This window comes from Parus major, chromosome 3 (genome assembly GCF_001522545.3).
Source record: "Parus major isolate Abel chromosome 3, Parus_major1.1, whole genome shotgun sequence".
Classification (NCBI taxonomy): Eukaryota; Metazoa; Chordata; class Aves; order Passeriformes; family Paridae; genus Parus; species Parus major.
Genome location: NC_031770.1, coordinates 58,373,179 through 58,445,267, shown reverse-complemented (window position 1 = coordinate 58,445,267; position 72,089 = coordinate 58,373,179). Strand labels below are relative to the sequence as shown.

Genomic DNA, 72,089 nt, shown 5'->3' with positions numbered 1-72,089 from the left:
ATTTCAGTTCCTAAATATTGCTGAATTTTATTGTTACTGGGCTGAAATCCTGTTTTGATGTGTCTGAGTACATTTCAGCACAATAAGGTTCCAGCCTTCCAAAGAGATACATTATACCTTATTCAATGTACAATTTGCAATTTATATACTAGATGACACATTAGCAGAAATGTATTCTAAAGGCTTTTTTACAAAGAAGCAGAGAAAATGAGAAGAGAGTCTGAAGAAAATCCTGCACTGAAACCAGGGAAAGGTCTGCCCAAGTCCTGCCATGGGCGTTTCTTAAACACATTATAGCACATAGTGTTCTCTATGGCAGGATCCCGCAGACATACGAGAGCACAAATATTTATTTCACAAATTTGGACTCTGTGGTGGAACATAAACATTTTGTATGTTGCCTGTAGCTTATTATCACGGATCCAATGTTACATTTCTCAGAAATCAATCAGCTAGAGTGCACTTTGTACTGAGATCCAGGGTAGACAAGGAATAATAAGGCTGTGTATTTCAGTGATTCTCCAGATGCAAGTATAGGTCTGTCCCCTGGGAGCTGGAGCTGGAGAGCCCTGAGTGCCTTGACTGGGGGCCAGGCCATCGGTATTGTGCTGTTCATGGTCCTTTCCTCACATTCACAACCAGCCCTGGAGCCTGCCCTGTCTGGACTCTCCAAGAGAGCTGGGTGCCCTTGGCCAAGGAGCGGGTGTTTTTCCACATCTGAGACAGGAAAGGCTCAAATGGGTACTCATGAATGGAGGGAAATTGGACAGGTCTCTGCTGCTGGGAGGAGGTAACTCCTGGTCAGGGGTAAGCTGTCAGCAGAGGAAAAGAGGTATGCACATGCTTTTTGTGGAAGGAAAGACAGAAGCCTTGGTAAGAGACACACTCATTTCTCCACTGAGAAGTCTCATATCTGAAATCCCACTTGGAAGTCTCATCTGGCAGACATGAAGGGTCCTTTGTCTCATGTATATCCACAGATATTTTCACAGTGAGGGAGAAGGTTAAGTGTGATTTTTAAAAGCATTTGAGATTCATTGGAATGAATCACATCTAATGCCAAACTACTGCAAATTAATTTACTCTTTTTCATTTCCTCAGTAGTTAGAATAATAGAATAATTAGAGGCAATACTTCTCCACCCACAAGACACACTTTGAATATGACTGAAGTAATATTCTATATGAAGTAATATTCTAAGAATATGACTATGTATCAGATAACTGAAGAATATTCACTCTGACCACAAGAAGTATCTATTTTATGAGTTGAAACAAAATATCCCTCAGTATTAGAAAAATGTTATCCAACTGACTTTAAACCCATGTGCGCATTGGAATCTTCAAAAATGTATGGCACAAATTGCAAAAACTGACTTCAAAAAAATTTGCAATTTTTGTTCTCAAGCTATTGCACAGGGATAACTAAAAATCTCTCTTTGTATTATGATACAACATAACAGAGGAACTGTTTGTGATTTTGTTTTCTACAGACCAAGTTCCTCTCACCTTTTCTGAACCAGACAAGAATAAATGTTGCAGTTTTTCTCAGTCTGCCCCAGCTCACCAGATCACTATTAGTGATTAATAGGCTCAGTCCTATTTCTCAACCATTTTGATTCTTGGCTGCAATTGCAGTACCCACAGCACAAATTAGGGCAAATTCATGAGCTGCTCTAATGTTCAGTCTCCCATCCATGATATTAGACCGTTCTACTACCTAGAATTGCCCAGGAACAAGCCACCCTTTCTCACTTGCATGCCTTGGACCTCAGGAGAGTTAGAGTAAGGCACTAAAAGACCAATTGTGCTAACTTTATAATGCATGTGAGAAATACCCCAAGGTAATATTTGGGGGAAATTGAAGGATGTTGGTGTTTATGCATGCATGCTGAGAGGCACATCACTGAGGACCAGAACCTGTTTCTCTATGCCCCTGATTGTGCTGAAAGCCCAAAGAAGGAATTAATGAAACTCCTACTGATTTCTTATGCCCCAAGGACCCTGCAAATTAAGAGAATAAAAATAATCCCATTTTGTTCCTTGATGAGAGAAATGGCATGATGAGATGAAATCTTTATGAGGTACCAGTACTGAAACTTGGATTAATACCCATTAATATAAGGATGAGGCAGGAACTGGTTCCTTAAGCCTCTCAGAGATTAAGGGAAGTAGTAATTTTATGAAAATATCCAACATTATCTGAGATGTGAGTAACATTTTGGATACCTTTTCCCTTTGACTATAGAGGTAACCTGATAGGCTGCTGCAGCACTTCAGTGTCCACTCTCAACTTTACCACCTTAATTAACTTATTATTGGCAAATTCTGACACTTTGCTTCCCAGTCACTTTCTAGAGCACTTCTGGAGATGCTGAGCACAGATTCTTGCAGAACACAATGGATGGCACCTTCTGTTGTGAAAAGCTGGCACTTCTTTCTTGGTGTTATAATCCTTTTAGACCTGCAGAGATGCCAAATCTAAGTACACAGCTGTGGCTCATTCCAGCAGTTATACCCCTCTGTCATGAGATAATCACCAATAGTATCCTAAAATATGTGTCACTCCTTAGATAGGAGGAGTGAGAGAAGGATAGAGATTTAGAAATCATGAACAGTGCAATGCATTTGAATAAGAAATTATATTTAGAGTCTGTAGGCTGATTTTTAAAGGTTGCATGAGTCAGCAGTCATCATGAGGCTGAATCAGAATTGTTGCTTATGAATATATAGGAAGGTATGTGGAATTTTTCAAAAATTGTTTTAGGTTCTCCTTGCCAGTGCTTTTGAGCACGCAGTTTGGGTGCCTGTCAGGAGTCCAGAGCATCAAAATTTCCTCCAAATTAATTAAATTAATAAATGATCAGTGACTTATTTCATTAAACAATCAGTAGAAATATCACCTGAAACTGTCTTGTGAAACTTCAGGAAGCTAAAACCTTGAGATGACATCCCTGCTGTTTTTAATTGATTTTTTTTGTTGTTACTGTCATTAATTTTGTATGCAGCAGGTCATGAAGATGCAGTGCCTTGAAGAGGATCAAAATTCACTTTTAAAATACCCCCCTGAGATATAGTATAAGATAAATGTTGCTAGTATTGATTTAAGATTGTACTTTTCTTCTATGACTTCTACAGTCTGCAATCTTCTATTTATGTGGTCATAAATTAATTAAAGTGAGGTTAAATGAAGTGCAATTTCACACGCTTTAAAATAAATTGTCCTTCAACACTTGTTATTAAAAGCGAAACTCATTTAGATGAAGAGAGTGGCTAAAGCTCTAATTTAAAATAGGTGTAAACCAACTTGAAGATTACAGACCATCTGGATAAGCTCAGATGCAGAGAGAGCATCTTGGCTCAGTCTGCATCCTTGTCCACAGGGCCAAGAAATGTCAAGGAGGTAATGAGTGATCCAGGCTGTCAGATATCCAGTCCTGTCTTTTCTCCAATTCTCAGCTTCCAGCTCAGATCCTCATCTGGCAACTCAACCTGTATGCTGCTGTCCTGCCTGCAGCCACCCACTAATACATCACAATGTATTATTATTGTAATATTATCACAATGTATGTGGTGAGACAAACTGCACACTGCAGATAATGAACATTATTGGTTCTTCAACAATGTATGTATGTGTGTGTACAAAGAGAAAAATAAACTGTAGGTGATATGAAAAGAGAGAAAAAGATAAAAAGAAACAGAAAGGAAAGTAAATGTTTGCTATTGATTAATATTTGCTATGAGGATGGCCTCTGTAGTGAGAAAATATTTTCCCCATCAGACTGCTTTGGGGTTTTTTCCCAAACTGTAGCCTGAAGAAAACAGGAAGAAAGAAACCATCTGTTTTTCCAGATATCATACCAGGATGCCAGCCTTTTCCTAGGTCAACATACCAGCCTTGGTGATTGTTCAGCCCACTGCGATCTGCGTAAGTTGTTTTAACAGTTGTGTACCAACAGCAAACATTTGCCTGTTGCCTTCCTGTGTCACTGAGCTCCCCTCTTTGCCCAGGAACTCCTGGCCAGCTGCCACAGACAGTAGGCTCACCATCTTGACTCAGTCATATTTGTTAACTCATTCTAGATAAACACAGCAGATCAGCAGCAGCCAGTGTCCCTTACTCAGCTGCTCTTCCTGACAAACTCTGCACTCATGAGGTGCTATGGATTTGGAGGGTGACTATCTTCACAGGGCTCTGGAGAAGGATGCAATCAGAAAGTGTGAGGAGTTAAAACACAAGGCTCCAAAACAAGCCCCGTGCACCTTTACAACTCCTAGGAAACAACCTTTTCCAGGTTGACTGACAAAAGCGTGACTTAACAGACACAAGCTTAATTAATTCACTGCTTCCAATGGAAAATGACATTTCATGGCTTGCCCAAAGAAAGGATAGAATGTGAGTTTAAAGAAGAGAAAATATTACAGCTGAAAAGGCATAGTTATCTTCAGGGATGGTGATTAATTGCCTGGGAAATACATGGTCTGAGAGCTCATGTATAAATGTTAAGTAAGCACCCAAAACCAGTTCAATAAATTTCTTTGAACATAACTTTTGCCACACTTGTCAGTTTTGGCTTTATCTTAAAGATGCAAGGATGTCTTGCATTGAAGCCACAGCTACAGAAAGGATGAGTGTCAGTCACTGATACAGGTACCTGGGGGAGTTGTTGCAGGGAACTGAGCATCCTGGCAGCCCCTTCTTGCCCTAATGATGCTTCTCATCTGCAGTGACTCTGGGTCACTCACACTTACCAAAATCTTGAGAAGCAGAGAGCTAAACAGTGAGTAAAATGATTGCCTGCTGTGGCTTGGTCTGTCTGCTGTCTAATCCTCTGCCACTGCACCAAATTACTTGCATTTTCTGGTTTGAATTTTTCATTCTAATGCTCTGAGCAGGACTATTAAATCTGCTAAAGAAGTCCTGCAAGAGGAGAGTGAGTTAGATAAGTGCTGATTGGTGATCCCCAAATACTACCAGAGGTCTGTTGTGGGAAGGAGAAAGGAGTATTTTCACCACTGACAGCTGCAGCATAAATCTCTGTTAGCTTTTTTGTATTTGGTTAAAATAGTTCTCAGCTGGGCTCTGCGTGGAAGTCAAGGCTACACATGCCCCTGTTTTTCACCCTGAATAGGGATTTTGTTCCTCGGATCCTCCGATGTCATGAGCTCAATTTTACTCTTGAGGCAATGCCCACTTGCTCTTAGCCTGACTGCCAGGAGCACAGAAACAGGCACACAAGGATGAGGGAGCCCACGTGTCCAGTCACCTACCCACCAGGGCACAGGGCTGAAAACTGAAAAGGAAGATGAATAGAAAACAGTCCAAAACCCAGTCCGAAGGAGCTGAATAAAGCTACAGAGCTGGATAAAATGGTCCCTCTTACCTTCGGACCTGCTGTCTCAGCTCTGGAGGCAATAACAAGCTGGCTTTGTTCTTGTGACCCAGCCTCTGGTTTGTGGGAGAAGGCTGGCAGCCAGAGGCCCTTGCCCCATGCCGGCAGGGAACACTCACTCCAGGACAGTCAGTGGGAAGATGGATTTAGACATATTGTGCAAACCTCAATAAGTCCTCTTTTTACTATTATTTTTGTTGTTTGGGCAAGCAAAAGCCTTTCCAAGGAAGGGATGATACAGTAGAAACAATATGTAATATTTTCCAAGTAACTCTTCCCTAACCTATTATTTAATAAAAGAAATTGATCATCTATTGTTGACATATGCTCTGTTCTACTGAAAAGTTACTGGAGAATAGAGCAGAGGAGGAAGGGAGGCAAACTAACCAATTTTGATATGTCATTTTCTGGGTGATTTATATTTCTTTACACAAAAGCACAGAATTTGTTAAAATTCACAGTTGAAATAAGAATGAACAGTTGTGGTAGGGTCTGGATTAGCCTGCAAGAAACTCAAGAGAAATACTGAATTTCAAGTTTTTAGTAGATCTGACTTCTAATTATCACAATTCAGAAAAATCTTGCCAATTCTCCCCCATGTGATCAAAATGTTGAGGAACAGGATGATAGAAGTGAGTGGTAATATTTTATATTAGCTTCTGAAAAGTTCATTGATTTGTCTCAGCTACTTATATCTCCACAGAAGATGAGTTAGAGGACAGGTAAATATCATCATTGATGAAAAAAGGTGCAAAAGAATCAAAACATCTCTGGTGAATTATTCCCCATTCCAGCAAGGTTACTCTAAAACTGCTGAACAGAACCAGTTACTACTAAGGTTTCCCCATATTTTCCCATTTGCAGGTCCTATTTTCAGTAGTGTATAATGTTTCTGAATGCTTCATTTGGACAACATTTTCCATGTCTTGTGTCTGCTTTAGGCTGCTTTGTTTGTGGAAAAATTCAGCCAAAATGATTCATTGGTTTCCAAGTAAGAGGCTAGTTAAAAATACATTGTTTTTCACACAGTAAAAATGTTCTGATCCCTTTTCCCTGAAGACACTGAGGTGTCCCTCTCATTTGAAATCTGGGATTTGGCTTGGCAAAAAGGCTGAAAGGAGAGGGGTACTCAGGTATACAGGTGGGCCTAGAGCACACTCTGATGTTTAGCTACTAAATCAGCAAGCCCTGTAGTGTCTCCTCACTGGGGTCCTTCCAGCAGGTGTCTGACAAATCTATTGTTGGGTCATTCCTCCTTTTTCCCTCTTCCATATCTATCAATCCTGTGTGAGTGCTGTGCAGCTGTCTGCAAGAACCAGGGAGCTTTGGACTGTGTGTTTGGAATGCTCCCTGGCTGACCAAAAATTGCAGATGTTCCTCTCTTCTTGTCCAGGAGAAACTGAACTGTGGGCGTTTGGCTGCTGAATTGTCAATACCTGGGAAAAGCAGCTGGCACTTCCATGGGCAACATCTGGAGGCTTCTGTCTGATTTTCTGATCTTGCTATTTTTAAGGATGAAATTGCGGAGAAAAAAAAATTAAGAACATCTTCCAGGTTGAAAAGTAAGGCCTTTTGATCTGTGGTTTGTACAAGGTGTCTGCCTTATCAGTTGCAGAGAATAAATACAGGGAAATATGAATAATGCTGAGAACTGGCTGGTAGGTTTTAAGCAATTCACCAGCTGCTTATTTGGCATAAGAAAAAGTACATTTTTATGTGTCTCATCTCTTTGCACAGAGGGAGTACAGAGGTGTGGTGCTGGTGGGGACTCCTAATGATCCATCAGAGAAATGGGCACTTCTGAGAGAATGCTGGTCTGTGTGCTTGTACAGCCATGCCCTGTACTGCCTCAGCACATCCTGTCCTGGCTTCTCCCCAAGCTCCATTTAGAATTATTTCCTTTTGTAGGTGTGGAGGTAAGGGGGTGTAAGCATCAGGAGCTGGAGCAGGACCACGGGCCATGTGTCCAGGTACCAGAACCCAGAGTGGGAGAGGGTTTGTGTGTCAGCGTGCAACTATCAGACAGCATCACACTGGTTTAGCTGCTGAGCAGGACAAGGGGCTTGCTTGGGAATTGAGGGGGGTGTCTTTGGGTTTTTGGACACCAGCAAATGAAGCAGGGTGGTGGGGCTTGTCCATCCAGGAGACAGCTATCAGAGAGATTCCCATTATGTATATACAAATATTTCCCACTGATGGGTCTTCATCATGAACTGCTGGGGGGAGGGAACAGGGTTAGGCTGCGCTGTCTGTGCACATGTCACTGTGCATGTGTGACTGCTGGCGCTGCTTTTTGGCGTCGGTCTGTGTATTTGCATATAATAAAGCCTTTTCGGGATACACACTTTGTCTTGCCACTGGCTAGACCTGGGGACATGCAGCAGCAGCAGCAGCTTCACCCCTCTTGGGATGCCAGATTCAGCAAATGAAATAGTGATGGTATTTGTAAATGCAGAGTAAACACCGTGCGCTAATGGGAAGGTGAAACGGACGAATAAAATAGGCAGATAAAACTGCTGAATGCATTGTAGTTCCAATTAGGTGACAACTGAAATTTTACAGTATTTTAACCCCTCCCTCCCCCACAGCCCATCTCGTCTTTAAACAGCGACGGCTGTTGGAGGCATTGCTGGCTGCCAGAGAAGCAAGAGCAGGACGGCTGCAGAACTCGAGTAGTTCTCCCTCGGTACCACAAGATGGCAGGGCCTTAGTTTCAAATATTTTCTATTTTCTATCTTACTGATTCTGCTTTTTCTTTTCTTATTTTTTTTTTTTTTGGGGGGGGGGTGTTTTTTGTTTTCTTTTTAATTTCCTGTCATTTTTGGGTTGCCTTACGTTCTCAGATACTGCTATTTACATTGTTAAACTTAGAAAGTGAGTATAAATTATGTGTCTTTAGTGCTGAGGTTTTGTCTGCATAGCAGCTTTGTTTTAGCTCTGGAGGGGATTAAACGCTTCAAAAGTAATTCTGCTCTATAAGTATAATTTGGTATAAGTAAGTATATGAACCTTTCTGGTTCTGTTTTTGTATTAATTTTCCCCTTTTCTTTCTGGGAATATTTGCCACTGCAAATATCTTTATACTGGTATAAATTACAGATCACAGTTCACAGCTGAAATGTCCCAGCTTTTGTCCCTGGACAACACCTTAGTAAAATGACCTCATTGAAGAAGGCAGATGTTTAGCTGCTGTTGGAGGGGTTTCTATTTTTGTAAAGGTATTTTCTGAGGTGCGCTGATACTGCCTGAGTTCAGCCCTTCCCCTCTGAGCCCTGCACACTCAGCAGCAAAATAAACCTGATGGGGGCTGAGGATGGGGCTCTAATGGCTGAGTGTCCTTTGGGCCTTCGCTCCTTCCTTTCCTTCACTGCCAGCGAGTTCTCTCTCTTGCCTGGGGGGGCAAACAGCAGGGCTTAGTGCCGGCACAAAGAGTGTGTAAATCCAGCTCTTTGTTTCCTCTACGGTGGGAAGTGCCGCTTTTATTGAAAAGCTTAGAGCTGATACCATGTGCAGATCTCTCACAGGGCAGCAGAGAGTGCTATTCAATAAGCAGTTATTTTTTCAGTCTGGTTCTCTGTGTTCCAGGTTTTAAAGCAAAATCAAGGAGGAAACCATGAAAGTGAGGTGGGAAAAGAAGTATTTTATTCCTTCTGCCTGAAGGAAAGAGCCCTCCCTCCTCTGCAAATTAAGCAGTGTAATAAATACAAGCTGGATGTCCAAAAAAGACATGAAGAGCCTCACAAGTTCGGCAAGTCCATTTCTCCTGCCTGGGTATCTCAGCTATCCATTGCTTCAAGGCCAGTGGGTGGGCAGGGGGGTAGGTCCACTGCATATTGGGGGGAAACTGGCAATTACCTGAATTCCAGAAGTGGACACTTAAAAATTCCTCCTCTGCTGTTATCCCACTCTGTAGGCAGGAGCAGCAGAGAATATGTCAAGTATTCATCAGGGCCAAAGAAGAAAATAACAATTTCTTTGAGCCAGACAGAGTAAAATCTGTGGCTTAAAAATAAAAGGCAAAAGAAAAAATGAAACCCTGTTAGTAACACCGTCATTAGGTGGGATCTTGTGTTACATGTTTTAAGGTAGCAGAGGAAAAGAAAAATTCTAGCTAGTGTTAGAATAGGAAAGAAACCACAGAAAAGAAATTATAGTGGTAAACCAGCTGGGAATTAAATCCAAAGAAATGAAGATAACCCCTAGTGCAACAACTACTAATGGAAGGAGAACAGAAATATTTGAAAACAGAGAGTTTCCAGTGAAAATTAAACTTTGAAAAGGATGCTGTATAGATGGATCTATTTTAGTCTCCCTGTTGGGGTTGAGGCTAACTAGAGAATATATAATATGTATCTTTTTCTATTATGAAATTTTTTCTCACCTTGTAATTTCCAAAATTTTTAACCTGTTGCAATGCCACACAAATATTTTTTACAGAAAAATAGAGACACATTCTTACAAACCCCAGTCTCGTTTTAAAAAAACACTTTATCAAACAAACAAAAAACCAGAAAAGAACAGTACTTAGGAATCAATTTTGGCAGACAGATATTAGGACTTTAACACAGTTACATAGTTACAGAAAAAAGAGGCCCTTGGAAAAGGTGTGTTTTATCTTTCTATTTACAATAGAAAGATCTTGTCTGGTTACCAGAGTACCTTCTGCCCAGACAGGAATGTCCTTCAAAGGGGAGAGTTTTTTCCAAATCTATGATTGCCTGTCCCAGATAAAAAATTGCTAGAACTTGAACAACAAGATGGATAGATCTCATAATCTGAAACTCCTGGCTACTTGTCTTTTCCAGCCTTCCATAATTTTGTTTTGCCTAATTGTCCTTCCAAAAAAGTCTCTAATAATTTCTTCACTTCAGCACCTATACTGCCTCTGTACATTTCTGGAGTCCTCTGTCTCCTTTTGGTATCCATTTTCACAGATTTATGCATCATCACCACATCTTGAATGGTTTGGAGACATATTTCTGGTGATGGCACGGATACACTACTGAGCTTGGGACTCTTAAGCTCATTAAATAAGAACTTCTTTCCGTCCATCACGCTTTTCAAAAAAACCTACAAATTTCATATTCAGTGATTATCTCTCTTCTCTCTGTAGCTCAGTTCTTCCACACCGTAGCTAAAAAGCACTAACCTTTGGAGGCATGCTCAGTTGGACACATCTATCTTTAATTTTTTCCCTATGGTGTGGTTCCTGAGATGCCTTTCTCAACTTTCTGACCTGCTTTTCTCTGTCTTGTCTGCCTTAGAACACTAACTACTGCTGAAGGAGGAGGTAGATTCATATAGCTCTATAATGGATTTGTGTCACATCAGCAGCAAATGCAACCTGCCAAGTCTAAAAATGTGTCCAGGTTCAGTATTTCACTTAGAGTCTCCCAGAGAGGCACAATCCAGGAATAGCTTCTCCCAGATTTATTACATGATGCCACAAAGAATGGCCAACACTTGAGTGGCTTCTATGGTTTGCACAGAACAGTGCAGACTTGTTATATATAAGTTTACTGTATTCCCCAGAAATGCTTTGCAAGGTTTGCATGGGTTATGAAGAAGTTTTCAAACCTTTATCCCTTTAAATATCTTAAGATAGCTTCTAAAGACAAGCTAGTCATGCAGTCTCAAGGCAACCTGTGAGAAAGAAAAATACATTGTGCAATGTTCTCTTTTAGACCTAAGGGCATAAATTCTCCATGAAAACAACAGAAGACTCACAGAAATGCTATTTGTCTTAACAAAGTAGGCATTTTTAACATATTTTCTCTTGTACTGAGAATGTGTGCTTTTAGGCATTTGAGATTGTCACATTATTTTTATTCCTTCATAATACAAAATGTTTCCCAGTATTGTGTCAAGCTGTAAGAACCTTTCATTCTCTAGTTCACAGGTTAGAGCAGGGGAAGGAGTTAGCAGCTTAGATTTTGCCAAGTTTTCTCTCAAGAGATTAGAAATTTTTAGTGAAAAATGCTGTTATGTTTCCTGAAAATCACTGCAAAGAGGGAGGTTTAAACAATGGCAATGTGCTCAGGAAGCACTTGCTCAAGACTCGACTTTTTTTTTCTTTTTTTTTTTTTTTTTGGCTTTGCCATTATTTTGTAACAGAATTTTGTAAACTACAAGCAGTCTGGTCTGGTTTCTCTGGTGAGAGAAGCATATTCAGCTCCCAGCTGGTTTCTTGCTTGCTAGGATGCAATCTTGGAAGCCTTTACAAGGTGATGTATATGCAACCCACGGGAGGCATCCATAGGAAATGGGAGAGCAGCCTCACAAAAGGCAATTGACTTTGCCAATAATTCTCTGAGTCTCCAGGAGTATTTACACAATCTGTTTCTGTTTCACAAGAAGAGCTTTCTGTCTCTCGGAGCTCACCTCCACACCACAGTGTTAGTTGCCACTGGTAGTGAAATTGCAATATGTGGTCCTAGAGCAGATGCAAAGCCCCAGGTTTCCTGTTACACGAGTCTGTAGCTGCATGCAGTGCAAAAAGACATTCACTTAAAGTAAATATTTTGCTAGTATGCCCAAAAGCAGACTCTAAGTCACATTTTTAGTCATCTTAAATTTTCTAATGTTTGCCTGGTACCTTACAGTTTTCCTGTAAACTAGAGACACCACAAAACTAAAAATTCAGTCTAGGTACATAGTCTACTTTGCTTGATTTGATGTGCAAACATAAATTGTGCTCATGCCTTTTTCCTAGGTGAGTACCTTAAGTGCCAGGCCTTAGGTTTTGGTAGATGGGGAAACTGCACCTGCACCACCAGCACTTTGTGGGGGCTGAAGCAGGGAAGCTTCATGGCTGTACCCACCCCCTTTGGCACCCTGTGCCTGCCTCAGTGCACCTGCAGCACACTGGTGTGGGGATGGCAAATGCTTGTGAGGGCACCTATAACCTAGGGAGTGCTCTTTGGGGATGGAGCAAGCGAGCCAGAGGAGCTCTCTGTGTCACAGCTGTCATTTTATTCTCCCAGTTTTAATCTCCGCTAAAAGGTTGAGGATAAGTTTTCTCTCTCTCTAACACACCCTTACAGAAGACACAGATGTATCAAAAATCATAAAGAAGAGGCAAAGGGCAGAAGGAACAAAAGTTCTTAAACATTCCAGTAGTAATAACTGGTCTAAAAATAGTCACTTTCTGCTTGATGGAAGGAAAGAGGTGAATGAGATCAGTGTTTCTGCTGGATTTTCTTTATTAAATTTGTGCCCCTATAGCATTTGGGATAATATGGTCAAACAGGCCTCTTTTAAAGCAAGCCAGACTTCCCCAGTGAAAGGAATTAAGTCCAATACAGTTGCACTCCCACCAGCTGGGGCTCTGCCTCTCACCCTTGCACCGGTCCACACTTGCACCCCGCCTAGATGTCACTCCAGGCAGCCAAGGATGGGCTGATATGGGCTTGTGTGAGGGCTCCAGGGTGGGATATGAGATCAGAGACAGGGACAAATATTAGAGCTATGCAAATGCCAGTGTTCCTGTCTCAGACATCCTGCGTCCTGTTTTTACTACACACAAAAATCCCAAATGGTTCTCGATTTAGATAGGAGGAATATTTGAGGAGAGACACATGTTTAAATGGAAGCTCTGTAATGGATAAATAATATACCCAAAAGGGATTAAATGCTATAAATAGTACGTCTAGAGATAGTCTGCAGGTGACAGGTGACTGGACCATTTTGTGGGGAAAATGATTAAAGCAGAATGGGATTTTCAGCACCTATCGGAGAATGCAACCCACTGAATATTTAAACCCACTAAAACATTTATGTATTTAGCTTCTCACTAGAAACTTTTAGCACATTTTTTCACACAAAGAAAAGCATGAATGACATAATTGTTAAAATAACATATTATTCATAGTCATTTTTTGGCTCATCATCTACAAGTCATCGATTTTCCAGTGTATACACGTCCTCCACCATGGTTTGCTTGATAATAGTATTTACTGTATATGCTTTTATATATAACTATTATGAATGCTTTGGGTAGAAACACAAAGAACATATGTTTTACTAGAGCTCAATGATGAGAGAAAACCGCAGAGATCTGTGTCTGAGAGCTTTTTCATGTGCAGTGTGACTAGGTGTGTGCTTGCTATGTTTTTTCTTCAGTGACACAGAGTTAGCTTGTGGCATTTCTCGCTTTTATCCTTGTTTGAATTTTCAACAATTTCACACCATTCTTTTTACTTGTTTTCTGGATTTAAGTTGCTTTAATAATGTGCTCACATCTGTCTTGGATTCTTCTATTTTGAAATATCTCGGAACTGTATCACCGGTTTCTCTTTTATTTATTTGTGAAGCAAAAATTTCCCTTCCATTCCTCCAGAAATCACAAAACACTTGTGGGTTAAACAAAAATGAGTGTTTAGTGTATATGACAGGTCTGTCTGAAATGCTGGCAGCTATCTCTCACAGACATCCTTTCTGAGCTGGCTCAGCTTTACATCATCTTGTGCCATACTGGATGGCAAAAACACCCATCTGTTCACGTGTTCTTAGGATGGGTGCTCACGGAGAGGAAATCCCTTTAAACTGCATCAAATCAGAGAACAGACAGAATGGAAAATAACCCTAGATCTGCTTTATATTTGTTGCAAATCAAGTCAACCTAGGATGGATGCCAGTAGTAGCAAATGAGACACAACGCTGCAAGTGAAAGGGCTCCCCACCCAACACAAAAGCTCTTTCCTCATTTCATTCCCTGTTATCTGTCCACTTGCTCCCTGAAGAAAAGCTGTTAAAATATGCCCACCTTAGGGATGGGTTTGAGCATAAGAAAGGCCAAGGTCCCTGTTGACTGCTGTTACAATAGGACACATCCTAGACTCCATGACATCTTAGATGGAGGATGCCTCTCACCTTCTCACATTCAGAACAGATCTGAACAAATAATCAGAAAATTTTTCTGCCTATAATTCACCATGACTACCTTTTGTTTTTTGATTTTCAATTCTATTTGGGAAAACAAAATAGAAAAAATGGCTGCTTGCAGGAAGAAGACACCTACATAGTTACATTTCTTTGTTGAAACTTCAGGAGTTTAATCCCCCCCAAAAATGCTGTTTGGCATACACTATTTCCTTACCTTATCCAGGACCAAAGGGGAGAAATGACAGAATATATCGCTGTCCAGGTATATTTAGGGCAACAACAATGGTAAAGAATTTTCCCATGCAGGAGTTTTTCCCAGCCAAGTAGGGATACAGCATCAGGAGGATAAAGCTAACCCTGTTAACTTCTACCTTCATGGCTCATTTTAAGCTCCCTTTATGCATTAGTTCTCTATTTTTATGGAGACTTTTATAGCTCCTAGAAAATTAACCTATCCTTGATTGAATCTTTCATCTCTACTTGAGACATTAGCTCCTTCAGCACCTCTCTCCTGTCAGATATCACATGCACTGTAATTTTGGTTACATGCAGAGGAGCCCTACTAGCTCTGTGATGCTTTCTTTCTCACTTCTCAAATTCAGAGAATACAGATCCAAAAGCCTCTCCCTGCCTTCCTTCTCATGTGGTATTTCTTTTCATAAAACAGCCTGCCCTCCTTAAGAGGAGGAGTTGCACAGAGAGCTGGTATCAATTGTTAACAGTCAATGAACAAAAATGGGCAGAAAACCATTCTAGCTCAGGGTTTGGATCTGCTCTGGGCTCACCACACTGCACAGAGTGCTCAATGACATAAAAAGTATATAGCAAAGGCTGTGTGCAACAAAGTCTACAGAGGTTAGTTGTAAAGCATGTGTTGCAGCGATCAGGGAAGCACTCTTAGCATCGAGACTAACTTAACCACACTCCAGAAATGTTTATGCAATGCTAAAAAAATTATAGCTTACTGTAACTGCAGTGTGGCTACAAAAATTAACTTTTTTTTTAAAATGTTCAAAGTCCTTTTCTACTGTGTGACATAATTTCACTGGGGAGCAATAAATTGTGTCTCTTTCAGGAATCTTTCCTACCCAATACCATCTGAGTTGAAAAGTCGATTTCCAAGTATAAATAAAACATTGTACATATGAGACGGAAAGACAATTTCTTAATCAGCAGTTTGGCCTATTGCAATGCTCAGAGTGTGCTAACAATAGCTCCTGGCAGGCTCAGTTCCCTGTGCGTGCCAGAGCCTAAATGTGAGATAAATCTTTATTGCTCCTGCTGTCCAGGTCAAATATAGAAAAGGAGTGCCTACTTCTCGCCAAAGATTTATTCACTTTGCAAATATCTTAAGACAGAAGGAACACCCTGAACTACCTAGGATTGAGAAAAAGAAATGCCAACCAAGCCAAAGGACTTGTACAGGATTCATTATAGGGAGATTTGGGGTTCTGCCTGTGTTTTCGTCCCTTTAACACTCACAGCTCCCATGTGTCAGGAGCTGAGATGGTTTTGCACTGTGTTGCTTCCAGAAATGTCTCCTGAATGAATCCTTCCCATAGCTTTATGGCACACGTCAGCCAGACATGCCCAAATACATGTTTTCAAGGCCTGCCCATACAGCACTACTTTCATTACCTGCAGAAATCAAGAACAAATAATACAACACAGATTGGGCTGAATGTGGTTAACTAAGTTGCTTTTAGTTTATTAATTTTACCCATATACATAGACAACTTTGAAAGCACCACGTGAAAGAGGCAAGACAAAGTATAAGAAAGTGGTACAGGAAAATATTTCATTATGTAATGTGTCAGTGTACCTACTGTATTTCATACATATTTTACATTGAAAACAAAAAAAACCAAAGTTTCCAGAGGATGTACACTTTTCTTTTGCTCCGACAAATTTAGTTCATTAATAAGTAAAAAAATAAATCTACAATAGCAACAGTGCAAACACATCAGAACTTGCGTGCCATACAGAACACAGATGAATAAAAATTATTATACAAAGGGCCCAGTGTTTCCTATGGTACTGGCTGTGATGTATGCAATACACAAGAGGGTAAGGAATAAACTGCAACTTAAACAGGAAGATGAACTGCATATTACTGGCTCTGCCTTGTATGGCCGCTCTATTTCAGGAGGTAAAGCTGTCATGCCTTGGATCTGAAATTAAAATTACAAAAAATTATCAGAGTTTTGTCACATAAGATTAGAAAACTCATTTTGCTCTCAAGATAATTTACAGCTTGCCTGATAACATATTGATAGTTTTGTACTTGGGTTGTGACTCTCACTGTGGAAACATCAAGCTCAGTAAAAATACGAATATACTGCATGCCAAATGATCAGCCAGTGTGCATATCCAACGTTCTCAGCTTGAGAGCAGCAGTACACACTGGCATCCTCTCCAGTAAAGCAAGGCTAGACTTTGGTTGGTTGATTTGAATAACTTTACTTTGCTTTGTAGGGCTGTTTGGCAGGTTTGGTTGTTGTTTTCACCCTTCTGTCAAATAAGAAGGAAACTTGGCAGTGTCACTCTACTATGGATATATAGGATGATATCTGAATGCATTCATTTCTGTGTGCAAGGCTCACACTTGCACATACAAAACAGCTAAAACTGTGTACACGTTGTTCTGTGGAACCACAGAATGGCTGTGGTTAACAGGGATCTCTGGAGGTCATCTGGTCCCATGTCACTGCTCAAGCAATGTCACATACAGCAGTGTCATATTGCTATATACTGAGCATTTTTCACTCCTCCAGTAGAACTCAGTGCAATTTTATGGGATTTGATGTAACTACATGTTTGCTATGGTTTTGACATGAAATTAGAGACATTTATGTACACTGCTCAGCTTGCTTTTCCTAAATTTATACCCTACATGTTAAAAAAAAAATAAGCTCTGCAGAAAGCTCTTGGGCACATTTTTGAAAGTTTGAATGCCCACCTGTACAGCATATGCTTGCTTTGGGGATTTCATCTATGTTGCTATTATTCTGTACTGTAGAAAGAAACCCCAACTGAATACTGACTTAATCTTAGCAAACACAACACAAAATTTTGTGAAGGATTTATAGAAGAATGAAAGTATTTTTGATTCAGTTCCTCTGCTTCAATTTTTTTCAGTCTTGTAACAACTCAGGGATTGTTTGGCCATTCAGGTTAAATCTGTTACTGATTTTGATGAGGATGGTCATTGAAGTGTAATATCATTAATAAGTGAAAGGAAAGGAAGGAGTCCTAATCTTAGCTTTGAAGAATATGCCCATGTCATTTGAAAAAGGAAACTGTGATTAAGGAAGAGCTAAGAACTCCCACTTCCACTGAGATCACTCTTTGACTACATTCTTTAAGTTATGAGTATTGTTCCTTCATCCTGTAAGATAAAGAGGAACAGCATTTTCCAGAAAGTATACCATTAAAAAAACCTCAGTCTATCTCCTCTTGATAAAATTTCTGTGGTTTTCATCATCTTAACTTGTCCTCTGATAAATAAGCAGTGAAAGGGTGGTGACTACTACTAGCCAGCAGCTGTAAAGGTCAAGAAATTTAACTAAAACTGATGAACAGTCACTGGCACTGTCTGCCTACAACTACTTCACACAAGAGGTCTACAATGGGACAAATAATACTAGAAAATAACAGAACCTCTTCTATTAATTATAGCACACAGTATTCCTGTGACATCCAATGGGCAGAACAGTCTGACGTGCTGGAAAAACCCAAGAGCACTGCTGCAGGAGGGGCAATTTCTTCACCACCTGAAAGGATTGTGTGACATGCTATGAGGAAGCATGGGCTACCTTCTAGAGTGAGAGAATGAGGCAGAAGTCCTTTCCTAGGAAGTACTTAGTAGTATCTCATAGCAGCTCTGCTATGCTGGACTGAAATCACAATAGGAAATAGGCTGGTACAATGAGACTGCCTCTCATTCTGAGCAGAAAATCGCAAAAAAGTAAGAGCCCTGAATTTGGAGTCTGTAAAGGAATTCAAGGGGGATTACATATTTTTAAGCTTTGCTTTCAGGGATGATATTACATGCACTAGCCATTCTTTATAAATATACATCAACATTAAAGATGACAACTTTTCTCAGCAGTGTTCCGGTAAAATACCAATAGATATTTAGAATAAATAATTTATTGTGGAATTGTTTTTTTATCTTATAAGTCTTTTCATCAAGACGATAGGGAAAGTGGAAGACAAAATCTTACTAAACTGCACAAAGGGAACAGACTATCCAACTTGGTTTTTCTGGCCCAGTACTATAGACAATTCTAGGACCATTAAAAAAGCAAGACTTATGAAAGAGCATTCATACAACTTTCGGTTGTCTAGATGCCCAAGTTAAGAAGGTATATTCTTGAGGCTCCATTATGCAGTCAATAAGCTTCCCCTAGAAGGTGTCTCAGAGAGGAAACCTGATTTAGGGATTTTGAATCATCCATTGCAGGACCTTAACATAGGTCTCTGACCATGGAGGAAGCCAAGGCAGAGCACCTTCCTGGCATGGTCACCAAACCTGGACACACATGGCTTGTCTCTTATACACATCTACCAAGGCAGAGCACCTTCCTGGCATGGTCACCAAACCTGGACACACATGGCTCCTCTCTGATAAGTCACAGACCCACTGAAAGACTCCATCCTCCTATTACCGATCCCTAGTGCTGATTAAAGCTCCAACTTCTCTATTCATTTTAAAAGCTTCTGGAACTCAAGTTAGGTGAAAGCGCTGGTAGAACATTCTCATCATTTGTTATTGTATATAAACGAAATATAGCTGTGTAAACTTTCTGAAGACATATAATCAGATATTTATTCAGATGCATTGAAAAACAGTAAATCAAATTAGTTCCATGGCATCATTTTCTCCTTTTCAACACACAGACTTACCGACCATTCAGCATTATCTGTTTTTGAACATCTCACATTCACAGGTAGTTTAAGCACAAGTTGATTATAGGAGAGACCCTCTGATTTGGACCATTTGAATTTGTTCATTGCATCCATAAAAGACAGGTTTTTATATTGCTTAGGACTCTTGATAATGAAAGGCCAAGTCCTAAAGAAAAAGAAACAATTAGATTTTAAAAAATAGATTAAAACTATTAAGTTGAAATGAATGAGGATAACTTTTGGAGTATCTACTCAGAAAAATAAATGCACTATGTATATTATGCCTAGCTCACATTCTCAACTAAGTTCTCTTCTACTGAAAACTGATGCAGTTTAATTGATTTTGACAGACTTATGGAAGGCCGTCAGCAGTCAAGGTTAGTACTTGCTGCCAGATGCTTTTAGAAATGCAGGACTTCAAGAGTTACATTGCTCTTCTCTGATCTACAAACTGAATGCGCAAGCAATACAAAGCAGATCTTAGGGGTAACTTCTCAACAAAACCAAACCAAAAGAAAGCCACACCCTCTCCTAGGTTTGGCAAGCCAGGTTGACAAGAAACCTTTGACATTAGAAAGCTGCTTCCAGACAGCTCTGCCGAGCTCAGGTCAAAACTGAGCCTAGCACAATTTTGCTCTGTTATGTTGGCAGCAGGTAATAACTGGTGTTGTGGACACTCCCTTTGGCATATTCCTGCAAGCTGGCTGCAAGGGCACTTCTGGCCAGGGGTGGTTAGACACCTGTTGAGCTGCTCTGAAAGATCTATCTGCCTTAGTGTGGGAAGTGTTCTCATGAACAAACGGGGACAATCTCATTTCTCACCAGCCGAAAACATGGAAAGGGAAGAAATGAGATTTCATGTCTTTCATTTAGTAAAGAAAGCTAAAAAAAAGAAAGAAAGAAAAATTTTAAAAAAACAACCAAACAAAAAAAAAACCAACCAAACAAAACAAAACAATAAAAAACACACCCAAAAAACCAATAAACCTTTTCCATTGTTTCAGCTTTCTCTTTGTTTGACTTTGCTGAGATGAAGGGAAATTACATGGGGGATGTATCGAACTTTTACAAACACAAAGTCAATACAGCTAGTGGAAGAACAAAAGTATCTAAAACTTTATCAAGTAACCTAATTAATACTATGATTGGAGCATGAGTTATCTTTTCAGAACACTTTAGACAGATCTGTGTTATCATGCAGTCAGGTATCTCCCACTCGCTTTGCCTATGCCAGAGTTCTGCTCCACTCAACATCTAGACGTAGAAGCTGTAATTTTAACCAAGTATTTTGGTACTTAGGCCACTACTGTGGCCCAATTCCTTTCATTTCTGCTCCTCATGATTTAAACCATTGTCTGTGTCACCAGACAGAGGAAAAATGTTTTAAAGTGAGCCACAATGCCTTGATCCTACTCCCAGTTTGCATTTGTGTGTAAGTCAAGAGAGACTGTGGAAGAGCCAGTGAAGCAATTCTAGTGTTAGACTGACACAAGAGAGATGAGGATCAGGTCATATATCCTTAGGCTGACAGAGTTTAATGAAACAAGAATTGTGGATTAGGTCATAAATACTAGAGGCATTAATAATCTCCTCTTCTAATTACTATTCCATTTGTGGCAGACAGTCTGCATACTTACTCTATTCAGAACATCTTTATTTCCCCAGGCCAAATGTGCATTTTTTCCTTAAGTACAGTTATCATGAATGAACACTCAAGAGAGCATACATTTGTTAGAATATTTTCTTTCTAAGCTCAGAAAGACTCTTTTAGACAGGACTAATTTAGAAACTCTGTTCTCCCTGTACTAAAAGAGGTTTTAAATGGGAATAGTGTGGAAAATTATGTAGACATTGATTGCGCTGTGACTTCTTTCAAACTCTTCTTCCTTGAATATAAATTTCAGAACTAAGACCACTAAACTTGTGTGTCAAATTATTTTGCAATAATAGCTTCATATGGTTTGTTAAGATAAACTGTATAAGCAAAGATGACTTTAAAATTTGTGATGACACACTATTAGTCTATCCATTTGATTTAAAAATATTATTACCATAGTTTAGTGCAATTAACAATACAAATGTAATTCACCTTTCACCACAAAATGTGCCTTCAAGTTTTTATTGTTTCATTATTTTTCTGCATTTCATTCATTTGGGAACTTTCCACTTTTGACTGCTCTCACTGTTTACAATCTTCTGTTGAGATGGTTTTATTTTAAGCACTAAAAGGAACACATTTTTGTCATCAGAATTCCTGTCAATAAATCTACCCAGGGAAATTCAGTAACCATGCTCACTAAGTCCTCTTCAAAATTATAACTCTATATATGAAACATTGATATGTTTTAATAAATTGATAGATTTAAAATATTGATATATAGCCTTTTTACAGATGTGTGTGGTGAAAAAAAAAAACCACAAAATAATGTGAACAGTATTATTTCTTTAAAAAAAGAAACTGCTTTTCTATCGGAAGAAAAAAAGATGCAAAATAATTTGGCAGGAGTAATAGCAGCACAGCATACTGACCAAAAAAGCAGCATGAGTGACCATGTTTCTTTTGTTTCTACCAGAAAGAAAGAAAAGTTGTATAAAAATGATACAAGAATCCCACAGGCAGAAACAGAGGTGCTGCACATATTCATAAACATTTTACATACCTGACTGGTCTATAGATTTCCTTAACGCCAATGAACTGGAGCTGCTCCATTATATCTGGAATACTCGCACAGCGGGTGAGGTTGATTCTCGGGTAATAGAGCAGATATGACAGGCACATTTCATTCCTGGTGCTCAGACCACCCTGAAAATGGGATTTTTCTTTAATCAGGGTAGCACTGCAATCTCACAGATTAAATCACTGATTAGCATTTAGATGCTAATGAAAGGTGTATCAGGAGGCCCAAACTGACAAGTTTATCTTGTACATGAGGTTATTAAGTAGCCAGAGGTTATTACATAATTAATTACAAAATACTCTGGAAGCTCAAGGAACAGATTTTAAGGTAAAAGGCATCAGAAAGAACAACTGTGAATAAAATAAGGCTCATATTATATTGAAGTTACTAACTGAGAAGTTCAGGTTTGCTTTCAGCTGTCCCCGAGGTACTTAGATTTACCACATTTCAGAAAAGTGGAACAGATGAAGAAAAAATCTTGTAGGATAATTAATTTGTTTAATAAGAAATTAAGCAATCTTTGCCTAGTGAAATGGAGGTTGGACTGGAATATGAATCTATATGAACTCAGGTTCTAAGTACATATGCCAATAAAGAGCAAGAAGGAAAAGAATTATTTATGTTAACAGATAATGTTGACTCGAAAAAATGAGCATGCATTATAAAATCAGTAGAATGACATTTCTAGAATTTCTAGAATTAGAATAACAGAAGAAACAGACTCTTAAACAGTCTTCCATTGAGAGCCATGGGGCAAACAACTAACCTAATTTTAATCTTGGTAAACACGGACAAGATTATAAATGGCATGTTCCTAAATCCTGGGTGGAAACAGTTTCACAAAGTCTCACAGAACCACGGAGTAGTAATGGAGAAAACAAAACACATGAGCCAAGAGTTAGAGTGATTTCCACACAGGAAAACAGGACAAAAACTCAAAACCCCTCATTCTTGCTCTTTTGGTTTTCATTAAATAACTACTGCATGTGCCTACATGCAAGCCATGATTCAGGGAGAAGTATCCCCTTGCTCTCTGGATGCCAGAAAAAGTTCTTCCCTGCAAAACAGACACCTCTCAGGTCTCACTTCCCAGAGGTCTGGATCCAGCTGCTCCCCAGGAAGCAGAATTAGACCCTGGCAGAGGCAGCTGTATCTCTCCAATAGACACAGTGGGTTTGGCATCACTCTATGTGTTCCTAGCCCACTGGCACAGTCCAGCCCATGTCCAAGTAACCAAATTTCCTTGAGCTCCAAAACCCAGTGACTGCACTGCAATGGCCAGTGCCTGGTCTCCATTAACCTATCAAGTTGCTTCTGGAAGACTGTGCACTGCCGTGTGCCAAACCAGAGCTGGACAGCCTCAGTAGGGTGGTTTCTCAATTCCTCTTCCCAACCCAAAGGACCTTTATTCTGCCTGGATTCTTTGTTAGGCACAAAACTAAATAGTTGAGAAACATCCTGGTCACAGCTTATCTAAAAACCAATACATAAGAACTGGCGATTACAACTTCAGGGAGAAATGTGTAACAAGTTCATAAAAATAATTCATTAGAATACACAGAATTTTCATGTCAATACATGTTGTGAGGAAAGCACTCATTATACTAGAAAAGTTTGACTTAGAAGGATTTTTTATGAGCTGACCTGTTTATTTTTATAAATCAGCCATATGAATGCCTTACATAAAAGGTCAGACTAAGATCACAATAGTTCAGATGACTTTAAAACCTAAGAATCTATGAAAGGAAAGACAACAAATAATTATGTGCACACAGACATTAGCAAGTAAATTCACTTTTTTAAAATACTGTCCTATGAAAAAGGTTTTAGTCCTCAATATTATCTGTACTATTTTGATCCACCAAAATATTGCTTACCCATGTCATGCGAATTCGGTCCACAGTACTGTAGTGGCATTCTGTGACTAAATTATCCCCCTGAAAAACGAAATTTAGGAAGTTCAGAGTTCTGAAGTTTATCAACACCAGTTTCAGGTAACCAGAGATGACAGCAAGCACTTAAGAAATAAATATCGTAGCAGTGGATATGACTTTTTGAAAGAGTGAAGGATTAGGTAATTGCCATATGTCAAGGCTTTGGCACTCAGCATTCATATTATCCCAGATCCTCAGGGATCCCCCATGGATTTAAACAGAGTCTTATTAAGAGTGTTGTCTGGATTTCTTTTAAAATAACCCAGTTATCATCCAATTTTCTGGAAAATTCTATAGTAGACAATGTATACAAATGATTCTTGCTCCAAAACTCATCCAGTGCTACTTTATCCAGACTAATTTACACTGCCAACTTCAATAGAAATATTTGGCAAATGAGGAAAAGAAGGCTTTCCACATCACAAAAACAACTATATCTCTGCCAAGCCTGGGAGTAGAGGAGTGGCAGGCGAAGACTTCACTGCATTGACAGATATGTATGGGAAAGGCGGAATACTTACCTTCTCAAGCACATACAATTAACTTTTTGGTGTCTTGACAAACTGATCTACTATTTGGTAATATTTTCACTCCTTGTACCTAATCAAGTACAATTCTTAAAATCACCATGATAACCAAATGGATTTTTTTTTTTTTTGGTATCATCATCTTCCTTTATCAACCATTATATTTCTCTAAAAATAAGCAGATCACTTTTCAAAGGCTGATAATTTCTCCTTTCCTACAGGCTGTTTCTCCAGATCAAGGCTGGCAGAATCTGTACTCCAGACTGCTGGAAGAAGGTGAATCAGCCTCATGTCAGCCAAATGGAGACAGAGGTTTCTGAAGTAGCATGAACTGGCACAGAGTCACTGCTTCCAGTGGGAATATGCTGTTCCCAGCAGTGAGGTCTCTGGTGCTCATATCTCACAGACTGGATAACATTCACTAAAACTGTTCCTTCTGTGAGACTAGATCTGCTGTTTCCCAATGGAGAAGACAGTGCTGCTATCTGAAGAAAAATAATCTGGACTCCACAAACTGAAAGAAGGATACACTCTTGGGAGAGCTTTAGAAAGAGAGAATAACAAGAACTTACATGAAAAATCATACTATTAGTTAATTGATTAAACTGTTCTCTGAATTACACCAGATGATGTATGTAAAGCTGCACTGGTAGTTTTGCATAAGATGAAAACAATGAAAGGCATACAAGTGGTTCTCTTCAAAGAAAGAATTCCATCTTCTACTTTAGCTGGCTTTTTTGTCAAGTTGCTGTTACTATCAAATACCCTTTATAGCTTTTCTGTTGTTTAGTCCCTTATGTTCTTGAATTTTAAGAAGCCTTTTGCTATAATTGCAGGGTTTTCCTAAAAATATTACAGGCTTTCTCTGCAAACCTGTCATCTTCCACCACCCCTTCTCCTAAACCCTTCAACCTTCTTTCCTGAAGGAGGTAACACCAGTTTGTCTTTGAAGCCCCTAGTCTACAAGCAATTTGACTTCAAAGAGCAAATTCTGCACTTGAACATCCAGGTTTTGCTGTAGAAATTAAACTATAAAGTGAGCATTTTAGCTTCTTGTCTTTAAAGTACAAATATCAAAGTCTCACAGTGTGGGGTAAGAGACATAAGAGAGAAAGTAGCTTGAAGAGAAGCCCCTGAAGTTTAAAACATGGCTCCTGACCATACTTGAAGTTCAGTCATTCCAATGGCCTTTTCAGATCCATCTCTCTTAATGGTTTTAATTGTAAACAAATTCCATTTTTTGACATTTTGCATCTGGAAATTCAATAACATGCTTGTACACATGCACTAGGACAAGCTGCTCTGCTGGCCAGATCTGGAGCACCCTGATTTGGCAGCTCTAAAATTTCTGTCATCATGACAAAACTTAAAAAAGATAATGGGTGGAACAAAAGAATAGTAAAAAAAATTTAAATGAATGACACACAAAAATATACAGACTCTTTTCATGCAATACCTATACATAGATACTGCTTAATAATATAATTGTAGTTGGAATATTCCTACAAGTTATGTTGCATTATTTTCAGGAACACAGTAGGTAGAGTTGTATGATATCTTCTTTCAAAGTGTTTTGTTTACTAGTGAAAGATCAGGTGGAACATGAGCATGGAGTTTTACTCCCAACAACAAAAAGTGTGAAACAAACAGAAGACTTGGCTGACTTTTAAACATGGTTTTAAGTCTGGATACTTGCTCTGTGCAAATACTCAAGATATGCTACTTGGTCCCACAGCTCTGTAAAGCCATATGGTGGCATTTCCATTATTGGTCTTTCTGGATGCACAAAGATGGTAGCACCAGGCACATAAGGGATCTTCTAATCTGCTCTGTTCAAACATTTGTGATAGTAAAGTTCAAATCAAGTTATTAAGGATATCAAACATACCCAAAGAATAGCTCAATTTGGTGAACCAAGCCAGTTCTGTGGTGACTCATATGGATACTCCTGAGACAGTGAAACTTTAATGCATTAGTCATTCTGCAATAAGTGGAAAATTTAACAGAACATGAAAGAATTCTATGATGCTATGCTAAGAAATTCAGTAGCAAATTTGTCCTAAAGGTGAGAAAATTTTAGGCACATGATCTCTTAAACACTTTCAGCAGAAGAATTAAGAGTGTCGTACTGGCAAGATGGTTCTTTCCTCTTTCAGGTATTGAAACTCCTGGAAATTGAAGTCAAACTCGTCATCATAAGCAAGTAGCTTCTGCTCCTCGCCGTTGTGGAAGTGGCGCATCCTGATAGCTCTGCCAGCAAGGTGAGCATGGAGGAGTACTGCAAACACTTGAATCCCAGCAGGTCTCTCAGCCCCTAGAGCCTGGCCAGGAGAAACCAACACCATCAGTGCTCCCAAATGCAAAGTAATGTAATGCAATTCCATCTACAAACAGAGTGAAAATACACTCATTAATGCATTTTGAATTCACTCAGTTTACTGAAAAAATGCAGTTGGGAGCAAAACCTGAAATGCAAGTGAAATCCAGGGTTTATGTACAAAAAAGGGTTTTTTTCTGGGATTATTTTTTTTAACAAAAACATATTTTCACTCCTAATGCACACATTTTAAAAATGAAAATCAACTGGACTGCAATTAATTCTCAATAGTTTTAAGACTTTCAAGGGAATTGTACTAAAACCTGTGCATTATATTGGTGCTAATGGCTGATACTAGTGAATGTGGATGTTTATTGTGAAAAGGAATTTCTATGCAGCTGTGAATGATGCAAAGAGATGCACTTTAAATAGAGAAGCTGTAGTTCTAACATCCTATACTTTCCATCTTTAAATGAACTCATAGTGAAATACTGTAAGTTTACATCTAAAACTTTTTTCCAGGTCAAAAACATTTGCAAATCAACTTTTCCAAACTGACACAAATCTGACATCACTCCCACTCTACCTTAGATCTGCTGATCTAAACTTTGCATTTAGTATGCTCAACTTTTAATTCTTGTTCAGAGCTCAAGGTAGAAATAATATGTAATCACAATAGCTTTCGAGAACAACCCTAGGGTCAGAAACCTCATGGCAATGGATTAATCAAGAGTTTTAAGGCTGAAAAATGCCAGGACAATACACAACATTTAACACCACCAAGAACAAATCTAAATTTTGTATCTAATTTGGCCTTCATTGTAAACTGTGTTATTAATTCAACCTTGCTCAATAAATAATAAAGTATATGGGAATCTCCCATTATACAGTCACCACTGGTGACACCATTGGTGTCTATGTCAACAGATTTTAGACAATGCTTCCATTACCTGCAGAGATATATATAAGTTTTCTTAATGAAACTAAATACTTAACAAAAGTAAAACCTGTTCAGGTCTTCAGTTTCTGTGGTTGAAGAATACTTTTCAGGCTTTCACTTCATCATTAGAAGCCTTTCACACATGCCCAGGTCTGAATTAATCTCAACTTTTTTTTTTTTTTTTCTGGGCTAGTTATTCTGAATTATTAATAGCTTTGCCAGAGTATACTTACATATTGAACACAAAATTAAAACATTGCAATCTCAGTGTCGTCCATTATTACTCAAATAAGCAAAGCAGCCTGAGTGGTGAGAATGCCAAATACCCAGTTCAAAAAGACAACATTTTGGAAGACAACATGTACCACCAGATGCCTTTGCTCACATTTTAACTGTAACTATCCATCTTCTCAAGAAGCTCAAGTAACTCTTCCAATTATTTCCATGAATGAAAACCAGTGGATTCAGGCAAGGGACATACCTCTTCCAGACATTCCAGTGTGCAGTGACCCTCTGACACAAATTCAGGCATGCCCGGTGGGATGTTGTGGAAGAGACTGACCCAAAGACCGGCTTCAATAACCCCAGCATCGTATTTTCTTAAAACTGGAGTATAAATTAGCCTCAAACCAGAGTTATCTATTAAGCCTGCAACAAAAGAACACAGTTAGCCATGGCTAAAAATCAGTTTTTAAAGGAGAAAAAAAAAGCAAACCAAATTGCTTCATGTTTTTCATGCCATGTCATAAGTCTTCTACATGAAAATTAAGGAATCAACCTCAATAACATGGAAATGAGTGAAACCATATGCAGAAAGTGATTTTTTATCTTTACTATTTTCAAGCCACATGTTGTCTTCTAGTTGAGAATTTTATCTATTTCTTCATCTTGGGTCTTATCATTAATTATATTTTCCCTTTGGACTGTCTGCTACATTACACCCTACCTGAGATGAAGAAATACATCCCTTTTGCAATCTCTCCAATTAAGAGAGCATCAATTAAACATGAAAATTGCCTTACTAAATCCCAGACTTGTAGAAAATACCCCCACCTTGAGAGAAGCGGACAAGAAAATTACAGAGTACTTTAATGTTTCCCTGACTCAAGGTCTTAACTTGATTTCAAAAATTAGCCTGCTGTTTGGAACCTGTGTCAAAATAACACAAATCTATTTTGTTCACCCACATATGTTTACCCATATGTGTTTGTTTGTGCATCTATTAATAATTTATGTTGCCTTTATCATCTAAATGCTTAGAATACTTGTCCTCTATTAGTAATTTTTATTAGTTAAGATATACACAAAAAAGGATTAATTTGTGTTTGCACAGGAACTACATTCTGTCAGTTCACTTGTTCATTTCTTAGTATTTTTGAATAGTAACTGAAATAATTTCAATTTTGAAAATGAAAAAAAAACCCTATCAAATACTGCAGAGAAGGTAAAATGCTTCCCAGTGACCTATCTTCTGAGAAACAAAACAGACGTAGCAGTGCCTGAAGCCAAATTTTACATCAATATGATATCAACAGTCTATTTTAAGATAAGCAAATGGCAGGGGACTGTTACCCAGTCACTAAAATACCTAAGATGGAGTAGTTCATATAATTATTAAGGAACAAAGGAACTGTGCATAGCCAATTAAGAATGGTAATCAGGCACGAGACCATATGAATCACTTTTAAGGTGATGCATCATGTCCCACAACATCCCAGCTTTAGCATTTGGGAACCCATACTCATTCCCATCCTGGAGATATTTGTAAAACTTCATCAACTTGCATTTTTCCTTTGTGGTATTTCTGCTTCACAAATTGTTAGATGTTGTTAACATCTAAATGTCAGCAATTCTTATGTATGGCATAACTCTGGTATATCAGAGTTTCTGATAAACAATCTCAAAAAAGGCCACATATCAAATGAGAAGTGAATGTTAAGGACTACAAAACCAGAAACAGTGAAAACCATCCATGTTAAACTAAGAAATGTTTGAACTCCTCCTAACTGGGAGCCAGGAGTCACTACCAATCTGAGTCAGTTAGGAAAACATTACCCCAGGTCACAATGTGAGGCAAACAGTGCAGCCTCTCATTGCAAGACCCAAACTGGGAAAACTCAGGTGCCAAAACACACAAATGAAGGTGACCCAGTGGCAGGTCTGCTGTTGCGTCAGGAGAACTCATCGGTCCCCATCTAAAGCAGATGGAGCACCCAGGTCTACCCTCTTGCAGTCCTGGCACAATCTTACACTGTATTTTGCCAGGGAGGAGGAGAAACATGACCTGGATTACAAACACCCTCCTATGCCTACGCTGTGTGAATTTCCCAGGTCTTTAGGGACTGTCCCAGCGAGGCAAAACTATTCCTATTGCTTAAAAGAAAAGAAAACATTACCGATTTCCAGTTTTTCAGCGGTGTTAGCTCAGCTAAACCAACATTATCATACAGCACAGTCAATTAAAGCAAAATGATGGATTTAGTGACATAACCAAATCAGGCACAGTTTTTCAGCATGTGACTTCCTGGGCTTTCATGCACCATTTGATGAAAAAGCACACAATATCAAGGATGCAAATAAAGTCTATTGTATCCCACACACTGGAAGCACAGAGACAGTCACTAAATTCTAAAGAAATTAACATAATTAATTTAAAAGATGAAGATGGGAAATGACAGTAATGCAGAATGCCATACCCCACAGAACAAATTTTATTTTAACACATGGGGGTGTAAAGAAAGACCAGTACACTATGCTGCATTGGATTTTACTCTGTTCATATGTAGCAACCACCACAATACTCTCATGTACAGTAGGTTAATAAACTTCTGTTTCAGAGCAAAAATATCTTTCCCAAAGGCATCTGCAAAGTCACCCTGATTTTCCTTTGTTTCTTCCTTTTACTTCTTCTAAATATAAATTAAATTCAGGAAGAATTTTAAAACACTATTATAAACTAAAACCTTATCTTTTCAGATAAGCTTATTTTACCCAGTGAATGGTCTAGAAACCTGAGTCTATATTACTTCAGAAATTGCCCACAGTTCAGGTAGATGTTTATATAAGAAATACTAAAAAAAAATAAAAATAAAAATATTCAAGGGCAACAGGAAAAACAGTGTGAACCAGGAGCTATGGAACTATTGATCAGAAAAAAATAACCCTCAGCTTTTCGTTTGCTCTGTTTGCTATGCAGTGCAGGGATGAGCACTTGTGTGTAGAGCATTTTCCAGTCCAGCACGTTTTAAAGCGTGTGAGGCTACAAACCTTCTGTGTATGATGGATTGTCATAATGCACCTCCATAAGGACGAACAGAGGGTCAGCTGCTGTGCCAATGGATAAGCCAACATGAGGAGGGTAGGTGAAGCCCTGGAAATCAATACACACAGAAATCAATACAGAGTTAAGGGGTTTTTTTGCCACAGTTAAGAGTTAATTTCTCTTTGTAAGTACATTGACTCATTCTTGCAATTATATGATCATATTAATAATGAAATTAACAAATGTAACTTCTTTTACAGCTTTCTGAACATGGCATTGTGATGAAATGTGCCTATGATGTATTCAATAAACTTAATAACTATGTCAATATAAAATAGTAGATCTTATGCTTCCCAGAGGACAAGGCTCTGAGCAAACTAGTCTAATCTCACCTCTGACCCTGTTTTGAGTAGGAGGCTGGATTAGAGACTTCCTGGGGTCCTTTCCAACCTGCATTATCCTGTGATCTTATGATTATTTATTCTGTTTGAGCAGAAAAGGAAAATTCCATTTTAAATTTATAAACATTGCATCATCAAGCACTTAGTCTGACAATAAAACCCTTATGAAGAAGTGAATCAACATCTTAAATGCTCCCAGCTTCTAAAAGCAGTATTTCCAGGGAATACAGAGGTTACATGTAATTAACTTGCTTTTTGTGCACACGTAACTGTATTCTAAGTAAAACGGTTTGATGATCTTCATGGCTATGTTTCCATTAGCTGGCCAATAGTGCAAGAGAAGTAGCTCTGCATGGTGAAACACTTGTGCTGGACCCACTGTCCCCAAATGATGCTCCTCTGGACAAGTTCTGGTCAGGTCCCATGCACTGAACCCCATTTAGTGCTAAAGGTGCTGGGTTCATCCCTGCACGTTTATTTTAACTTCATCCCAGAGAGGCCTGTGAAAATTCTCAAACCATTCATGATGATGAACAAAGATTTGTAAGTGGGGATAACTGGGAGATTTATTTCAAAAGCTCACTCCCCATTCAAACCAAAACACCAGTATCTCCTAAGTGAACTCATTTACTTTAAATTCACTTTAACTGGAATTAATCTGCACCATTTTATAGTATACAGCTAATATTTTAATATGCAATTTGACGTTCTAACTTCCTGAAATGTGCAATTTGAGATTCCAATTTTTTGATGCTTGATGAACATTAATGAATTAATTGTAGTATATAGTAAAAAATATTATCACCTTCATTCTACATAAGGGTAAACTAAAGTTAGTGAAATGGGTACTTGGGCAAACCTGAATGTAACCCAGATCTGTCAGATTCCTCTCGACGATCTTTAACAGGATCATCCTTGCAAAAACCTCCATAGGGCTTGTCAAATGATAACTTATTTATATGAGTTTTTAATTTCACTTAGATTAAGACAGTTGTAAGTACAAATACTAGGTCAGAGCATAGCTGATGGCAAAAATGCACAAAGCATACACCAGGGATAATGCTCATAGTGGATTAAACTTCTTTTGATGGGTCCATGTAACAACTCTTGCTTCCTCACACTGCAGCATTTGCAGATGGTTTTGGACTGCAGACTGGCAAACGAAGGTTCCAGAAAGTATCATCACCCCATCCCTCTATGCCCAAACCATCATTTGGGTGGGCACACAGTGAATCAAGGGCATAAAGAGCTGGGATTCTTTTGGCAGTCATGTTGTGTTATGTTAGCTGAAAGCATTAACTGTAGCCTAAATTAACATGAATAAGATGCAGACACAGCCTGGGGTGAGCATGGTATCACAGCTTGTATTTTCTGTAGATATGCCCCACTGCCATAAGCAAAATGGTCTCTTTATGCTGGCTCTGCACCGACACACGATCTCTCCTACCCTGAAATGATGTTCCTTTGGACAGGTAGGAAACTTCAGAATGATATGCCTGAATGGGGCAACAGCAAAATCAGGTCCTGGTGAGGCACAACATTAATTAAATTTATGTATAACTTCATTCAGAAAGCTGTGCCTCTGTGTCTTTTATGAAGTCACCTACAGATTCTTTCTGTCATTATCCGCAGCTAGCAGATAGCGGTCATTGCTGGAGGCACGGTATTTCCACATCAGATGGGAAAAGCTGATACAGTGACAGATTTCCATGCTCCAAAGCTATCTTTCTCCCTTAAGGCATCAACTCCCTCTCTACTATTTTCATTACTTTTGGGTTGTCACTCAGGATGACCACCACATTACATACTTGAAAGGCCAAGAGGAGGTTGAGGATTTACTTAAAAACAAACAGATTAAGTAATCACTATTACACCAGGAAGAAATTTCATGATGATACACACCCTCACAAAGCCCCATTAATGAACCATGCTAGGCAGACATTCATCCTACCTCTCCTCCAATGGCCCAAGCAAAAATGACTGTCTCACAGGTAAGAAAAGAGTCTGGCATGTTGGGGTGGTAACACTCATGCCCATAGTCCAGAACACTGTCATTCAAATTGCTGCTACACTGGTAGAGCAGGATATGGTGCACCAGGTTCTCATGGCCTTTCTGGATCAATGGCTCAACCTATCAATGGTAAAAAGAAAACAAAAGAAAAAATGAAAACATATCTCATTGTGACTATTTCAATGCAGATATGAAGACAGGACTAAAAATTCTATGACACTTTTATTTTAAAAGAGGAGACCTGATGTTAGATTGTACTCAGCTTGAGATGTCACCCCAACACTCCGCTAACTCAAGGAATGAAGTTTCCAAAATTTTCATTTCACCCAAGTGCATCAATGAGGCACAGGGAAAAAATTCTGCATCTGGACAATTTTTCTTGTTCTCTTTTCTCCCATCCTGGTCTTGCACTGTCACTTTTCTTTCTCCCTGCCCAATCTTGTTTAGCCTCTTTATTCCATAAAGAGGGAGGATATAAACTACTCAAAGGTTTTCATCCCTGTTTCTGCCTCTTTTGTACTACTTGAAATTACAGCTGCCCATAAAATCTGTATATCTAGGGTGAGCCTAGAGGTATACCCCACATTCCTCTGCAGCTCAAAATGGACTTGCAAATTTTTTTGACATCTACAAGAAATTAGACATTTTTATTATAGTTTTTTTTTTTAAATCCACTCAGTTGTAAATATTTTATTAACATGAAGTCATTCTCGAGAGGTTGGGTGCTTCAGCCTGTTTATGGCAGTGATGAGCTGGAGGGCTCTTAGTGGTGCCCCGGTGCCCCCAGTTGAATTAGACTGCAGAACTTCCACGTAGGCTAAAATTGTTTAATTTCCATGTAAGTGTTCACTCTCTGTTTGGATGGGTAATGTTAAATCATCTCTGTCAGAGATGATGTCCCTTGGGCAAATATGAATACTTCTGAAAATAATTATTTTGAATTTCAGAATAATCATATTCCACAAAATACCAGCTGTATAGAATACAGTATTAAAATGAAAGGAGTCCTTCCCTTGCTCCTGCTTTCAAAGATTTCATCCCATTCTGTCATACCTACCTTCAAGTTCAATAAGATAATGATTAATATTTTCACAAGAAAAGTAAAGCTTTGACAATGCAACTCTTAAGATGCAGGGTGCCAGGCAGTATTGCCTTTCAGTATTAGGAAAGAGGTTACTTTAAACAGGAAAAGAATATATATGCATCCTAAATTTGCATCCATTTCATTTTGCAAGCACATTCATGTGCTACTGGAGGACGAGAACAGGGTAAGCAGGAGCAGTTTATTACATTATTAAAATATTGTCAACACAATTTCTTTCTCTGCATTTTGTTCAAACTGCTAGATCAATTACAAAAGAGGAAGGGCAGGAGGAAGCAGCCAGTGTGCATCAAGGCCACGGTTGCTGACATGAATCTGCAAAGTACACTGAAATTGGGCTCTTGGGGACTTCAGATGCTGCTGAGTACCTGCATGTCCACCCAAGAAGAGCATAATCCACTTCAATGAACTTAGAAATCAGTGGAAAGATGCCAATTGATTCAGATGCACCAAAGTTTTATTCTGGAGGGAAGACTGAAGTATTACATAGGGGATCATCTGTACTGTTCTCAGTAATCCCCATTTTAGTTAGCATTATCATCATTGTGAATTACTGCACTACAGAAGTAAAAGGTATTTTTGAAGAAGACAAGTCAGTTTTCCCATGAAATAAGAATGTATTTCCCAATATATCACACTGAATGACACAGATTCAGAAATCCATTTCAGCTTGATGTTGCATCTTCCCTCTGCTCCATCACACACCTGCATATTTATCCAAGTACTGCAGAGCCCAAACACAGTCATAACACAGCAGCTTATAGATTAAATACCAAAATGTATCTCAAGAATTTTGAAGCTCTGATTACTGCATATGTTAGTCAAGGAAATGGTTATGGGAATATTATCCCTATATCCACCAGGAAAAAAGAGAACTTTTGTCCCAACTTGTGATAGTTCTGCCTTCTGCTACAGGATCCCAGCACCTGCTGTGCTTAAAATCACTACTTCAAAACCAGCTTCCCCTCAAACCATGGGACATCACCAAAATTAGAAACTCACATCCTGTCATTGGTTTTCAGTGTCACTTACCTAAACAATTACAGCACTTCAAAAAGCAGTTTTGTTTGGCTTTCTTAAGTCAAGAAAATAGAAACAAAAACTAGAACAAATCCTCACTCATCTTTACAATGCATCTTGTAGGAAAACTTACATTCTTCAGATGCAGAAATAAATAATGAAGAGCAGCAATGAAGTTACTTTTCACATGTTTTTACTACAACTTGATTAGAGAGAAATTTCTCCTTCCCCTTTTAAACAGCATATAAACAAGAAAGAAAGAAAGAAAATATTAGAGTGGTCAAAATTCTATTAAAAAAATCTTAGAAAAATCTTATTAATACTGTACTGTTTCAAAATGTATGGAAATATTTCAATGGCTAGCTCCCTAAGGCTCACAGCACTATTTCTAAATGAAACAAGAGAAGGAAGAGGACCAGAGCCCTTAGACACTTCTCTGATCTGAAGAATAACTAACTGTATTTACTAAGTAGAATAACTTCAGAAGAAAAGAAAATTAAAAAATACAATCCCTACTCTATTGTAGTGTTTAACTGAAGCAGGGGTTTAAATGTGCCATTCTACATCCCAGGTGAGTGCTGTCCTATTTACTCAGCTATTGGTCATTTTAGCTTATATAGTAATAGAATAGATTGGTTATTTAGGCTGCCTCACACTTCCTCTCTGACTTTCCACAAAGAACATCTGTGTAGATTACTGCACTCCAAGCCAAAAAGACATTCCCAAACCTCATTTTTTTTCTCAAATAAACAAAATCTTGTTTTCTGGACAGCCTTACAAGTAAAGATGAACAACTGAGTTTCTCAAATAAGGGGCAAAAATCAGGAAATCGTTAATGCATTTAGAAGTGCACATAAGTAGCCCTAGGTGTAAAATCAGTTGCTAAAGCAGGTATCTGTAATTAGATATCTAGATCAGCGTGGCTGGTTTACCAGAGTACTTGTAGCCTCACTAAATGATAACATACAATTTTCAGAGCTCTACTCTTCCTGGTCTCCAGTCACAAGGATGGGGGACCAGCCCTGAAGAGTCACCATGACCGTTCTGTTAATTTGTGCAACTTTTGGGATACTTATGGCAAGAAAATAATTTGAAGTGGCACACTAAGGCAGAGGAGTGGAATATACACATAAAAAGTGAAAAACACAGGCACAGTACATAATAGCCATTAAACTCGGCAGACTTAAGTGGATAGCTAATTTTATTTGGATTTTTATTTATACACAGCCTTGTTAGCTCTGGTCTCTTACTAGAAGGGGACTCTAAAATGACACTTTGAGCCAAGCAGTAAGATAAGCAATAATTGGGTAATTTAAATGGGTTATATTGAAAATGGGAATCCACCTTTCTTTTCATTAATTATGAGGAAACCTGTGACTTTGAAATGTATTTCCTTCTTCTGTCCTCTCCACTTCCTACCAACCTCTTATTAGCCAAAGAAGCAAAGAAAGAAACTGGAAGAAGACTAAAAAGGAATATGCATATAACTACCTATCTTCCCCATTATACCTCATTCTTTGAGGCTCATCTGTGGAATTTTCACTGTTGCTGACATGCAAGGAAGACCCAGCTGTCAGGGTTCATCTCTTTGCCATGTTGTGAATAAGCCTGCAGAGATACTGCACCACCAGGCACCTCGGTGACTTCTTCCCCTGCAGGCAAAGTGCATTTTCTGCTTGACATTTCCTAACTGCCAGAGGCATGGAGAACAAAAGCCCTACATCCATCCTACATCAAAATGCCTAAAGTGTTCGGGATATTGCAAAACATAAATGCATGCAACAAAGCACAACCTCTCCTGTTTTTCATGAAACCTGCAGGAAGATGAACACAGTTTACTATTCATGATCATCTGCCTTACGCTTCTTCCTCCCCACCCTTCTTGAAAGCTTGGCCAGAAAGTCTTTCAAACTAAGCACACTAACATACATGAACCTGGCTCCCACTACCAGAGGAAAAAAAATAATAGATGTATTACAAACCTCCAGCACTTCAAATCAGGGCTCCCAAGGAAGGAGTTATTTAAAATATATCACAAGTGAAGGCACTGACTTCTGCATCCAAAAGTGTGGGTTACAGTCATGGTGCTTGGTTTGTATTCATCAGGCAGGATGAGAGGTTTTACAGAGCTCCCTTCATGGTACAGAATCTCTTAGGACTTGTGAAAATGCTGACTTTCAAAAAATATAAAGTAAGAAATTTTCTAGTCATTCTAATGTTAAACCAGATCACATGCGAGCTGTTCACCTCTTATTTTAACAGAAGCCCTATTTTAGTCAACAGGCTGAAATGTGAACAAAGAAAATGTTTATATCTGCCAGGGCCAGCTTACTCATCCTCAATTTTTCTTCCTCTCTTCTCTGTTTCCTATTATCACTTTAACTATTGCACAATCTGAACTTTGTCATATGTTTTGGGATTTGTTTCCCTTATAAAAGAAGCCAAAATTTTAACATAACAGTGCCTTGCATCTCAAACTGATGATAAGCAGGGCCAAGATACTAATATGTCATGTATAAACAGGAGGAAAATGCAAACAACTCCAGTGGTCCAAGAAGTTAGATTTCCTACAAGTCAAAAACATCTCCAGAAACCTGGAAGTCTTTCTTGCTTATTCCTGTTCTTCTACCTTTTTATTTGTTCGGATTTCTTTGATGGTAACAAACATGGTTTTTTCTTTATGCCAGCTTGTGAAAATGATGAAAGTTATTCAAATATATCCATAGTCTCACCTATAGTGTCCCTATTTAGAAAATATGGCCCACCAAATGTCAGAAAACAAAAACCCGACTTTATTTTTAAATATAGAAATAGCAACAGGTTTCTTATTTGTTTGCAGCAATATTTCTACACTAAAATGTCAAAGAAAATAATGATTTATTTTTTTTTCTGGCTCAAACAGGTGGTTCCAAATTAATCTCATATTTTAAAGACACAGTATATTGCGATACAAATTATTCTGGATAAGGCTGCAGCCTTGTACAACACCTCATGTAGGTAGACAGTGGTGACACAGGGAAGAAAATGTAATTCTTTAGTCTCAAAATGGAGAGTAAAAATTTGATTTTTATACTAGCACTGCTACACCTAGGAGAGTTTCTAGTCTGTGGTTGGTTAATTCATTTATATGAACTTGCTCTGCCTCTGATTAACTCAGAGCAAAAAGCAATGGCTGTGAAACTGAGTGCTGGCTGAGTTCACTTGAAAACTTTTGCAGAAGACCAAGTTATAGGGTCCTTGCTTTCTGTACTCCTCATCAGAAAGGATTACTGATTACTTTGGTCTTTGTACTTCTTTTGAAAATGTATACCAAGCACACATATTAAAAAATTATATGACTTAGAAAACTTTCTCAAAGGGTGACATGATTTCTTCTCATTAGAATTCATCAATATTTTTTCTGAGTTTTTTTAAAGTGTAATTGTGAAATGACAAAGTATTTATCTAAAACATCACTTTTAGGATTTTAGATTTTTCTTCAGAAAAGCAAATACTTAAAATATTTGGCTTTATAAAGTTGGGACTTTTGAAAAAAAACAAAACTTATGTATTCCAGAAAATGGAATTTACTGTCAGTAATATGGCTTTATTTTTCCAATAAATATTCTGAAAGAAAACCACCAGACATTTGCTACCTAACACTGCTTCCTGCACGAAGCCCAGAGGTGTGCTGAGCTAAAACAAGAGCTGGAAACACTCCTCTAAGCTGGGGTAGATGTTGAAATCCATGACTCCAGGGTGGACCAGGGTTTTAACACTAACAACCAAACAGCTATCTCATGTTACTAGCAGAGCCTGCCTACGCCAGTGTCACATCTGGGACACAAATCTGCTGCAGACCTTCAGCCCAGAGTTAAGGCATTCCGGGGTCAGGCAAGGACCACCTTCCCCATGCCTCTGTCTGTCAGATGCCATTAAATTAATGCCACAGAACAGTTAGAGCTGAAAGAGACACTTCCAGCGCTCAGCTGGCTGCAGTCTAGTGTGGGCTATCTGCTGTAATCTTTGCTGAGATCATCTGCACATACACAGCTTATTGCTCACTCCTGTTTTCTGTACAATCAGATCTGTGCAATCACTGTACAATCCAGATCCTAAATTCAGTCATCACCTCTAACAAATCCCTTTAAATCATTCCTTATTCCAAGTGCTTCTCAGTCCACACTGTGCCACTTAGAAAGGCGTATGTTCTGGTGAGTTAATTGCAGGAGGTAGAGCAAAGCTACTGCTTCTGGCTCCCTCATGGTCATCAGGGATGATTATGCCTGAGATACAACAAGGAGCATTACTGCTTAACTTGAATTACCTTCAAAGGTAAAAATGTTAACCCAAATTATTCTCATACACATTTTTCATACCTTCCAGCTGGAGAAAAATATAACCAGAGCATTTAGTGACAGCTCTTGATTTTTGTATTTAAATAAAAACAGGGATGTAGACAAGAAACAAGAAACTGGCAACAGAAACCATGCCCAGCCCTAATCTCATAATGTGATTAAGTAAGGTTTCCTTGGAGGATGGAAATTTTCCAGACTGGAACTTCCATGCTATTTAAGGCACTGGAATTTGTGTGATTTGTACTTAATATGTGTGGAGGGTTTGTTTTTCCCCTAAGTGAGATTCAAATACCAGACATAATTTTAATTTTAAATACCAATGTTATCTGGTTGATTGATTGATTAATTTAAGCTGTATTGTTGGCATTTGGTCTTAACTGGTTTTGTGTATTCTTTTAAATGTAGAACAAAAATTCTAACATCACTGAGGAGGGAAGGTCCTTACTACATGGATGGAAAATAGTATTCATGGCACAGATATTTCCTGTTCTTGGTGTTAAAAAAAGATCTGTTTACTCTGTGACTGTGTTGTTCAATGAAGGCTCTTATACAGGTTTTAATGGTATACAGCATTAAGAAGTAATTACCATACCTCTGTTTTAAGGTTTAGAATTTTTATTGGAAAAGAATATGTACTTTCAGATAAAATTTAACTGTTGCTGTGCTTTTAGCTTGAAGAGAAGGCTATATATCTAAATTTACATAAATTCTTCTATCCCCTTGTAGTGCTACTAATAATTATACTGTACATTCAGAATTTCTGCAGATCACTCTGCCAAACAAATATTTTAATTAAGAAAGAGGAATCAAAAAACATAATACACAATAAAACCAAACATTTAAAAACAAAAGTTAGAGATGTGTTATGGACCTCTTGTTCTCTCTGCCATCAATCCCATTCTTAAATTCTAATTCCTAATCAATTACCTGGAACTCTGCCACTCATAAGGAGTTTCAGACTTTAAAGACTTACAGTAATTTAGACTAAATCCAAAAGATGTACACCTCAAAGAAATACCAATAAAACATTGTTTCTGCCTGACGTATGCCTGAAGATTTAAGATAATGCATTTAGTAATAGTTAAAAAGTATAACCCTGAGGAGCAATCTCATAAAAAGCTCAGGTCAAGCAAAAACATGTTTCATTTGGTGAATGCATCCTAGCAGTACACTCATTGTACTCCTAACCAGCAGAGCCACTGGCAGTGGTTGTGGTCTTCAGGATGGCCATAGTCTCTCAGCACAGCTGACACACTTCAAGCAGAATTAATTGGCAATTAATCATGAGCATCATTACTTCCTTATGAAAACAATATCATAATAAAGTAATATGTAACCAAATATGTTTGAGGTCTAAGGCCAAAATGGGTAGCCAATAAAGAGTTTGTATTTATTAAAGAGGAACATGTAATTTGAATAGAGTAAATAATAAAGTCAGTGAAGGTACTCCCATTTGTTCATGGAATCACCATTCTTGCACAGCAATGTCTATTTCTTTGTGGCCTCAATGGAAGAGGTTTCAATTCTACTGTAGAATTGCAAAGCAATCCCCTTGATCATGCAGCTAAATAATATTACACTTTTTCTCCTCCTGCTTGGGATTGAGCACGCAGCTCTGCCTGAAGACAGAACATATGAGAATTGACAGCGTGTCCCTTTCTTGTTTTGCACATACAGAAGTACACTACCAGGGAACACGTTTTCTGAAAATGACATGCTGACTTCTGAGGGGCTACCAAAAGGGACCTTAGGTGAGAAAGACCTTAGGCATTCAGATACTGAGCTCCTAGAGGAGCCAGTGACCTGCACATCCTGGCACCTTCAGTTTGAAGGGAAAGCAAGGGATAAAATAAGCACAAGGCTCATAATTTTGACATGACAGCCTCCAGAGCAACTCTCAGAAACTATTGTTCATAACCCTCTAAAAATTTTTATTTACACGGTTAATATGCAAGAATAAGAGGGATTGCAAAATAAATGCAGTTAAATAATGATCACATTAATACTCACATTTTGTCTCGTTTTCCACATTTTCTCACCCAGAATCAGATCCTGATATATCCTTTTGCAGAACTTCATCACCCATCAACACATGCAGGAAGTCACACAACAAGGGCTATTTTCAGATTACATGGCTCTTTTAAAGTCTGTGTTAAAATTATACCGTAACAATTATCTAGAAACCAAAACTGTGATTGGCACTTCATAAAACAGACACAGTTTCAGTCCCAGCGACTTAAGACACAGCAATGGAAAGGTCACAGCAGCGCAGGAAACTGGGGAAAGGGGGCCATGGTCAATTCATCACACCTTGTTCTTCCCACCACTCAGGGAGACGAGTCTCTCCTGCTCCACTCTTGGGTCCCTGCCGTGGGTGACAGTCCTCAAGCTTCTCCAATGTGAGTCCATCCCATGGACAGTTTTCCATAAACTGCTCCAATGTGGGTCATTTTTCCACAGGGCGCTGTCCTTCAGGCACAGCCTGCTCCAACATGGGTCCTCCCCAGGGTGACAAGTCCTGCCAGGAAAGCTGCTCCAGTGTGGGCTCCTCTCTCTGTGGGTCTGCAGGCCCCTGCCAGGACCCTGCTCCAGCATGATTCCCACAGGTTCACAGCCTCCTCTCAGACATCCAGCTGCTCCAGTGTGGGCTCCTCTCTCTGTGGGTCTGCAGGCCCCTGCCAGGACCCTGCTCCAGCATGATTCCCACAGGTTCACAGCCTCCTCTCAGACATCCAGCTGCTCCAGTGTGGGCTCCTCCACAGGCTGCAGGTGGATCCCTGCATCCCTGTGACCCTCCATAGGCTGCCTCACCATGGCCTGCACCAGGGGCCACAGGGAAATCTCAGCTCTGGTACCTGGAGGAGCTCCTGCCCCTCCTTCTTCAATGACCTTGGAGCCTGAATAGCTCTTCCTCTTGTGTTGTCACTCTGTTATTCACTGGCCACAATTATATCTGCACAATAACTCTTCTTTTTTTCCTTCTTCTTAAATCTGTTAAAACAGAGGTGTTCTCACCATTTATGATTGGCTCAGCCTTGGCCAGCAGCACATCCACCCTGGAGCCACCTGGGATTGTCTCTGCTGGACATGGAGAAAAGCTTTTGGCAGCTTCTCACAGAAGCCACCCCTGCAGCCCCTCTGACACTAGAACATAACCATGCAAACCCAATACAGTCTGCTATCTGTGGACATGGTGCAGAGCCCTTCTCTGATCACTGTCTATTTTTCCACTGTTTCTAATGCAGAGTTTATGAATCTATGCTCTGTTCATAGCTGTGACTATCATGCATTGCAAGTTGAGAGCAAAGATGAAGAGAGTCATAGTATCATTTTCTGAAAACTACTACCAGTAGCTGGGGTTGCAGATTAAAAGATTGGTACCGAAGAGAAATACTTCAGTTAGATCAGAATAGAAAGTTCTGCTCCACTTAATTATCATTGGAGCAATGTAATTTGCCTTATTGAAAATTTGTTTCAGATGCTGCTACAATGTGATTTGTCTGAATTAGAAGGCTGATCTTCAGAAACAATGCCAAGATGCTAGTAGGACCAAGCTAGGTTTGTTCTGTAATCCATCCACACAAGCCCCATCAAGAGAGATTTTACTACCTACGAGCCTGCTGTTCTAGTATTTGCACAAAAGATGCTTTGTAACTGCACATCTAAGGCCCAATGCTGCTCTGAAGAAGTGTTCTGTTGCCTGCTCTGATAAGAAGTGCTGGATGTTTGGCTGTGGACAACTTCCTTATTTTTTCTATGCATCACCTAGTCATAGGTTTACTTGAAAATCATATATAGAGCTAAGGATGAGGAAGAAAAAATAAAAACATGTCCCAAGACAAAATAGCGTGAATCAATAGCAAAGGTCTCCTGAAGATCACCCCACATATCCTCTCAGAATTGTGAGGTAAAACTCAGAGCTCTTCATAAAAATTGTACTTTCCCCTTTTCCATGCTTACTTTTGGTCACATTTTAAATTAAGACTGCTGTCATCTGACTTTCGTTTAACGAAAAAATCACACAGCACACATATTTTCCTATCACCTGCTGGCACAGGCAATACATTGCCATAATAGATGGAGGTTATTTTTATTTAAAAATTGAAAATCAAAGAAAATTGATTAAATTAACTAGACATTCAACTCTGCTGATGACAAAAATGTAGTCGGTTATTTTTGCATACTGAGTATGGAATAAATAATGCAGTAATAACTGCATAATTTAAGAATTCTTGTAGTGAAGATAGACAAGTGAAATGAAAGAAGACTACCACAAAATAAAAATATGTAAGAAATATAAAGTTTGGTAAGACAGCAAAATCTGTGGTCATACATAATTTAATCTGTGGTCATAAAATGGAGTAATACCTTAAACAATTTTGCATATGAAATAATTTAGCAGAATATGAGAGAATACTATATTTCTGTTATTTCCTCAGACAGAGCTTGGGAAAATTTTAATTTTCAGCCTGCTCAGTTGCATGAATCTTTAGCACTGCAAAGCCTTATGGGCCAATTCAGGCTTGCACTGAAAAGCCAGCCCTGCAGATCAAAGGGCAGATAGCTTACAAGCTCTGCAGCGTAAGATGCTTGTTTGGCTGCCAATCTAATTTACCGGGGCTGAAATTGCTTTGCAGGGGAATGCATGGGAAAATACAGAGCATTTGTTTATGTCAGGCTGCATGATGCAATTCACTAGAGTTATCACATTTAGCAAAATGTAAAAGTTCAGGCCAGAGAATAACAAGTCGTTACTGTCTGGTATCACTCAAGTTAAAAATCAGTGCCCTCATTTAGGTACTGCAGGCTACAAGCTGCCCTTCTGGCTTCCAATCAATCAGTCTCTTAAACTGGAGTCCCTTTGTATTTTCACACTGGGGTCTTTGGTATTACTAAAGCATTCCACTGTCAAAAAACAGAGTTACCCTTGGCAACAAGTTTTTTGGAGTTTTTTACTTCCTTATCAGTTTGCCCCGAAACAGAACATGAAGATTAACTGGCAGCTGCTGCTGTTCTAATACAGGCCTTTCTTTAATTGAAAAGAGACTCCCTCTTCTAAGGAGATCAGCAATGGAAAACTTTAGTGCTGATATAAAAATATGCCTAATGTAACACTTCTCAACTAATGCAAAATAATTAAGTTTTATTCTGGTTATATGATTAGCCTGTTTCACTAGTCACACCGTAAGCTTAGTGCAAAAAAATTACACAAAGCTGTGGTTGAGAAAAGATCATTTTCCCCCCAGGCAAATTAAAAAAAAAAAAAAAAAAGCATTATTTTGCAATTTTTGCTTTTCTCACAGTCTCTTTTCTCCCCTGACCTTTTTGGTTGGGATATATCTCCCCTGATTCATTCATCTGGAAGTTACTTATCTAATACAGGCTGCTGGTCTGGGTTCTCTCATCCATCAGTGGAGAGAGAGATCAAACCACACGCAGGATGCTTGAGCTCATACATTTATGACAGCTCCTCTAGGATGATACAAACAGCCAGTTTTGCCACTGTAAGGTAAATTAAGCAGCTGGCTCAGAACAATAGATAAGTCAAGTTAGATGAGAGGAAGCCCATCTCTATGGCTGAAAAATTACTGTCTTTAATATGTTGCCAGAGTATCAGTGAGTTGTACTGAAGAGTTACTGAATTTTGACCACACAGCTTAATCTCCAGTGTGGGGCTTCTTCCCCATTTCAGCAGAGCTAAACCTGCTCATACCATTCCCATAAGTAGGTTCAAATAATGCATGTGGAAGAACTGCTTTATACAAGGACCAAAACTTCTGAGAGTTTACAAAATGCAACTACTATCCTCCTTTCCAATCCCAAATGCCCTCTAAAACTGGGTGTCCTATTGAAAAAGTTCTTTTCCAGAACCAGAAATATTTTAAGCTCTTGGGCACAGCCATGTCACAGCATTTCTGTTGGTATTTCCTCTGACTATACTAGTTTTGAAACAACCTATTAAGTTTAGAACTAAGGAAAAATTAGTTATTCTTAGAGAAAAGACATGCAGATACAGCTAAGTGACTGTACTACCCAATCTTGGGGTTTCTTTTTACATAAAATGTTTTTCCCACTCTTGGAGTAAATTTCAATATTTGTCATGTTTTTGAGTAGGGGATTATTACTAATGAAGCCTGGGGAATTACTTTTCCTGAGGAAAACACAGTATTTTTAAAAGAAACTAAGAAAACATAGGGGGGAAATTTACAGTGCTGGAACTAGCACAGGCATGCTATGCCGAAAAGCTTCACACAAATAGATTATGGCATGTCTGGCATGTAGGATATACATACCACTCTTTCACCATTATATACTATAAATTTGCAGTTTGCACACAGTATTAAACGATTTGTCAGGTGGAGAGGGAGACCACAGGTCTAGAGGATTCACAGAAAATCTAGAGACAGTAGAAGAAACACTGTATCTTAAGGTCTTTTAATTGAAGCAAAAATACCAGTCAAGCACGTGGAAGACCTGATATAACTGTGAAGAGAAAGTAATGAATCCTTAGCAGATGCAGTTATTTGAATAAGCAATACAGTTAAATTGAAGTGACAGAAGACATGGAGTATTGAAACCTAAACTAAAGCTAATAATAAAAGAGCTGCATCTGTAGAACCACAAGTAGAAAAAGCAGCTAAGAATTAGCTTTGAATATAAAGCAAGATGTGTATTTACTGAAACACTGGGAAGAACTTCTCATGAACATGAAACAAATTTTCACTTGCTTGATGCTGGTAAACATCTTCATGATGGCTGCTCACAATAAGGAAAAAATAAATTCAGAAAATAAGCAGAAAAAAATTAACTATCAGCAAATAGTCTTACAACTTGTTAAAATACAGAGATGTGTGTCAGCACACACATATCCACACACAGTGATAATTATGAAAATCAGACACCTCAACAATACAAAAATGACAAGATTTCAAAGATCTAGTCTGCTGCCACTGAATAACTTTTTTTTTCTTTTTTCTTTTTTTATTGAATGAGTGAAAAGAAAGAGATAAACTAGATAATTTACAAGGAGGAGGATGCTACAGAGACTCATTTTCAGGGTGTGCTTCCCAGGACGATCATCTCTGTCTCTGTCAGCCCTGCTCCCAGCCCTAGTGCAGTGGTGTCTCTGCCTGTGCGAGCTCTCCACACCCAGGGACCTGCCCTCAGCATGGCTTTAGCAGGGAGACAGAAATATTTTCATGCAGACGTAGGTGTGTGGACCTGTCTGTGTGTATGCTCTACCCCTAGATCCCACTCTCCTTCCTTCTGAGAGCTTCTGCTGGAGGGGAGCTTTTTCCTGAGGAGCAGTTGGTGAAACCAAATAATTTTCTTTAGGAATGTCATTAAAAGGCACATTCAGGACCAGTCAGAATAATGACATTTACAGAGAACTGTAAATAATCTGCAAATAATTCCAGCAAGACATAGTCTTACAGCCATCGCCAGAAAATCTGGGATAATAAGTGGAATGCTTTTTTCTAAGAAACCTACTTCTGAGAAAACTCCCAGCTAACTTCTGCATGTGAGAAAAGTGAAAATGCCTTGGGTAGTGAGCCTGAGGCACACACCACTGCCTGAAGCTCAGAGCAGCAGAACAGGCCAATGAACACGTAGCTGCAGGAGTTTGCAGACAGGCAGCCATGTGCTCTCCCATGTGAAGAGCAGCCAAAGTCCACCACTCTGGGACCACTGCAGGGCCATCCTGCAAATACCTGATCTGAATGCCTGCTATTACCTCCAAGCAATCCCCTTCATCTGTTCAGCCTATATTATTTTCAAAATTTGCCTATTACACTTATAATTTGTTCTGTTAATAGAAAATGCCCTACAGGGAAATCCTCTAGAAGTTTAATAAATTTTCAGGGAGACACAACTCAGCCAGGTAGGCAGTTTAAAGCTGAGGAGTGATGCAAACAATTAGAGCCACAAAACCAGCTTAGTGCCTGGTTTTGGCTGTTTACTGGACAGCTATTGTCATTATTATGCACAGCTATTGAGAAACTGTCTTATTCTGTTTTATTTCTTAGCAGGCATGTTATTATGAGTTGCCTCTTCTGAAGTTCCCGGAGGCATTAGAAACAGAAAGCATTGTAGGGACATGTAGGAAGACACAATCTCTTCCCTGAGGAGAATGTTGCAAAAAATGTGAAACAAAAGATTTAACAGAGAAGTTCGAAACTTGGATGTGTGCCCCCTTATTGCAGTGAAGATCTGTTCTCCATTGGTAAATGCAGCATAAGGAGAAATTACTTATCCATGTCCTTATTCTACCTATGAGATGAACAGAAGATTACAATCTTATCTCTTGCACAATTTACATATCATGTAGAGCATGATCAATGAAAATATGCTGTTTCCCATTCCTGTGATTCCCCGAAAGTAACATGAATATTATGTAAAGAAAAAGAAAATATCTAAGATCTTACATAATTTATCTTTGATTAATATTGAGAGCTCTTGCACTAGTTATTTCTTCATCTTTTGCAAACAGAAGAGACTAAAACACTACTACAGGTGAACCCTAAAATCCAAGTGTTATCAGTTACCCAGCTGTGGCACCATTAAATTGTATTTACAAAACATATTTGTAAGTACCTTAAATATATTCTGGCTCAAAGCATAATATTTTGTTTAAATAATGCATCTTCAATAGGCATTAAAAAATCCTTTTAAATTCAGAATCTAAATTCAGAATCTGGTATTTGTTAACAAGAGACAATTAAAAGTTTTGACGTCTACCTTTAATGACAGGTCTCATTTTTTTGTTTCCTTCATTAAAACATCATGCTTTCCTGATGAAACTGATATTTAAAAAGTACTTTATAATAAAGTGCTCAGAGCAATTTTCAAGAGGAAGAAATGATAGAGAACAGTGGAATGTAGGAAAAAAATTCCAGTTGTGGCTGTTGCACCTACTTGAGACCTCAGATCACCAGCAGATTTACCCATCAGTGCAGCTAAACACACACTGTTGATGGCACACACAGTCCAGCAAGTGCCAAACCGAGCAGTTCAGCGCTCCACAAAATCACACAGGAGCACAGAAATGGCCAAAGCCAGCTCACATCTACTCCACTGTAGTAGACTAAATTATGCCACAGACAAATCTGTACCATGTCTACACCTTCTTTTTCTGTCTGTAAAAGTAAGACATGGAAGTTTGTGTGAAAACTGTGCTACAGAAGGAATCCAGAATCAACATCTATGTAAGTATTTAACTAACCCAGAGAGTTTGATCAGGCCAAAGAGTTCATCCACCCTCCCTTTTGTGAAACTCAAGCTCTGTTTGCACAGCTAATATCTTCCCCAGTAACCATAAGCCCCATCCTTTGTGTATGAGTAGGCTTTAGGAAATGTTTAATCAGTTTGCAAGAGCACATAGATACAATTCCACAACAACCCTCTATGTGGCATCTAAAAACATCACTTAAAGGAAAATTTAAGTCGTGCCCCTGAAAAGAAAGGCTAAGGAAGTGTTCCTACTTAAATCTACTCTCTTTTTGTATTCATTTTTCTCTCTGTAAAAATTTGTAAACAACAATGTGAAATTTTCTTGCTTTTCTGAAGATGGAAAAATCACTGAGGATTCTACTCTAATTTTTAACTTTATAAAAAATATGCTGATTTGAAAATAAAATTTCTAAAACTTTAATATTCTTTATCCATTATTGTAAGGATAAAGAATATAAAATTATTCTGAAAAATTAGCCAGCGTATTTCTGAGCTAAAATCTTGTTTTAGCTTCAACCAAACACTAGTTTTTTAAAGACTGTGCAACTATATGTGCAGCCATGCAAAGCATTTATAAAATAAATTCAGAAATTATGAATAATGAATACTTCTAGGGAACTTTTTAGCAGAACAGCAAGAATCTACAACTTTCACCAAATTTAACATGTAAAGTTTGATTATGATACTGCCATTTTGAAGGTCTCTCACTTGAAAGCAGAAAACTAGGGATCCTGACATACATACTATAACACAAGCAAATTCTCCATTTCACACAGTGAAAGTACCTGTCAAAAATTTCAAATGTGATTAAAGATCAAGTACCCAAAGGCAGAAATTTGGGCCTTGCAATTTTTCATTCTGATAAACTGCAGAAACACACAATATTTCAGAGTAACTACATTTATTTATATATACAGACATTATAAATACATACAGACATTGAGACCACATGTTAAAGTTCTCTGAATTAATTTAAAATTTCAGTACTACTGAATGCACTGAAGAAATGACTGACAATTGTAACAAAAAAAAAAAGAAACAGAATTCTACACTTAATGCATTTGTGGGTTCAAAGAAAGATAAAAATGAGGGCCAGAACTATCTCACTATGCTATCTTCAGCACATTAGAAAAATAAGAATTTGTTGGTTTATAAGGTCTCCAGTATATTGTTTTTGGGGAGAAATGTGAGAAACATTTTTCCCTCAGCCCTCTTAAGCTTTCAATTTATAACAGAAAAGTTATAAAATGCATTATAGGAAAACACGTTCATGCATGTGGGTTTTCAAATCACGTAGGGTCCTGCTGAGCCTTGTGTGAATGTTTATTCAAACATTTTCATTATTTTTAAAATAAACTACAATGTTAATTTCTTTTTTAATAATATTTAGGTTTTAAATTGCTGAAAACATTGGTGTGTGTTCCTATGTGATGTAACCTGGCTCCACATTGATCATCACAAGAAAGGTGACAGGAATCAAATAAGAACCTGGCCCTTTATTTGAACTAACATCACCATTTAATTATTTTTTTTGTTTAAAATTACTATTTGTTGAAAGAAATTAATTAAATTCCTATATAAAAGTAGAAACTTGATGTAACATGCTTTTAGACAATTTCCTTGCCAGAAATATTTACAGACAGAAATAATTTTCAATCTCATTTTCTTAAGGGAGAAAGGATGAAGGAGAAAAGATCTGCAAAAAAGAGGGTCTGTCACTGTGCCTCCCAGTTGTCAGGGCACACCTGAGCCAGGTTCTGGGCACACATACACAAACACTTGATCCATATCTGTGAATATGGATAAGAGGTCCTGGTTTCCCTTCAGTTAGCAGTGAAAAAAACTTCAAAAGTGCAAGAACTGATTTGAAGTGTAATTATTATCTAAATTCTTCTAAACTTTCTGAGTCTGAATCACTCACCTTTGTCACGTGATGCTTCTCATGCTGTACAGGAATCTTAAACATTTGGCACCAATATGTTGTGTCCTTGTCTGGTACAGGCACCTGTCTTAATAAAAAGGGCAAGAACACAGTAGTATCATAGAATCACAGAATGGTTTGGGTTGGAAGTGACCTTAGAAATCATCCAGTTCCAATCCTCTTGCTTTGGGCACGGACACCTCCCACTAGACCAGGTTGCTCAAAGCCCCATCCCTTGAAAACTTCCATGGATGAGGCATCCACAGCCTCTCTGGGCAGCGTGTTCCAATGCCTCATCAACCTCATAGTGAAGAATTTCTTCCCTATATTTTATCTATACATAAAGGTCACACTACCCATTATGGAAGTCCAAGGCTTTGGCTACCACCTTACTCCCATCTCCACAGAAACCCATAACATGGAGTAACTCACGTCTTTGTTTGTCAAGTCAAAGTATGGCAAAGAGGCAGATGAGACTTCCTCTCTCTCAGGGTTCAGCAAACGCAGACTCTTTGTACCACGATTAGATCCATGGTAATTTTTACCTGCTTCTCCCATATCTTTGTGGTGGTAGGCCCATATTACCCGCACTGTGCTCTCCTGAAAAAACAAAGCAAAATGTCCACAAGGGATAGGAGCAACATCCTCCTTACACAGTTCCTGTAATTCCTACAATACCTGTGACATCAGTGTATTTAAACAATGACAATGTATTCCAGACGAGCAGTCATCTACCTGCACAACTTGACCTTTGAAATAAATAATGGTTTATACTCAATAGTTTAATTTGAAATACAGAGAAATTAAATTGTTCTCTGATAGATTCCTTACTTATGTTGTGAACTGAAATCATATCTTCAAATAGCAGTGACTCATAAAGAAGTAACCAACTAAATACATTACAAACATTTTTCTAGAGATGTTACTTATTTGATCAGCAACCAGAATGTTTCCCCCCCCCCAAACATTTTCCAGGCTCAGGTCTGTGAAGATATAAATACCTTCAGTGAATTGCTGCCCTTTGATACAATGGAAAATTAACAATTTTCCATTGTATCAATTAATTCAATTACAGAACAGATTTACGTCTTAAAAATCAATCTACAGCCACTGCACAGATCAGTTCTCTGTAAACCATTCTCAGATTACAATAATGACCCTTGAGACAAAGTGCTATAATAAATCCTGAAATGTCTCAAAATGCTAAATTATACTGAGAATTTGGAGCAGGTGTGCAAACCAGAGATCCATTGACTGCCTGGAAAACTGGTGGTTTATACAGGTGGAGTTTGCTTCCTGCATTTTCAGCCTCTCTTGTTGCTATAATTGCATATATTGTAAAAACACAGACAATGAATATAGTGTTTTACTCCTATAGTAATGCTTCCAAAAGAAGCAGTAAACAAGCCAAAGCGTAGAAAGCCTTGCAAATCTCTCTAACCTATCTGTCATTTTCAATACCGAAGTCATCAGCTTCATGTAATTTAAAATTATGCTTAGGAAATAGCACAGCAATCCCTAGGGCAACAGAAGAATTTACCATGAAAATTATTTTACCATGGAAAGTTTTACCATAATTTTTTTTTCACTTTTAGTTTGAAATAAAGAAATAAAACAAACAGACCCTTTAAATATATCTTCTCCAATTTTCTTTAAAAATCTGTTTCCAAGATCAATTACAAGTTAGTGCATAATCTTAAAAGTATTTCTCAATTTGGCCTTACTTGAATGGTTTTAACAACGACATATGGGACTTGATGGCCCAGAGGTATCTATTTCAGTCCTATGACACTTGTTAGAAATTACAGAACATAATGTATTAAAGTAGAAGAACAAAGAAAGCTGAAATTTAAACATAACAGTTTAATAAAACTAGCACAAATATTTTACCTAGTTAATTTGAGCAAACAGATATTTTGGAAAGTGAATTTCTCTAATTCTGTCCTTTTACTAAAATGAGATTTTAATTACCAGCTTAATAACCACATATACATTTATCTGGTGTTAATTACTTCACCTGTCTACATATAGTCAGAGACTCTTACCGTTATGCTCTTGTCATTTGTGTCACAAGTGTGCAGCTCTCTGCTAAAAGCCAGTATTGTATGTGTACTGTTTTCCATGGCATATTCAAGATGGTAATCCTGTTGAGGGTCCTTTTTCAGTACTCTATTTTCATCTGTAAAATAATCCTATTATAAAAGAAAGGTGGCCCATTATTAAAATCTAATATTAAAAATGCAACTCTATGTCTGCTACTGAAGCCTTTTTCAAAACATAAAATTCTGCAATGTCAGTTTTGAATCAATCAATAAATTTGAAGTGACACTGAACTATTTTTTATACAAAATCTCCAAGAAAGCAATCCTCCTCGATAAACAGCATAAAGAATGTCTTAAGTAATTTTAGCAACATGCTGCCTGTATGTAACTGCAGAAATAAAAGTTGGATCCAGCAACCAAAAAGCTTTATTTATCATAACTGGGATAACATGAACTCCAGGAGAAATTACAGAGAGAATGAAATTCACTTAGTATTTGCATCAACAATAGTGTCCACTCCTTTTTTCCACAACTTTTCCTGTTTTTTTCTTTCCCACAAAAAACAAACCTCTTGAATGAACATTGACTGGAACCAGAAACCCTAGGGCTTAACTAGCACGAAAAGTGCTCATTTCATACAAAAGCTGCTGGGATTAGGTTGAGGTTTTGGAAGAGGCAAGGGAGCTGTTTGTAAGAAAGATGCTTCCCATCCAGGGCTCTGCAGAGGCCCTGCACAAAGGAGTAGCATGGCAGCAACATCAGGTCATTAACCTCCTCACCCCGGATTCCTGCAGCCCTGTGCAGCTGGGACCCATCACTCCCTCTCCTCCCACCCTGGCCACCTAGGAAGGGCTGGCCGCTCACTGCCTCAGATGTACCTCCTCTGGTCACCCTCTCCTTTGAGTTTTGGGCTGTTTCTGCCTGGTTTGGGGTGGGGAAGGGTCTTTTAACTAACCAATGTATTTGTCATGTCAAACAGGCTACTGGCAGACACCATTAATTGTGTGGTGTCTTTGCAAAATAATGCAGCACTGTCTGGTCCTAGCAGGCATTTTTTGTAGCTGTTTGGACCTCTGTTCACTTCTGGGGAGATTTCTAGCTTTCCCCTTTCATTAAGGTTGAGGTAACCAATCTGAAAAACAGTAAAAAGTTATGCCCAAGTATTTTGATACCAGTAAAAAATAAATGAAATTTCATTAATTCAGTAAAGGGTCACTTAGGAGCTGTAATCTTAAACTTAATTCCACCCTAGAAATCTGTGTGTGGGCAAGACACCAGAGAGTTCTTCTTTTCCTGTCACCGCCTCTTACAATGACAAATGATTAAGTACATACATGAGAGAATAGGCAAATGGAAAAATAATCACTAAGAAGAGCAAAACAAAGGCCTGGGACCTGAAATAAAGTGAACTGATGAGTTGTATTTGTTTAGAGAAATAACTTGGAATTTGCTGTTTTCCAGACAGAAATAATAAGACTTGTTTTGTGACGGTTCTTTGAAGATAGATGGGATCAAAACACTCCATTTTAGCCCTGCATCAGAACTTGGAAAGAGGCAGTGTGTTGCCTATACACAATACCATTCCTGCTTTGAAAACGCTCTTCTGTGGAATCTCCACTTCCATCTTTAAGTTAGTGTTTGTCAAGACAAGAAATGTAACCTTGTGAACATCAATTTTTACTGAAGTGCTTAAATGTTACCTTAAATTGGAGGAAGACATTCTTAGTGAAAGCATCCACACTTTGAAATATTGAGGAATACAAATTCAAGAGCAGTTTTTGCTCATGTGAACAGTCTCAAAATCTCTGCCTGAAACCAGTGTGAAGGAAAGCTGAGAAATGTGAAGAAAAGGCATGCATACTCAAATATTTTGTGGTGAGCTTCACCATTTCATCACAAGCATAGAGGACACATCTCTAACCAGAAGAAAAAAACCCCTTGTGATATAGTCCTGATTTCCATGAGCCTGAGGCAAGAATATAAAAATAACACAAAGTTGTTCTGTAATTAAGGTATAAGCTCAGATATGCCTTGATAACGTGGCAGCATAATTATCCCACTCACCTGGAGGACAGTCAAAGACAGGTCACATCTCTGGCTCACCACAAGGGACTCAATTTGTGGCTGCTGGCAAATGCTTTGGGGAAGGTGGCCCCAAAGCCCAGGCCCCCAGAGAGGACAGGCTGCTCCCCGTGGGATGAGAGCTGTATTGGGCACCCACACCGCGGCTGCTCAGGCACTGACTGCCTACCCCTGCTGTCAAAAATGAACAGAACCTTGCTACCTTCAGTGATTTCACCTGAAATTATTTTGTGGCTGGATGTACCTAATGCTCTTTTCACTTCCTTTGTTGAAAATGATCCAGATATTCATCATAAAAATAAAATCAAATAATGTCACACAAAAAAAACCCAAAAAACCAAAAAAGACCACAAATGCCCAAAACAAAAAACAACAACAGCAACCAACCAGCAAAAACAAAAAACCCTGAACAACTCAAAATTTGATTGCTCAGCTTCTCACATGAAAACAGTTTGTTTTCCACTTTTAAAGCAAAATAATGCCACATTGTCCAGTAACTACATGAATCTCTCTCTGTTTACACAGAAGATTTTAAGTCAAACTATGTAGTCTTGCCCAATTTACTCATCAATGCTTAAAACCCTTTAAGATGTACTTGTGTACAAAAGAGAATGAACAAAAGGTTTTTAAAAATTTTGACAGTGACAATCTGTGATACCACATCTTTTTCATCTTTTTCAATCTAGAAAAATCTGTAATCTGGAAAAGTAAAAAAAAATTAGATCTGTCTATGTAGATATGTGTCTGTACTTTATACATATTCTATGCTTCCTTTCAGAATAGAAAAATAAAAATGAAGTCCTGCTGCCAAAAGTCCTTGTGCAAATGCAATCAAAACCATCACATTTGGACTGCCTACACTCCACTCTTTTTTCTAGTCAAAGGAGAAGGCTATGCATCTCTGAAGGTCTTTGTAAAGTGACAGGGCAGTGGATGGATCTATCAGAGGCCAGACGGGGTAAGGTGGGAATTTGGGCTACAGCTAAACTAAGGAAACATAAATTTAATTTGAAACTCTCTCAGGTCCATACAATTGTAACAAAGAGCCCATCCAAATTCACAAGTTTCACTTATTTAATTCTGCAAAGAAAGAAGTGGGATGTTTTAATCCACAGCATCACAGTGCTTTGATATCTATCACAGATCGTTCTAAAATGAGCTTCGTACTGGAACAGTTTATTCCCAACAAGCAGGAAAAGGCTCTAACATGGTACAATCTTTTTTTACACAAATCTGGTTTTGCCACTCCACACAGTTAGCTAGAAAACCTGTATCTTTTGTAGGGTGGACCATACTGATACAAGTCCCCTGAATTTCATGGAGTCCTGTTGGGAATTACGTTTCTTTCCTTCTGTTCCTTTTTACCCATAGAATTTTTTCCCTTAAGTTGCTAGGAAACATTAACAACTGGGAACTTAAGAAAGCACAACCGGTGGCCAAGCTCAGGGGAGGAGGGCATGTAGTTGCACTTCTCTTACTGGGGAGTTTCTCTCTAAAGGCAGAGATACCGCAGGATTGGGCAGGTAAAGGATGGGGCTGGGGCAGCTGTGGGCTCTCTGCTGGCTTCAGAGGAGGACGGTCCGAGATGATGCTTGGAGAAGGGAATTTGCTTCTGCTGCCAGATCCCAGCCCAGTCCTGCTTCTTCTGCTGTGGGGTGATCCTCTGCTCGTGAGAGCAGCCACTCACTGGGACCTTATTAACACCCACCTCTCTAAAAGAGGGACATATCACCATCTGCCCCTGTGCCCAGGAATCCTGCGCTCGCCTTTCCCTGCCCTGCTGGGAGCCGGGCTGCCACTATCCCAGCCCCACTGCTTCTTCAGTGCTTGCTCCGAGCTTTTGCTGCACTGTAGCCTCACACCCCCTGCCTGCTGAGACATCTTGCCATTTCCATAAGTGCTGCTGGAACACCAGGACCGGCTGTCCCAGGGGGTTTTGTGCAGCAAAGCCCCTCTCCCATCCCTTCCTGTCTGTGCTGAGCCGCCATTACCGCGTGTGGGTCCAGCCCGCGCCACAGCGGCCCCTGCCGGCCTGGAGGAATCCCTGCCCCGCCCGGAGCCACGAGCGCCCCCTGGCGGCCGTGCCCGGCACTGCAGTGAGGGGACAGCGGCCCGGAGGGGTCACTGGGGCCTGCTCTGCTTGGTGTGAGTGCCAGAGCTGCTGCTGTCTGCTTTATTGTACACACCAGTAAAGAACTGACATTCCTACCCCCATAGCTTTGTCTGAGAGTCCCTTAATTTCAAAATTATAATAATTTGGAGGGAGGCTCCTGCCTTAGCAGACACCTGTCTTTCAAACTAAGACAAGTCCCAACAGATCTACAATAATCGTCAAGTCCTGAAAGATGGATTTCTGAAATGCTCACGTGTGTGGATAAATCCACAATATGGATTTATGTACTGATTCAGTACTTGCACCCAGATTCTCCAGTTTCTTATACACAAAAAACCAGATATGTTTAACGAAGAGAATTTTTTCAAATTACATATCAGCTTTACCAAAGTATAAGAATTAGTGAAATAGAAGATTGAAGTGACTATATTTTTCTAGCATTATTATCTTTGGTTATTTAAAGACTAAATGTTTAAAAAAGCTCCAGAAGTGTTATTGGTCATGCTACATAATAATAAAGATGTCTATTTCAGGATTTACTTATGTAAATTACTTACATATGAAACATTTACATTTTGTACTCCCTTTGATAATATTGCATAAAATCGCATATTGAACTCTGGACTAAGTTGTGCAGTCCATCAAATAATTAAGTATCTCCTTCCTCACATTACCTAAAAGTTGAAACAACATATGGAAAATGAAAAATTTTCCTGACATTACAAGATGTTTTATGCTCTTTTCCAGATGTGAGGCAGATCATGTTATACTGTTTTTCAGATCCCATTAGCCTCTCTCCTTCTTAAAAAAAATATTTTGTGGTATATATGGTTTCTGATTTCTGTTCCACAGAAGTCAGGGAGAGTAATTTCTTAAGGATGTGAAAGGATGCTGGTTTCTCCTTTGAGAATGCAAGCACAGCTGCAGAGGGAAGCCTGACCCCAAAAGCCCTGCCAGCTGTCCTCACAGACTAAAACAGGTGTTTATGGGACCCCCTCCCCAGATCTTTACAATGTACAAGATTGTTTTGTTTATGATATCCATTTCCTGTCCTAAATTATATATATATCCCCTTTCAACCTCAAGGAACATAAAATAATTCTCAGATTGTGGCCCCATCCAGCAATCGCCTTGTGGGATCAGCTTGCGAGAAACTCAGTCACCCCAATTTATGTGTGCTGCCCTTTGCTAACTGGGCCATCACTGCTGTTCCAGCAGCAGTCTAACACGTAAAAATGAAAAAAGGGACAAGTCAGGAATGAGAAATGACAGAAAAACAAGCTGTGTTTCAACTTGTCCTCCTTGATGTTCTATAGCCAACCCACAGAGTTGAAACATCCCTGTCCTGGCTTAGGGCAAGTTTGGGAGGAAACTTCCAAAGTGGTTCCTCTAGAAAGCAGATTCAACTGGCCCCTCCCCAAGCTGGTTTGGGAAAAGATTTCCTTGGAAAAAAGTGGGAAAAAATGGTTTATTTAACACACAGAGTATTCACAAGCATAAAAAAATTGAATAAAATTAAGCAATAAAGTGTTTAATGTCGCTGTTCTAAAGAGATGGCAAGTTCAGAAAGTCCTTGTCATGGGGTGTAGCTCAGCTTGTCCAATCTCTTATCACTCCCTCTGGCACTGGAATGCTTCTCAGCTTCTCAGGCCCTGGTGGGCTACAGATGTGAGCTCCCAGTGCTCTGGGTTTTCAGTCCAGAGCAGGGCTGATCAGTTCCAATAAAAAGAAAAGCCACAGTCTGGGGAAATTCTCTGCCTCAGCTAGCTAAAACCTAACAGCAAAGGAGAGCTCTGTCCCGCTGTCTGTGCTGCAGACAGCACAGTCCAGGAGCTCTTATCCTTGTATTTTTGAATACAGCCACCTCAGACAATCCACTTTTTCTCCTTCTCCCCTGCTTCACTCGCAGATCTAGTTTTAAAGGTGCAGAACTTAATATCCAGCACAAACAGAACAGACGACTGGGGATACAAGCATCATAAAGTCACCCTAGGACAATCCCCAAATTACCAAGCTGATGCCAATGACCAGGACCAAAGAGAAGCTTAGCAAAAAGGATCATGAAGCTGTATGAAAGATGAAAGTTGGTGCAGGAGAGGATTTATCTTAGTATAAATAGGGTGGATAGACTGCTACGGTAAGGAAAATAACTGAACGAAACATTTGTTTGAAATAAGCACCAAGTTATGCCTTTCTGGGTTTCCAAAAAAATAATTGTGGTTAACATTTCTCTTTTTTTATTGTTGCATTCAATTTAAATGGAATCCTGCTGCTCAAGGTTCCAGTACACACTAGATGTTACCACCTAAAAGAAGCTGGTTTTACACTGTATTTGGCAAGAACCAAACAGAGCATGAGTTTACAAATAAGCAAACCAAACTGTTTTGCAACCTCAAATAAATTTCAGCTTGAGTTTCAGGCAAAGATTTTAGCATGCTCGTATGCTGGGGAAAAGCAGAGCCCACTCACAGCAATCTAACATGAAGCAGGAGCCTGAAAGCATCGCTGTGCTGTGTAAGAACACCTTGAGAGCATTCCAGTTGACTGCACCAATCTTGAGACTGGCTGCAAATGAAAAAATAACCAAACAAAGAGAACAGCAACAGCAATGAAGTAGTTGCAGTTAAGTTTCTAAAGTAACTAGGATCAGTAAGTTCACAGCCACTGTCCCATGAGCAGTCTGTTTATAATTGATTTACTAGTTTGAGGGGGGATGGGGGCGTGTTGCATTGGGTTTTTTTTGTTCTGGATTTTTTTTTGTTTGCTTCTGGTAGTTTGGGTGGGTGGGGTTTTGGGGGGTGAGGGGTGGTTGGGTTTTTTTGTTTTGCTTTTTTACCTACACAGCAGAATAGCATGAAGTGATTCAGTCCCTGCTAGGAAGCCTGGATCTCACTCATGCAGGCAGTTTTGAGAAGCTGTACATAATTCCTGCTACAACTCCTATTAAACTGGCTGACATACACTAGAGTGTGGATTATTTACTTCAGGTGCACTACTAACTCTGACAAGGACAGAAAACTTTTATCTCTAACAAATAACTCTGTGTGTGTCTGTAATTTATATACAGACATACACATATACACAAAGACGTACATTTCCACTTGTGTATTTACAGAAACGGATAATGCCTGCATATATGTGTGCACATGTTCATGTATTTTCTTCACAAAAAAGAGGGCTTGTATTTTTTATATGTGAAACAATTATTTACTTCGAAATATGCCTTTTCTCATTCAGACTGGGTCACTTGAATACACTTCTGTATATTTCTTATATCCAGTTAAATGCCGCCCAGGGTGGCCTACAGCTGGCAGTGGCATCCCTTTGTTTCTGTGACATTCCTGAGAAGTAAAACATATATCAGTTTCTCTGCACACAAATGAAAACACTGAAGTGTGGAGTCCTGTCTAACTTAGCACAAGAAGGTGTAAAAGGCACTAGTGGCTACGGGTTGAAATATGATATTGCATATCGACCTGGATAATTTGACATTGCAGTGGAGTCCCAAGGCTTTATACAAGTCTTTACATCAAGAATAAATGTTAATTTAAGAGTTTATTCCAGTTATATCAGAAGATATAAAGCTAGATTAAAGGCTGTCCCAGCACAAAGAGACTAGACAAAACATGTAGCAAAGTGTTTTAAGGGAAAGAAAATCATTGAGGAGATACTTCATGATACAATCTTAGAACTGCACTTTATCACAAGGAACATTCCTTACACAGGAGCTACATTTATCCAGTACAAGTTTTCTGGCTTTAATTACTTTAATTACTTCAATTATGAGGAAGATTAGAAATATTTAGGGGATTTTCAAGCGCAACAATTAGGGATACTTGTTACCAAAATTTCTGGATCTGCCTCAGAAAATCTCCCTTCTTCCCTTTCCTGCTTCTCTGATACTTGTTTATATTGGGAATTAAATTATCCCCCCATTATTTTAAGCCTTTGCATCACTCACAGTGGCTAAAATTCCATATTTTTGTAGAGATATGAGAAAATTTCATTTTCTTAGTGTTTCCAAAATCCAAAGGAGAACAAAAAATAAAGGGAAAAAAAAAAGGGAAAGAAAAAAGAAAAGAAAAACAATCCCAACCAAATTCTTGAAAACAGTCCCCCGAAGGCCTGCAAATTACAAGCTTCAGAATTCTTCTCATCTTTTGTTCACCAACTGTTGCTTCCTTGTCCTAACTATTGTACCTCTCAAAGGGAACTACAAAGCACCCAGCCAGTGGAGATGTACACTGGAGTGTCTCTTTATGCCGCTCATTGAAGCCAAGAGGGAGACATTAGTCATCTGGAGATTCTGCCCCAATGCCCAAAGGCATGAAATACCTCCAACAAAACACCGACTGAGATATGTCAGTGTGGCACTCGCTTCGCATCTCTCTGTTGGTGCCTTTCAAGTTGTTTTCCAAACACTTCTTTTGTTGCTGTTGGCATGAGTGCACTTAAAAGCGGCATATCGTTAAGTACTGAAAATGCTCACTGTTTTCTGTCCTTTAAAATTTCCTCCAAGTACTTCCCTGTGAGCAATTAAGCTAACTCTATGGGATACATTTGATAACAGATATTCTTTAGTTTGGGTGACAGTTAACAAGCAAGGCTCTAATGAATAATAAAGTACTTTTTAGTGACACACAGTCCCTATTCACCCTGAGTAGGGACTATTTTTGTGCAAGTTCAACAGAAGATTCTAACAATGCAACCCTCTTGTATAACTTGCACAAAATAGGCATTCATCAAGGAGGATTACTCTCCCCAAAATGGGGCTCTCAGCAGCTACGTGCTGTGGGTGGGGATGCACAATTCCAGACAGGGGTGGAGACCAAGGAAAAGGCATGGGTCTAGCAAGAAAATGCATGCTGTGTCAATTCATGAGCACAAAAGAGATGCATTAGGAAAAAAAAAAAAAAAGATAAAAAGGAAAAAAAAAAAAAGAATGAAAAAAAATAGATGCAAAATCTAAGGCTGCCCCAAGGTCTTGTATGAAAAGTAACACATGCTGCAAATGACCATGGAAATATTTCAAGGTAACATTTTGCTAAGTATGAACTCTCCTAAGTCCAACTCCTCCCTATAGAGACAAAGGCAGCTCCCAGCCTTCCAATACCGACCCCCATTGGTACCTTCTTGTTCTCAAACATGCTCAGCCAAACACCACACAATCTGCTACTCTGACACCACAGGCTCTCAGTAATGTGTGAGAAAGTCTGTTCACTGATCTCCTTTTTCTCCTTCTGCTCGGTGGAGGTGCTTCCCTCACGACAAAGCACTAAGTCATGCCTGCATGTATACACATATCCATGCTATGTCCTCTGAATCCTCCCAAAATATGTTCAGGTTCCCATTTCAAATATCAAACTTCTGACACGTTAGGACAATAAACGACCATGATCATTCCAACACTCTTCAAAAAACTACTCTGGTACACCATGAAAGCTTGTTCTCCTTCTTTCATGACATTGTAACACTTTTCATCTTGATATATTTAGACAAAACTAAGCCACAGACTTCCAAATTGTTTTGGCCTTTCCTTATGTCAGACACACTTTCAGATTAAATACAGCTCAAACATGGTAAAGCAAACCAAAACAAACAGCTCATTACATCCAAGTTCAGGATACACTGAAAACTGTGAAAGAAAAACTCAACCCTGAATATCCAGGACTTTGAGCCACCAGGTTTTTTCAAGGCAAGCACTGCCTGCTGATGGTGGGAATAGCATTTACTTGCTCTTGAGAGGATGAGGAATAAATGACAGAGGAAACATTTTCTCTCTTTTCTCTGAAAACTATCTGGCAGTTTTCCTCTACCCCAATGCATGGATCTTCCACAGACAGGAGTGTGTGCTTTTACCCTAACTGGCAGCTGTAGTCTAACTATATTTACATGTTTATTCCCAGAAGAGAACTCTTACCTCTGAGAACAGTTTCTATTTTTAAAGAAGGAGAGAGAATTTGGGGAGGAAAAAGGCAAAATTGACCCAAGGGATCAGCAATTTCAATGCCCACTTGAAAGGCTATAAAGGTGTTTCAGAACATCTGAACATCAGGCCACTAACAAGCATCTCAAAACTTTCAAAGAAACCAAAAAATGACCCCTCTAAGAGTTTAGACCACGATGCGCATTTTCCAACAGATGGTCATGGAATAAAAACATTTTTCTAAAACCAAAAGGAAAAGTAGGTTCATTCATTATAGGGTGTACATATTTCGTGGAGTGCAGCTAGGCATAAAACCACATACTTTCAAGGGTGCTATCTATGAAAAAATCTTTTTCAGTAGTAAATAATCTAAATTATGATGATATACACTTAACACAGAATGTATTTTTAAAAATATTAACTGTATTTGTTTGTCCAGTAAATTATTATTATTGAAACAACATCCTAGAACAATTTGTTCATTTTCTAGTGATCCCTGCTGCCTGACCAGAAAAAGCCTCTGGAATAAATTTTGTTTATCATCTTTGTTTCTGGCTGTTCCTTGCTGGTTCAAGCATGGAAAAATTTAAACTGAGCAACTTTTTAAAAACCTAAGTTCAGCTTAGAAAGAAACCATGCTAACTAGAACTGAAGAAGGAATGGGGATGGAGCAAGCCTCAAGTGGCACACAAGCACAACGAAAGTATTTCTTCTGTGTTTTACCTACTCAAAAGTGCAACCAAATAACTCATAGCTCTTAGCATAACAAATTATATGCTAAATTGGTGTTTCAGGAAAAATATCAGTAGGTTTGTATCAGCAGGCATTTGCTGCAGTCCGTCTCTATTTGTAACAGAATACTGATGGATGAAACCTGTGGAAGAACAGAGTCAGTATGGGGCCATTTTTAAGGATGTTGAAAACCTGTGAAGAGTGCTGAAAAGAGCCACAAGAATGCTTAGAGTGCTGGGGGAAATGTCCTGTGATGCTAAAGAATTCAATCTATTTATTTAACAAAAAAGAAAATTGAGGAGTGACTTGATTGCCTAGATTGCAGTATATAAATAACTTTATGAAGGCGGTATGCAGGGGGAGTAGAGTTTTTAATATAGTAGAAAACACATAGCTGAAAGCTATACCATGACAAACTAATCCTGGCAATCAGGAACAGCAGAGACTCGTTAGTGCCACAAACTATCAAGGGAAATGATAGATCCTCCACCACTGGATGTCTTTACACTAGGCTTGGATGCCTTTCTAAAGGACTTGCTTTACCCTAGCAGGATCTATGAACTAACCAGGAAAAAAACTGGGTTTCTTTTAATGGTTAATAGGTGCGTCTTCAAAATTGCAGAGCCTTTCAGAAAGCCTTTCATTCTGTGAGTGAAGAGCTCATTGCTCAATGAGCAGACTAGAGTGGGGCTTTTTTACTATTATTATTCTTTTATTTATGCTTCAAGGAAAAATATCTTCATTTTGAAATATAGAGAAAGCAATAGTCTGAAAATCACTGGTCTGAACTTAAGGAAATCTTTGCCTAAACTTCATACAGCAAACTAATGGGGGAAAGAAAAAGTATAAGAAATTTTAAAAAGGAAAATATTTATACTAAAAGCTCGATTCTTCTGGAAAAGTTTTGATTTTATAAAACCTTGACAAATAGTAGGGAGATAATATCATGCATTTTGTTTTCTTATGGTAAATTGCTAATAGAAAATTGATTTCTTAAGGAAAAACCTCTTAAAATTTAAGCAGCAGCTTCAAAGATCAACTAGCTCTAACATAATGAAGGGAAGACAGATGCCTTCTCCTAGAGCATACTCTTAACAACCACTCTGCTCTTGAATTGCGTCTCTTGAGTTATTATTCAAGCAGCTGGGGGTGACAAGATGTCGTTCCCAGCCTGATTCCCCTTACAGTCATCCTTGGGACAAGCTGTCCTTGCTCCCCCAACCCCAGAGCACCTCCTGCCGGCTGGATCCCAGGTTGACGAGAGGGGACCACAGGTGTGGGTCCCCTCCCCTCTCATGGCCCCTGCTCCACCAGCCACCAGTGCCTCTTGGAGTGGATGACTCGCTGTAAGCACAAGCAAGGTCTCTGTTCCACACTCCTGTTCCCAGACGTAGCCTTGACTATATCAAGACTACTACAGAAACATCCCAAGAAAATTATACCCATAGAGTTGGGCACCTCTGAGGTTGCTTTACCTCAAACCAAGGACACTACCAGGAGTCCTCCCAGTAGTTATTCTGCAAATCCTTTCCAACATCTGGGTCAAAACACTTCCAGGTGAGGAGAGGAGGAACACCAAGAACAGGAGCAGCACCAGCTGTGCGCCAGCAGAAGGGGACGCCAACACGTTTAGAAGCTGGCGGGATGTTGTCCTCATGCCAGTGGGATCAGAAAGAGCAAGTTCAGGCGGCACCAGGACTGCCAAGCTCTGGCAGGGTGAGGGGAAAGGTGCCACACCTTCCTGGGGGAGACTCTGCCCTCCCACCCCTCTCCTCCGCGGGTCTAGGCTCAGTGGGCAGGTAGCACAGAGTGCCCAAAGGAGAGAGAATAGAGCTGTTATATCTTGTGCATAAGGAGGAAAGAAACCTGACACCTTTAACGAAATCCATATAGAAGTTTAGAGGGAAAGTCGGCAGGAAGCGGATCGAAAAGAAGTATCTCCCCCAGGAGAAGGGAACGCAGAAGAACAGGGATAATCCGAAGAGTGGAAGGAAAAAGTAAAGAGATACAGGGATGCCGAGCAAGAAGTCTGCAGAAGAAACGCGGGGCAGGGAAAGAAGGGCATCCCGGGAGAGGGACAGCGGGGGGAAGGTGGGCGGACAAAGAGGACCCGGGTCGGCGGTCGAGGGGAAGGAGCAGGGCCTTACCTGCAGGTAGGGCTGGCCCCTCTCCACACCTCCCACCACGATGTCGGCTGAGGCCATGCCGCCGCTGGCCGAGAGCCCGAAGCCCACGTAGCCGCGGGTGCGCACCTCCAGGCGGAAGGCGAGGGCGCTGCCGCGGCGGCCCCAGCGCAGGCGGTAGGCGCCCGCGCCGTCCAGCACCGCGCTGTGCGGGTAGCTCCGCAGCGCCGGCCCGGCCCCGGCCCCGGCCCAGGCACACAGGAGCCCGCCCAGCACCAGCGCCCAGGGGCGCAGCCGCCGCATCCTCTCGCCGCGCACCAGCGGCCGCCGGTGCGTCTCGGCGTGTGCCCGGGTGCGGTGTGCGGGTGCGGGGGTGTGTGTCTGTGTCCGTGTGTCTGTGCGTGTGTGTGTATTTGTGTGTGTGTGTGTGTGTGTGTGGGGAAGGGGGGCCGGGTGCCCCGGTCACCCCGCCCCCGCTGCGGGCGGCACCGCGCCGGCCCCGTCGGGGCAGCGCGCCCTCGGCAGCGCTTTGTTCGCTCCCGCCCCGGCCCGGCGCTGGCGGCCGCCCCCGGCTCCCCCGGCCGCACGTCGGGCCGGGCCTGACCCCGCCGCGCCGGGAGCACCTGCCGTGGGCTCGCCGCGGGGACTGCTCGCCAAGATGGTCGGAGTTTGTGTTAGCGACCCCAAATCCTTCTCCCGACCGGGGAAGCGGAGGGAAGGCGGTGGACGGGAGACCTCCCCGGCCCCTCGGCAACTCTTAACTCTGGTGGAAGAATTCCACGGGAGGAAGCCCGGAGGCAAACGAGCGCTTCCCCACTTTCGGCCGCCTCCCCACTTAGTGCGAGCGCACGGTGCGGCGGACTGATGGAGCTGAGCAGGTGATCCCCCGTCGGGAGAGCTCTTTTTGCGTTGTAAGTGAAGAATGAAGACCCCCCCGAGAGGTGTGCACTGAGACGGCTACAAAAGCACATCTCGAAACCGCACTCGCGTCCCCGGACACCCCCGTGCCCGGCGGCACCGCCACTCGGGCAGCTCTGCCATGCGGTCCCCAACACTCCCGCAGCAGAAACTGCCTTCCCTTCCCCTGCTCTCAGCACCACAGCCATGGCGGGGGCGAGAGCAACGAGCAGAGAGATGCTTTTGGAGGAATGTTCCCCTCTCGCTGCAGATCTGGATGGAGACAAAAAATAGCATGGCATCCAAAACAGGAAGGTTAGGGCCCAAAAGGAGTCATATTGGCCCTTGAAAGCTCCGAGCTGTATGAAATAGGTTTTAAAAGGAAGTTATGCCGTGTGAAATGTGTTTTCTTCACATTTAAATGCAAGAGAAAGAGCCTGGTACTCAACCAAAATTGCATTTTAATTCAGTAAAAAAACAATCAAACTAGTATGTAAAGGAAATCAGTAATGTTTCTTTTTTTTTTTTTTTTTTGGCTTTTGCATGACAATATTTCACAAGTGTCACTGGGGTTTCCAGAATACAACCACCCACTGTGATGTGAGGGGTATATGAAACTACAAAACAACTTCTAGAAAAGAAAATGCTCATGAAAGGATAAACAGCAAAAACTACTTTTACCTAAGGCATCATAAGAAATGAGAGAAAAAAATATAATTAGATACTAGTGAAATGAAAGCAATCTTTAGAAGGAATAGATTAGTGTGACCTTTCTTCCAATTATAGCAGTAACTTCAAAGGTACAGACTCAGATGACTGACAAAACAGAAAATTGTGAGTTGCTGAGTGTTTAGATTCTCTTCTACAAAATTGTTAACACCTGCAAGTGGATATGGATTAATTTAAGGAGAAATTGCAGGTATGTGACAGGCCTTGTCAAGGCCAAAGGTGTGACCTCAGCACCTAACTGGGGGCACTCAGCCTTTGTTAAATTGTGTGCTAAAGGAGGGATCCTTAGGACAGTTCCAAAAGTACATATTTATCCTTTCTGAGGGTAAGGATGATGAAGGAGTGAAGAATGTTTCTTAAATTCAGGTTTTTTCTTAATTTTCTAATAAGACTGTGCCTTATGTTCTTAGATGACAGAAACCCCTAGATCAAGTTTCACATGGAGATGACAAACCCACTCCTCAAAAGAATGATTGCATTACACATCTAGTACAAAATTGCTGCCTTTAAAGCACAATGGCGGTCACTGAAGTTCAACTTGTCTTTCATGTTTTGTATGAGCATTTGTACAAAAGAGTGCAAAATGCTCACTGTGATGTACTCCAGCACATCTCAGTTTGGTAAGGGTGGTGCTGATGACATTTTAGGAGCCTGTACACAGCGTGGGATGTGTAGTACAGGGAGGTATGATGGGCTACCCTGCACAGCATGCTGTGCTGCACAGCACAGCAGACAGAAATAGGGTTTCCCAACTAGCCTGGATGCAGATGCCATGGGGGAAGCAAAGCTGGAGATAGGTGTGCACTGTAGAGGCTGTCAGAGGAACAGCTGCACAACCTGTCCCCTGCATGTCCAGCTCCCTGCCCCTCTCACAGCAAACAGGCACTGAAAGAAAACTCCAACACACAAACTTGTGCTTGGCTGGGATCTTCCCGGTCACTTAGCCAAAAGCCAAATCTGTGGAACCACCTAGTGCCTTGGACACACTGCAGTATCTCAGGCAAGACAAGCCAGAGTTTTATTATATAAAGTCTGGTAGAAGTGGTAACACTCATGGGAAGCAGCTGTGCTATTTCTGGTGAGCTGCATGGAGGGTGGACAATTCCACCCAGCCCAGCATGGGAGTCCCATGCTGGCAGAGCCAGTGGCCAGGCCATCCCTGTTCCATGGCTCTGGAGCTAGCACCAGATTGCTTCTGAGATTTACTTTGCCTATGCAGAGAAAACTGGCATTTTGGAGGCTGAGTTGAAATGGAAACAATACTTGAATTCTTGAAATCTCCTTATGGGACTATATGATTTTGTCTCTGCAGAGCTCAAGGGTCAATCTGCTGCTTCTCTGCAGCCCTGAAGCCTGTACATCACAAGTCCTTGTGACTTTCTACCAAAACCTGGGAGTGATGTTATCCTGTCTTCCAGCAATATACCACTCTCAGCAGCACTGCCCATCCCATGGTGATAGTAACGTTTCGACTACTAGAAGTGCAGGAATAGCACTCCTATTACTTTCCAATTTCCATTAAAATAAATCATCCAAACTGTTTTACAGAGCTGCACACTTGATCTACAAATACTGTGACAAAACCTACCTTTTTCAACTTGCTGCTATTTATAATCCCAAGAACAATACTCATGTAATAAAACATTCTTAGTAGAAGAGGCACTTTGTGGGCAGGGCTGTGCAATTCCCAAAAGTCACATTAAGAGACTTTGGCAACTTCACTAGAATTTTTTTTTGCATCATTAGGAGGCCAAACATATCAAACATATGAAGAAAACAGTCTAAATCAGTCAAATCTTAGCCTACAAGCAATGCTGCTGGCAGGAGCACAGGGAGACATCAGGTTACCATCTTCTCCAAACAGAATTCAATTTCACTGCTTTTCTAGAGGAAGGCAGTCACCTAAGCAAGCCCAGTGAGTGTTTTTCTTATTCAGAAAGTGTTTTTTCTTTTTTAAAAACTCTTACTTCCATTACTAAAAATTGGCTTGTCCATTTCCCCCTCGCACCATTGCTTTACATGGTTCAAGTACTGATCAAAAAGTTGTAGAATCATAGAATGGTCTATGTTAAAGATTGCTAATTCCAACCCCCCTGCCATGGGTAGGGACACCTTCCACTACACCAGGTTACTCAAAGCTCTATCCAACCTGCCCTTGAACACTATCACAGATGAGATATCCACAGCTTTTCTGGGCAAGCTGTTCCAGTGCCTCATCACCCTCACAGGGAAGAATTTTTTCCTAATACTTGATCTAAACCTACTCTTTCAGACTGAAGCCATTCTCCCCTGTCCTGTCATTACATACCCTTGTAAGAGGTCTCTCCTATTCTTCCTTGTAGACTCCCTTGAGGTACTGGAAGCCCAGAATTAGATTATCCCTAAGATGTCTCTTCTCCAGGCTGAACAATCCCGCTTCTCTCAGCCTTTTTCTTCTCATAGGAGAGGTTCTCCCTCCCTTGAATTGACTTGGTGGCCTGATCTGGACTTGCTCAAGCAGACTGATGTTCTTTCTTGAGCCAGATATAGCATCCTGCACTTGGAATTGTTAAACCACATGTGAGTGCCTTGAGCCCATTTAAACTTAGCCAGGTCCCTCTGGGTAACATCCAGTTTTTCAAGTGTGTGCTTCTCTACTGTTCCTTAATGAGTTAAATAATGATGAAGATTTGGCCCGATCATGGGTAGTGACTGAATACCTGGTTTATCCCTGCTGATGTATTCTGGCATTGAGATGTTCTTGCTAGAGAGCAGCCCAGCAAGAGCTGTGTGTCCTGTCCATTTGTAGGCAGCAAGATTTCTGAGAGGCATTAAAAGGTTTGTCTTATTTCTAGTGTATGCTGTACTCTGTGTCATGCTTTGAGTTAGTTGCCTTCTGACTTTTCTCTTATGGAATTTAGCTTCCATGCAGGAAATTAATGAATATTGAACATTGATTTTATACTAATAATTAATGCAAAGTCTTATATAAACTCTTCGTAAAGTAGATAGCTAATATCTACATCATCTTTCTAATAGAAGGCAACAAGACTTCTGCTCTCACTGTGAAATGTAAATTAATCACCTTTTATTTACCCTTTTAATATAATAATGTTTTAATCTTTGGTATGACCTCCATGAATCCAGATTTTGACATCAGTGCAATGCAAAAGGGTTAGAGAAGCATCTTGCAGATCCAGCTGGAAGCCTTTTACAGTGGGGTAATGCTTATGCAGAAAAAAAACAGCTTCACTGACAATCCAGTTTGTGTTCCATGTGGGTAGGGAACTGAGAGCAGGAAAGGTTTTGGGTTGAACTGGATGTTGTCTTTGGAATGCTGAGCCAGCAGGATGGGTTCCTAGGGAACATTACTGCACAGGTAAAAGGAGTTGGAAAACTTTTCTGTCTTGATCCAAGTCCATTGTTTCAAGAAGAGCAAGGCGGACACATTCCACCCATGCCTCTGTCAGCATCAAATGTTTCCTCAGGCACACATGATAACCTGGCTGCTCTTAAACATGTTTTAAAGCACATATCTTAAAGAAAAAAAAACTTCAAATTTTGTTTGTTGTCTTAACCTCCTTAACTGAGGTGAGAGGACAAAGCACCATGCTTATTTTATTAATGTTGATTAAAGATGCACTGGAGAGAATAGCAATATAGCCATGTAAATACAGCAGAAATTGTGTGGGGTTTTTTTAAAGCTTATTTCCCAAATACTTGAAAATTATTTTTACATTTTAAAGTGGAAAATGCCTACAATTTAACTGATCACTGTAAACAAAGTAATTGTATGAAGGTTTTCAGAATTTTTTTATTCTCATTCTCTGCATTTACTGTCCTTATTTAGAATTTTTCTTTTCTTTTGCAGGGAGTAGCAGAGAAAACACGGTTGGTTTTGCTTTCAGATGGGTATGCAAAATTCTGAGATGCAAATTCTTCTTATGAATTAATATACATTAATAACCAGAGCAGGAAGCAAAGTTTGGGACCAGTGAGTACAGAGGTAAACCATTTCTGCCTTTCTTTCTTAATGCAGCCTGACTTTAGCTCAAGTTAGGAAAGTTTTTGAGCTCCTGGTGTGCTACCTACAATCTACATTTTAAAAGTTCTGTTAATTTCAAACTAGTATAAATAAAGACTAGTATGCTTTCAGCTATTCCTATGATGAGTTTGGACTCATGTCTGTTGATGTTTTAAATTACTTGCCTGAGGACACAAAAATAAAATCATTGTTAGAAAAAGAATATTTATCCAACCCTGTGCTCAGGGCAAAAGCAGAATGATTTAGCTTTCTTTTTCTCATCAGCAGACTGGTTTCTGCAGATGTTGCCAAATTTCCAAATACCTTGACTCAAGTTCATAAAAACTTCTTACTTCTCTTGGGAGAGAAAACTGGAGGGCAAGAGTTTTATTAGACCAGTTGGAAAAGCCAGAAGGCTTTACAGCAAAGAGTTTCTCCTTTCCCTCAGTTGTGGTTGTTGTCTTTTCCCCTCTTTTACGAGCACCTCTGCAAAAGAAGGCAATTAGGTGCAGAGTAATCCTGGCCGCTGATTCATAGCAAGTCCCACAAGGGGATACCTCAGCAATGGCATTTCT

At 39.6% G+C, this 72,089-nt stretch overlaps 1 protein-coding gene across 1 annotated transcript; it reads right to left on the bottom strand.

The window, feature by feature from the left end:
• Positions 1-15,957: 15,957 nt before the first annotated feature.
• On the bottom strand, positions 15,958-66,295 carry MOXD1 (monooxygenase DBH like 1). Its single transcript, XM_015623327.3, has 12 exons — positions 65,910-66,295; positions 52,913-53,059; positions 51,300-51,467; positions 50,868-50,951; positions 33,197-33,376; positions 30,850-30,952; positions 28,064-28,230; positions 26,455-26,646; positions 23,742-23,801; positions 21,847-21,989; positions 19,184-19,352; positions 15,958-16,446 (listed from the first exon to the last, which is right to left on the bottom strand). Exons 1-12 carry the CDS (start codon positions 66,186-66,188, stop codon positions 16,282-16,284), a joined length of 1,857 nt encoding a protein of 618 aa, XP_015478813.1. The 5' UTR covers positions 66,189-66,295; the 3' UTR covers positions 15,958-16,281.
• Positions 66,296-72,089: the final 5,794 nt, after the last annotated feature.

Bases quoted from the DNA above. Each gene is read 5' to 3' on its own strand.
- MOXD1 (XM_015623327.3), bottom strand. From the start codon at position 66,188: ATGCGGCGGCTGCGCCCCTGGGCGCTGGTGCTGGGCGGGCTCCTGTGT. The intron at 30,953-33,196 runs GTAGGATGAATG...ATTGATTTCCAG, and splicing joins CTTGGGCCATTGGAGGAGAG to GGCTTCACCTACCCTCCTCA. The intron at 21,990-23,741 runs GTAAGCAATATT...TCCCATTTTCAG, and splicing joins ACCGAATTCGCATGACATGG to GGTGGTCTGAGCACCAGGAA.